The sequence below is a fragment of the Cupressus sempervirens genome, chromosome 11, assembly GCF_028749045.1.
Source record: "Cupressus sempervirens isolate cs-2001-9-10 chromosome 11, ASM2874904v1, whole genome shotgun sequence".
In the NCBI taxonomy this organism is placed as follows: Eukaryota; Viridiplantae; Streptophyta; class Pinopsida; order Cupressales; family Cupressaceae; genus Cupressus; species Cupressus sempervirens.
In genome coordinates this window covers 798,341,739-798,407,476 of record NC_143128.1, presented here as the reverse complement: position 1 = coordinate 798,407,476, position 65,738 = coordinate 798,341,739, and the positions used below count along the sequence as shown (strand labels likewise).

The 65,738-nt window shown below is 34.5% G+C and overlaps 1 protein-coding gene across 1 annotated transcript; it reads right to left on the bottom strand.

The window, feature by feature from the left end:
• Positions 1 to 16,071: 16,071 nt before the first annotated feature.
• LOC149531993 (E3 ubiquitin-protein ligase XBAT33-like) lies at positions 16,072 to 48,906 on the bottom strand. Its single transcript, XM_089811435.1, has 11 exons — positions 48,429 to 48,906; positions 47,796 to 48,152; positions 47,637 to 47,696; positions 45,524 to 45,595; positions 45,219 to 45,403; positions 44,971 to 45,131; positions 44,788 to 44,846; positions 44,610 to 44,656; positions 44,313 to 44,456; positions 32,334 to 32,425; positions 16,072 to 17,170 (listed from the first exon to the last, which is right to left on the bottom strand). The coding sequence occupies exons 2-11, from the start codon at positions 47,970 to 47,972 to the stop codon at positions 16,566 to 16,568; spliced, it is 1,602 nt and encodes a 533-aa protein (XP_089667561.1). The 5' UTR covers positions 47,973 to 48,152; positions 48,429 to 48,906; the 3' UTR covers positions 16,072 to 16,565.
• Between the last annotated feature and the right edge of the window lie 16,832 nt (positions 48,907 to 65,738).

Genomic DNA, 65,738 nt, shown 5'->3' with positions numbered 1-65,738 from the left:
GAAAAACTTATCTAAAAAATAAGTCTACCACCTGCGCAACTTGAAAGTCTGAGGGGATCGTGAGGAAGTGTGCATACTTCGCTAGCCTGTCCACCACCACAAAGATACAATCCTTCCCATTTACTTTAGGAAGTTTAGTAATGAATGCTCAAGCTTGCGCAATTGTAAGCAATTGAAGCGCAAGAGCCCTCGAGGCGGAAATTTGCTTACTTCATGCAAAGCAGCCCTCCTATTCTGCAAAACAACACACAAGAGCCAAAGGCCCACTCACAAGAAACATTGCCAAATCCATCTGAAGAAGAGCCACCCAAATCAAGTTTGCTAGCTTCAGGAGTGAGCCTCCCCAAATTTCCATTTCTTGTTGCAATCATCAAGAGCATGCAGTTCCTCAACTTAATGTTGGGCAGTTAATTATAGAGAGGAAGGAGATAGAAGAGGATGAGGTGGTTCCTGCCCTTGAGGAGCCAAATATAGTTGATAAAGCTATAAATGGGGAAGAAAGATCAGACCTGCTACAAGGAGAAGAGAAAGACCATTTTCTCCAGCAGGAAGACAAGTATTAGCAGGAGGAAGAAAAGATAAATACAAGTTATGATTTGGAGGATGATTTCTTTTAACATCATAACAAATTTTTGCTCAAGGTTTGACACCATACTAGTAGCTCCAAAGGAGGTGGCTCATGAGCATCATGGGAAAGAGGTGGAGATTATTTCTTCACAGGAGGCTGAGTCAAGGCTGATTGCTTGGACCTGAGACCATCAAGAGGGTGCCCCATAAGGCATCTAGCTTTGCAACAAATCAGCAAGTTGTCAACCGGTCATGCTTACACTTGAGCATGAGGGTGAAGATCACAAAGAGGAGCAAGTCTTACTCAACAAGGCATCCCAGTGTTGGAAAGCTTCATTGTTTTCAGCATTAGGAAGGAGGTGTTCCATGGAGCAACGTGTTTGTTGTGCTTGCTGCTATTTTCAGTTGCCCACGTGCATGGAAGAAAAAATCAGCTTGTGAGAAAGGGCAGCAATTTCAACAAGCCAGTCAGTGGCTTTGTTTAATTTTTGTAATTGTAAATTCTTGTACGTAGTAGAGTAGAAGTTTTTTGCTTTCCAAGAAGTGCATGAGCACATTTGCTCCTTTTTTTGGAGTTGTTTTGAGCTTTTTAGAGCTCCTTAGAGTTTTTGTTTTTTGTTGGTTGCAGAATTTTGTGAAGTTGCAAGTGGGATAACATGTCAATTCTTGGTAGTGACTCTATGCCCAATGGATTGCTTAAGGCCACTACTCTATGCTTAGTAGGCAAGCATCCCTTCTGAGTTGCCAAGAATGTTGGCCATTTTTGCTCCCCACCCCCACCCCCACCCCCCCATTCAACCCATCATTGATAATCGATGTGAGAGATCTTCAATGGGTTGGATTCTTTGATGTGGGTAAACATGATTTTTGGTCGGCTTAACATATCATGAGCCGAGTTGGTTTAGTTCCTTCATGTGTCGAGCTAGTTTAGCTTGTTCATGTGTCAAGTTGGCTCATTTTTTCATGTACCGAGTTGTGGATTAACATGCATTTTTTACTAGGGTTAACATTCTGTGTTGACCATTTTTGCCATTTTGGAGAATGACTTTGTTGCTCTTTCTAAAATAGCAAATTTTGCTATTTCAGAAGGCTTACCTTTTTGCTTCCGCAAAACCGTGAAATTGTTGCTGCTCCTTCAACTGAACATTCAAGAAATGTGTCGACCAACAATTCCATGCCACATGGTGGATCCTTCTTGTGCTGGGTTGCTTTCAATGGACGATGGTCATATTTTCGCATCATTGTTGGAGCCCTTTGCGAAGATACGATGGTCGTTGGATCTGGAAGCATCTTTGGTATATTATGAGTGCATCTTAGCCATTCGTGGTTATAAAGGAAGATCTTGGATCTACAGTTGGGTTTTATTCATTTGTTGGGGAGATTTTTTGCAGCATTTGGGCCATCCATATTCACATGAAGATCTACGTTGACGATTCACACCTTTTGGGGGCAAATCAAATTTATTCCACGTGGGTCGACTCTATATTTTCACGGCAGGTTAACTTGCATGTTATCCCATCCCGTGTTTTGTTGACAACGGTGCAGATTTATTTGTTACGACCATGACACGTTACAAGGATTGTGAAAATTGACATTTTGGGCCTTGTTCCTTGGTGTCAATGCATCTCCATGCCTCTTTATTACATGTAATGATCAAATCTCATGGGATTTGATCTCTTACGGTTGGATGTGTTGATTTTAGTTTCTTCCTGTCACTGTTACATCTGGAATTGTTCATGATCATATTTCTTCCGGATTTGCAGTAGGTGTAGTGGTTGAGTTTGGTTTAGGGCAGAAAATATCTCAGTTATGCTTGAGCTATAAAGGCAGATTTTGTAAACTTTGTAAGGGTCGAACTCTCTTTGTTTCTTTGGCATTGCTTTGGCTTGCTACTATAGACCCTCTTTGCCTCTGAACTATATGACATTCTGCCTTATCTCCTTCAGCCATTGATGTATTGAGCAAGACTTATTTGCCTCTCATTAGTGTATTGTGAATATCTGCAATTTTGCATAACTATATCTTTCTGACCTATGAATGATATATAAATGAATCTCATTTTCCTTGTGTCATTTACTTTGGTTTTTTGATCTACATGTGATTCTTGGATTAAAACAAGCTTGGATGTGTATATCTTTTGGTGTCATGATGGTTCAAAAGTGCGTATATGGGCAGAGATTGGTTTGAACATTCTATTTTGGTGCATCACCTTCTTAGAATAGATTAGGTAGATTTTGTTTCTTGCATCTCTTTCTCCCTTTTCTTCTCAAGAGTAGTTAGGTGCATCCTAATAGCAAAGAAAATCGGCCTTCTTTGGAGACTCAACCTCACAGTTCAAGTCCCACAGCTTGGAGGTTGTTTCCATGTTTCACAAGGTTGTCCTTAAGTAAAAACTTTGGACAAGGGTGCAAACTTATGTGACAACAAGACTCTAGTGGAAACTTGTAGGAATCAAATTGACTTTAAATTAGAAGAAGATCAAGGGCAAGGTGATTTTTGGGATTGGGTGCTAGTATGGGTGTCACGAAGAAGAGGTCCTTAGAAAAATCTTCAACTGAAAATATTTTAGTGAAGACTGGGGAGAAAAACAAGAGGCATCACAACACCAATCGGATAAAATTGGCTATGATCGGAAAGGCATCGGGTCAAAGAAAATTTATCATTTGGAAAAAGCTATGTCATTTCCCAACAACCATGAAACTCCTATCACGAAATGTCATGGGCTATAATGCCCTTGAAAAAACTCATTTTTATCAAAAGTTTCTTTGATCAAATGAGACCCTATTTCAATTTTCTTCAAGCAACAAAGATAAAGAAGTGGGATTTTGATTCATTTATAAGTATTTTAGTAGGTGGAAATTCATTTTGGTTGGAGCCCAAGGGGCCTTAAGTGGGCTTGGAGTGTTTTGGAATAAATATGCTACTGGTATTCAATTAATTAGGCAAGAAATATTATGGAAATGATTGCAGTGGGATCCAAATAGCTATGTATTAGTTTTTCAATTATAAACATTTATGGGTCAAGCAACTCTACTCAGAAACAAGTTTTATGGGATGAGTTGTCAGGTTTTTAGGGGTGGTTGTTGGAGAGATGTTTATTTTAGGGGGGATTACAATGTTATTTTTAATTTGTCTGATAAATTGGAAGGAGCGGGATAAATGGGTCATAGTCAACAAGATTTTACTAAGTTTGTTACAAATAGTAGTCTTATTGAATTACCATCCAAAAAAGGAGAATTTACTTGGATAAATAAGAGTGAAGGCTTTTTAAATTAGCTGAGAAAATGGGTCGTTTTCTACTAGTTGCTAATTGGGATAATGTGCATTAGACTTGTGAAGTTGAGATTCTTATGGTCTGATCATTTGTCATGAGCCTTAATAATGATAGCTAATAGATAATAATTGTGATATATAAATTAATATGATCTATCCTTGGTCTAATGATATAATACATTACTATTATAATAATAATATATTATTAACATTAGACATAGTACTAATTGAAGAAACCAAACTAAATAAAGAAGGGGTTAAATTGGAAAAGAAACTAAGAAAATGGAAAATAGATCTCATTGAGTCAAACGAGGCTTTAGGAGGAATCGGGAATATCTAGAATCCAAGAAAAAATGAATTCAGTAAATCAATCACAAGTAAACATTGGATGAGAGGTACAATAAAAAACTCTAGACACAATTATCCAGTTATATTTGGAGATTATATGTTAAAAGGTTTCAATAACAAAAAATATCCTTCTCTGCAAGTTAAATTCAAGTAGTTTTCACCTTGACTTAATACTAGTAGTTTCCATGATTTTGAAGAAGATTTTATCATAACTTAAAAATTAGACATTAACCCTAACAAGCATAATCACATTTTAGCATTAAATGATCAATTGATGCTTTACTCATAACTCGACAATGTATGTTGGTATTATCATTCATCATAATCTAGAATTTGTTTCCCTTTGTATAATTGTCGCTTTAAGCCTCTATTATTGTCATCCATTCATTTATAAAATTGAATATCATTCTCGGGATTACAGTCTGGGTACAAACTTTATTGATCTTCTCTTTTGTCATGCACTAGTGGCTCCCTCAGCCCTTCTTGCAATTTTACATTTTTTCAACTTCATCTAGCATTAGGAAAGGGGATTGAGAAGCCTCTTTATCTAAAGACTCATCGGGCACCTCTGCGAGAAACTCCAATAAATCAGGTATTATGAGTTGATTAATCACCTAGACATTCAATCGTTCTTCTTTCAAGTATTCCTCCATCTAATTTCCCCTAGGTGTTGGTCGAATATGAAAATAAAGCTGCAAGTAAGCAAAATTTCTCTTCACAACAGGTAACCAATTGACTAAACGATTAATGTCAAATGTTGATATCAGTGGATAGAGGGGAATGAGCTACTGACTATTTTAAGGAAAATCATAGTGGCAAACTCGAAATATAAACATTCCTCTTTGTATATTGGCATAAACTTTATCTGTATTCCTTAGATACGATGCCTTGAAGGGTCTTTTACAGAGAAGATTTATATTTGGTACATTGAACTCAACAAGTTCCCCCATAGCTATAAACATAGTAGGTATATCACTTGGAACATGGTACCAATTTGTATTATTGACAAGCTCCTCCAAGATTTGATATACTGCCCTTGGATTAGAAAATGAGTATTTAAAAGAATGATGGTAAGGTGGGTACTCGAAATCGGCTCATCAAAGGCCACTTGAGGAACCAAGCCTTTAAGCTTTATTACAGTGTTCATAACTCTTAGTCGCTCGGTGGTTAGTTGGTTGCCCTCATAAATTATGTTCATGATTCATTTTTATAATCAATCTTAGGAAAGCTAATAGTCAATTCTTCTCAATTCCCCAAATATTGAGTCTCTTCGTTAGCCTACCTCCCTTAACGAATCCATATAATTTCTCTTCCACTTACCCAAGATTAATCAGAAAAGTAGATTAACAATCTTTCTTAAACTATTAAGCTAAAAGAAATAGAAGATTGTGGTAACAATTCCATTAGAAGGGTGCAATAATATTTTTTTAAAGTTTATTATTTTATGCTCTTCTAGATCAAGTTATATGTATACTTATCTTTATTCATATTGCAAGTTTTGACAACGATCTTGGTCAAGGCAAATCTATTTTGCAGATTTAGTTAACACTCAAAGATAGCAACACGAAGGACCTACAAGGGAACAAGAATATATTAACTCCTCAAACTCCAAAAGATCAAGAGTTCTTCTAAAAACAATCTAGTAGAGTTGTAAATATTAAAATAATGTAAATGTTCATTAGCAGTGCATAGAAGGATCTACCCTTCATAATAGTTTTTGGTAATAGGGGAATGCCCCTTTAAATTATGTAATGTATAGGACCTTGGCCTTGGACTAGTCTGGGGGTTTTCTTTCTCTGTTCTTTCCTATGCCCATTTGAACGAAGACAATGTAATTCCTTTATTTTGTTTAATAAATTTTTATAAGGCTACACCTTTTACCGATCCAAAAAAACATTATTAACACATAATTGATGTATATAGAAAGTATTACATATAATTAATATACTATTATACTATTATAATAAATCGATCAAAATAATTCATTTACAAAAGTAAATTAGTAATATATAAGACATAATCAATTAGCTAAATGAACTATGAATATAAGAAACAACAATTAATTGATAATACATATGAAATTTAATTTTATAACTAATTAATAATAATAGTCATAATCAATTACATAATTATAAACAAGAAATAAGAAATAAGAAATAATAATAATTACTATCAATAATAAATTACTAACAAGCTAAGCAATATCTAAATTAACCCATATATTATTGATCAGTAAAATGAAACTAACAAAATATTAATTTAAACTAAACCCCCCTAAAGAGTCAATATTAAAATGGAAAGACACACATCACTCATCTAAAAGATTAAAAAATAAAAGATTGGAGAACGAGAAATAAACATCTTCTAGAGGTGAGCAAATTAAACAGTGCCACATAGTGGCATGTACTTGCAGTAAAATAATTAATCATAGATTTTAAAAAATAGAGGAATAATAATATTTTTTTCATTATATAATATATAATTTTAATATTATAAAATGGATTATAAAACAACATATTTTAAAATAATATTTTATTTTAAATTTAATTTGAATTGAGTTGTGATGTTTTTTGTAAAATAAGAAAATATTTATAAATGAATTTAAGAAATATATTATATTCATTAAATGGCAAAGTTGAAATAGAGAAATGAAATTCCAAAATATAATATAATCTGTGTCATTGAGAAGAATTAAATATCTTAATTAAAATAAAGCAGATAGATAGTTTGTAAAATATTTAAATTTGATCTTAAGATTATAATCCTAAAATCTTGCCGGAAAAAATGAATATGGGGTATGGCTCCGAAAAAAGGGGTCTTATAAGACCAAATTGATTGAGCCAATCATAATTCAAATAAGTCATTTATATAATGTTTCTAATTAATATTTATGGAAACTTTAGAAATACGTAATTAAGAAACACATGTTTATCTATGATTGATCGATGAGTGCAAAACTATTGATTAATTGAGTTGAATTGAATGCAATATACATTGCCTACAACAAGTACAATAGAAAGAAATACCAACATAAAAGGAGGAACCCATATCCATCAAGCCATGCTTTTAGGAAGGACTATGCTATAAACAAGGCTAATAAAAGGAAAGTCAAAATTATAAAGAGGGTAACTTTATGAAAGTTAAGTAACTTTATTTTTTGATTTAATATCTTTTTCTCAATTTTATGAATAAGATAAAAATAACAAGAGCACTATTGTGTAAAGCTCAAATAAGTTATGAATCATTTTAATATTACTAATATTAGTAGGTAATAAAAATTATTATATAAAGAATATGAAATATTCTATTATTAGAAAAAAAAAGTCTATATAGTGGAATATGATATGGAATTATATACATGGTATTGGTATTATATATATACACTTATATAAATTTATGTATGTTCTAAGTTTATTTTAATATAATGTATTAAATATAATAAATTAAAATAAAATGTTGTATACATGATGAGTTTTTTTAAGTATGACATGTTAAATAGATAAACATGCATTATAAATTATGTGAAATTCATGTAAAATAAGAATATTAAATAATGAGGAAAGAATAATATAAGTGATTTTAATTTGGTAATTACAAAATAATTGTAGTAAAGACTAAATGGTAAATTCAACCTTATACCATATTACTAGGAGCAAATTTTATTACAAGTGGTATTAGAGCATGGAGTGTGAAAGGGGGAGTAATCTAGTCACAGCAAGGAGAAGATTCCCAAAGTGGGCTTTGTTCATGAGCGAGCCTCTTGGAGACTATTTCTACCTGAGCACACTAATTCTACCACTCATTATAGAACATGACAATGTAGGTGAATAGTAAGTACATTATTGTCTCCAACTCCTAGTAACATTTAAGTATATACCTGACTTGAAGTGTTATAGTGAATAAGGATCTTGTGAAGGGGGAGGGGAGTAATTCGGTCACATTGAGGTAGAAATTCCTAAAATGAGCCTTGTTCATGAGGGAGCCTCAAGTAGAATGTTTCCATGCCCAACACAATAATCCAACCACTCACTATAGCAACATGACCATATAACATATCAAAGAGATAAATAGTAAATATTTAAGTATGTTATTTTTGTTTCTCTACATTCAAGTGTATAGTTTCAAGTCTATAAATCATGTTTTATGTCTTTATGTGTATGCATTGTATTTGCTTCGTGTCTTCATGCATCAACATGTCTACATTGTGTCTTTACATATATTAATAAATTGTTCAAGATTCAAGCCAAGTTTTCTAATGAAGAGGGAGTTTGTGAAAGGTAGAGTAATTCGAGCGCAGTGAGGAGAAGATTCCCAAACAGGCTTTGTTCATGAAGGACCCTCTTGAAGCCTGTTTCTACCTAAGCATATTAATTCTACCATTCATTATATTAAAAAATGAGCAAGAAAGATCCATCTGGTATTTGAGATCATCGCTGGTAATATTAACTAATAAATGGTTGTCATTTTCTTAATTCATGTTTTCTTATTGCATCGTGAAACATGTATTTTTGGTAGGGATTAACACAATTAGTGTGCTTTGTGTCTTTGCATATTTATGTATCAATATCTTATGGAGTTCCCTATATGATGTTGATATAGATGCATAATAAATGTTGCATATCTAGTCTAATAAAATGATTTATGTTTATGAAGTTTATGTGAATATGACTATTATTTTTAAATGGATTAGAATGTTTAAGACAATTCTCTTATTCACCCACTATACTCTAGGGAGTTGATAGATGGTGTTATGTAGGGAGAGGCAGAGTAAAACTAGAAGATATATTGTTGTCAAGCACCCTACAATAAGTAAATCCACATTCTCCTTAGGACGAGTATAGGAGGGAAGTAAGGAATAAAGGTCTCAACGCATGCTAATCACTAGAGGAATTATTTATATTGTTCGCATTGCAATGGAGGAACATTTTGACAATATCTGAGTTGGGATCATGATCTTCATCATTATGTCAAGTATGATCAATGTTTCAATAATCTAGACTAGAATGATCTAGGCATAGGAATCACTTTAAAAATAATCAAATCTATTAGATTTAAATTTAAGATAGGATAATGTCTTTCAAGCATTGTTTGAAGGAGAACACCTTGTTTACTTGATTTCTTGTAGATGTCTTGAGAATGTGGGATATGAAAATGAAGTCCTCAAGCCTCCTTTTATACTAGTTTTTGGTCTAGAAAATAACTCAGGTTGATGGGGGAGTTAATTAAACTAATTAGCAAACTAAAGAACTTTTGGGCCCCAAACCCTGCAATCACTAGGGACTTGGTCAACTTGGGTCAACCTAGTCCTTGACTAGGTTGACATGGGTTGACCTCATCTAGACCTTGTCAACCTGGGTTGACCTGGTCCCAAATGGCAATATGGGAAGACCACAAAAAGTGTTCAGAGGTGATGCAAGTGAAATTGAAAGGTAGTGAGATGAACATGAGATATGGTCAAAAGGGTATCAAAATAACACCACAAAGACCATGTTGGAAAGCAAGAGATGACAAAGAAGAGTGAAATGGAAGAGGAGAGGAGAAAAAGAGACTGAAACCACACAAAGAAGGAATAAAATGTCTCAAAAGAAAGTGCATCCATTTTGAGATGGTACATTTATCCCCCAATTTAGTGGGAGTATGAGGCAATTCATACTCTTGGTAAAGGAAGAAAAGAAGAAAGATAATGTCACAGCAAGGTAGAACATCACTAAGCTTAAGGACATAAGCTCCCTACACCTAGGATCCTAACTCCATTCCCATGCAAAAGAGCACAAAAACAAAGAAAAAATAAATCCAAAGAAAATAAAAGAAAAACAAAGGCAAAAAGACACAAAAAGGGTTAGTAATAAATCCCAAATCAACTAGTGAAAGATACAAGTTATATTAGACGATGACGTGTGAAAAATAGAAATTGCTTGAGGGCAAGCAAACTGAGGAAGGGCAAACTTGTCCTGAGCCCTAATAATGATAGATAATAACTATGGGATACAAATTGATATGATCTATCCTTAGTATAATGATATAATATATTACTATTATAATAATATATTATTATTATTAACACATAACTAATGTATATAGAAAGTGTTACATATAATTAATATACATTAATACTATTATAATAAATTGATCAAAAGAATTCATTTACAAACATGTAAATCAATAATATATAAGACACTTAATTAGCTAAATGAACTATCAATATAAGAAATAACAATTAATTGATAATACATATGAAGCTTAATTTTATAACTAATTAATAATAATAGTCATAATCAATTATATAATTGGAAACAAAACATATCTAAATTAATCCATTACTATTGATTTGTAAAATGAAACTAACAAAATATTAATTTAAACTCAACCCCCTAAAGAGTCACAAGCGGTTTCCAAAGAGCACATACAAAAAGAACGGAGAATGAGAAATAAACATCCACTAGAAGTGAACAAATTAAATAATAGAACAAGAAAGAAAGAAATACCAACATAAAATGAGGAACCAATATCCATCAAGCCATATTTTTAGGAAGGACTATGCTATAAACAAGGCTAAATAAAAAGAAAACTAAAATGATAAAGAGAGTAACTTTATGAAATGTATGTAACTTTATTTTTTTGGTTTAATATATTTTTCTCAATTTTATGAATAAGATAAAAATATCAAGATCACTATTTGTGTAAACGTTGGAATCATTTTAATTTTAGTAGGTAATAAAATTTATTACATAAAGAATATGAAATATTTTATTATTAGAAAATAAATATATATAGAGTATAATATGATGTGGAACTATATACATGGTATTGGTGTGTGTGTGTGTGTATGTTCTAAGTTTATTTTAATATAACATCTTAAATATAATAAATTAAAATAATATGTTGTATTCATATGAGTTATTTTAAGTATGACATGTTAAATAGATAAACATGCATTACAAATTATGTGGAAATTCATGTAAAATAAGAATATTAAATAATGAGGAAAGAATAATATATGTGATTTTAATTTGGTAATTACAAAATATTTGCATTAAAGACTAAATGGTAAATTCAACCCTGTTCCATATTACTAAGAGCAATGTTGTCCAATTTGATTGAGACTATAAGAGGATGCTACACTTGATCAATGTACTTTTAAGTTTGAGGTTGTGGTTATGGGATGAAGGATTTAATGATCATGTTGTTGATTGGAGGAACCAAGTTTGAAGGAGTTCAAGGTAACAAAGATATTTTATTCTTTAAGAATCTACAATATTTAAAGGACCAACTAAAAAAGTGGAATAGGGAGAAATACAAGAATATGTATGTTGATTGAGAAAGGGATGAGTGAGGATGACTTCAATCTAGAAAAATAGTTACACAAAGAGTATGTTGATAGTTGCACGAAGGAGGTGTTTTGCACACGAAAATCATGTGAAACTTGGTTTAAAAAGGGTGATAAGATAAGAGCAAATTATAGATTTTTTTATAAGGATGCCAATGGGGAAGTAGTATATGAGGCAGAATTGTCAATCAGGAGGTTGTTAGGTTCTTTTCATGAATTCAGGTAGAGGGATATGATTTAGAATAGGTTGATACATAAGTGCTAGAAATCAGTCCCCCTTGCGTCATGGATGCTCATCATCCAATGATAACAAAGGAAGTCACTATTGAGGAAGTGAAGAGTGCACTTCTTGGTTTGGGTGGGGTAGGCGAGGGGACAAGACCAAATGGTTTTCTTGTTATAATTTTTTTGGAAGTTTTTTTTAACATTACTTATGGGAGGTAGTAGAAGAGTCAAGAAGGGATGAACCCATTCTTTGTGAATTTAACAACACTTTTATTGCTTTAGTCTCTAAGGGCCTATTTGGTTGTTGGAATACAACTAGAATAGTCATTGAAAATTAAAATATGAATTTTTTTCTTCGTTTGGTGGGCATAATTGGATTGAGGAATAGAATTATGTATTCCCATTTTAGCCCCAAAATAAGCTTTTATCTATTCCCAAAAATACCTGTTATTGGAATGGGTCATTCCTATTCTCAATCTAACTTTTCCAAAATTAATATTTTTTCAAATCTATGGTGGACTGATCGAAGGTGATGGGAAGGTCGTATATGTTGAAACCAATTCTGTGTGCATTGAAACCCATGGCAATCTGCTAATTTAGCTGGCATATGCATGAATAGCGAATCCAAATCGGGTGTTATTTCTGGACTCCCATGAACCAATGTCTCATTCACCATGAATTCGTAAAACGAACAGTAAAACAATCAAGTGGGAAGGGCTTATAGCAATTTATTTGTGCAAGGATATGAAGCCAAACATGGTTTACACAATGGTGACAATGTTCCTCAACAGTTGGTGGTTGAGTTCCAAGTTATGGGAATTAACATGCAAGGAAATCCAATAATCAAAATACCAGATGAAATGGCCAAATTTGATGATGTGGCACAATTTAGTTTTAAATTATGAGCAATTGATCAATAACAACAGACATTAGAGGGAAAAAATATCATACTTAAGTCAAGCCTTAACAAGAAAATTGCAAAGAAGATTAAATTATTTTAGACGACAAAATCTGACAATAATCATAATGTTCTCCTTGGACTTATGAAAGTCTGCTATTGGCATAAGCATATGGCTAAAGGGACTTGTTCTGAATGGAAAATGATGACAAGTTTTGTGCACTATGTGTGTGAGCGACATGGGAATTGAGAGCAATATTTCATGTACAGAACATACTAAACCCAGATTGGAAAGGCATTTGGTTGCTTAGCTTAGAAGATGGGCACCGAGTCGCTCATATGCTTCTTCTTTCTCCATCTATTTTTCAATTCTAGTCTTGTAGAACCAAATATGAGATTAACATACATAATAGCAATTTCTAATTCTCATTCATAATCCCCATTCCCATTCCAATTTTCAATTTCTAATTCTCTATTCCTATACCAACAACCAAAAGGGCTCTAAAAGATTTAAGATTTAACACTTTTGAATATTTCAAACTGATTTTGTTATGTACCATTGTTTACAAAGTCATCTCTAAGATTATTGCCAATAGATTTTAAAAGGTTTTAGATACATTTATATGAGTAGAGCAGGAGGTGGTCAATCTTTGAAGGTATCATTATAGCACATGAAACTGTGCATTTATTAGGCTAGCTAAAGCATAAAAAATGATGGTTAAAAATATATATTAGGTTTATAAGGGCTTCTTGCTTAAAGTATTGGAGAGATTTAGTTTTTGGAAAGAATAGGTATCCTGGATACATGGTTGTATTGGAACCCCTAGTTCTCAATGCTGGTGAATGTTAATCAACGGAGATATTTTGAGGTAAAATTGGGAACAGGCAATGTGATCCTATTTCACCATTTTCGCAGGGGTGTTGGGTAGATTGATTTCTAGGAAAAGAGAACCCAGAAAATGGAAAGGCGTCAAGGTGGCAGATGGTATTGATCCCATATCACACTTGCAATTTGCAAATGACAGTTTTTTTTATCAGGTGAAGTGTCTTCGAGAGAGGCTCGGTTATGAAGGAAACTTCACACTCGTTGATTATCACTCAAGCCATTCCAAAAATGATGACTAATGCATACATGGCACTTGCAAAATTATATTTTGGCTATTAATGAAGGATAAGAATACTTCGGCTATTAATGAAGGATAAGAATACTTCGAAAATTACAGGGTAAGTCACATACGCAGGGAGCACAATAAGGAAGCCGATGTGCTTTCAAAATGGGCAGGAATATAGATTTGACAATGGGGAAGGTAGCACAGTGAATTGATCATCATTATAATGACTAAGAAAATATATGCAAATTTTAGCAAGGCAGATGAGAGCTGAGATCTCAAGGTAGGGTGAAAGATGGAGGCGATATTGCAGCATTAACTCTGACATTGGTGTTTAACTCTTTATTTGAGGCGGCTCTGCCAGATGGGCTTGAATCCTTTTTAGAATTGGTTTTGATTACAGCGAATGTTTTGAAGATTCAAACGGAGCTGGGATTTGTTCCTTTTGTACGATGGCCCAAACGAGGGGAGAGAGTTGAATACAGAATCGAGATTTTAATCGAATGGCAAAAGCTGAAAATAGTGACAAGAGATCATGAGTTTACAGTCGAACTGGCGAGTGTTTTTTTTTGACGGAGATCAAACAGAGGACTGTGTGTTCATGGTGCAACGCCGGATGAGTAAGAGATAATTGTTGCATAATGGAACAATACGGAAAACGAATGGAATGGTGAAGCCTCGAGAAACTGTGTTGGGAAACATAGATTTGGCTTGAAATACCTTAAAATAGTAGAAAGGGGTCGGATCATGTAGTTTGAACTGGATTGCATGGAAATTGGGCTATGGAGTGAGCAGAAGCTTTTGGATATTGTAAATGTTTTTTAATAACTTTTATAATCAATTAAGCCCAGAGGTTTTTTTTTTTTTTTTTTTTTTTTTTTTTTTTACAGTGGTAGCAATCTTCAATGTAAACAATAAGCTTTCAATAAAAAAATTCAAAATTTCGATTAAATTTGATAGGCATATGACAGTTCTAATTTAAATAACAATATTTAATAAAAATGATAATAATAGACTCTCAAATTGACTGTTGTTGTGGTAGCAGTTTATTATCCTGTCATAATAACCACAATAGTCTTGTATTGAGTTCGCTGTATAATGATTAAAAATATTTAATATAAAATAAATAGAAAGTGGCAGTTACAAATTAAAATCTTAAAGAAACTAGATAATTAAAAACACTTTAGGTGTTTTAGTTGATTTTAAAAAAATTATAATAGAAATATATCTTAACAATTTAGTAAAGATTTTTTAAGAAAGAAAATCTAAGATTTTTTAAATTAAAATTTTTATTTTTAAAAAAATTAGAAAGTACGTGAAGAACTAAATAAAAAAATAAATTCTAACAATTTTAAAAGTCGATTTTAAAAAAAAGTTGAAAAACACAGCATATCTTGATGGATTGTAAATAGGATAAATGTATACACAATTTATTTTGGATTTGATTGATTGACTTAAAAAATACTTGTAATTTAATTTCAGCTTATGTTTTTATTATAATATTATTTATATTATAATTTTATTTTTAGAATCCTAATACTAATTTAAGTATAATAAAAAAATTAATTAGATATCATTTTTACTTGAAATTGGATATCTCCCAGCTTATTTTAAACAAAATTTTAGGCATGCTAGTAAAATATATCAATTGCCGAGCTATAAAAACATATATTGGATAAATTATTTTACAATACTAACCAAAAAAAAAATTACAAATATAAAACATAATATTATAGTTGTTAAAATACAAGTACTCGGGTGATACCCTGGAAAAAAGAGATCTTGGATTTATAAGGAGCGTCGTTTTTAATGCAAACCAAGGAGAAGACGTTACAGTTGTAGTAGTAAAGTCAAATAAGGATAATAACAATGATCTTGATAAGTACAATGAAAATATTTGAATTCAAAAAATACTCAATTCTGATTTTTCTGCATTTATGTAGTAACTGTTTATGGGGTGCGACTGATAAACACGTTTTAATTTAATATTATTCTATGTATGCCGTGCATAGCCAGTCATATTAGGTAAATATATGTATTTAATTGAAATAAAACGTCATTAGTGACCCTTTCATGTCCTATACTCTGGCATGATAAACTATTAAACCTGCTTTTTGCCTATTGGTAAGCTATTATTAATATAAATTTATAGAAGTTCCCTAAATGTAATCGCATCTGAAATAAAAAATGTTCTCCCTCAGGCCTGCAAGTTTTGTGCAGCCCACCTTTTGGCTATCCTGATTTCTAGGGTTTACTGACATTTGCCAAATCACAACTCTTGGGTTTTAAGAGTGCAGCCAGTTAATTTTGAGAGTGTCTGGGAATTGAAAAAAGTCAAAAACTGACTCAAAGATCAAGCTTTCTTTTATATGTGATCAATCCTATGATTTCCCACTTGACATTATGATACAACTAGTAACATCTCTTGTGAATCAAGAACAACGCAGAATCATATACAGCAGCTTTGTAAACATCTTCGTGGAAGCCAAATCAAGGGTGGATTCATATCTGACTGTGAAGGATCATGCCAATGCCTGTTCCAAAATGCAACTTTCAAGTAGATGTGTCCAAAAATGTAATCTCGGGTGTATCCCAAATTGTAATATTTCTTCTCTTTCACCACAACTAGGAAACATGTATGTGTGCTGTAGTGCCAGTTTTGCATCATCAATATTAAAGGATGCAAATAGCTGGTTACCGTCATATTTGGAAATTTTTGGACGAATAAAAAATGAATGTAAATTATACAGAATTAAATAGAATACAATCATGGATCACTACTCGCCCCTAGAAGACAACTATAACAGGAAAAAACAAGTCAAACACTTATTTCAGAGTTGCAAGGTTGTTCTCCAGGCTTCTCTCTTTGACTATTCTTCCTGCTCCAAAACAACATTTTTGAGCAGCTTGCTTTCTGTACCCTTGGGCTAACTGCTTCCTTATGTTCAAGAGAGGAATCAGAACCATTTTCAGGGGAAATTGAATTTGTGGCGGAAGCATCCTGCACAGGTGGTTGTGCTTGCTGAGAACTTCCAGTGTCCTGTCTAGCTTCAAGTGAAGTGCCAGGTTCATTGTTGCATGCGCACAACGGTAGGCTAACAGATGGAAAGGGAGTACAAGACACACTACAAAATGAATCTGAAGATACAGACGAATCCCTATTTTTATGACACTCGGATTGACCTACTGGGCTTGATGGAGAATCTGAGTCACAGACATCTGCTGCACACGGAGTGCACAATCCAAGAGTAATGTTCAACTTGAGCTCTTTTGAGGGTGAACCAGGCAACTTCACAAAGGATACAATGCCTTGACGGCAGAAGGGGCATGATATGGACCCAGGAGGGTCTGAATTAGTGGAGCTAGCAGTGTTTGTCGAGCATAGATACAAAGCACATTTCGTGCAAAGTTCATGGCCACAACCTGTACAATACACATGGAATAAGTCATTAGCAACAATTTCCCACTTTGCATTAGACAATTTCAACAATAACACTGATAAACATGAAGGTGCATCAGACAGTAAAACTATAAAAAGTTAAAAAATAGAGTCTAGTGGTACTAATATAAAATTATAAACCACTGGCATCAAAACAGAAAATTGTCACAAGTGTCTATATTCAATCTAAAAATTTGTTAGGTATAAACATGGTAAGGAAGGGCCTACTTATTTCTCGGAAAGAGAGAAGATTCACCATGTTTTTAAAAATGATAGTACCATTACAAATCAGAGAGAATCCAAAATATTTTATACTGTACAAGGATTTAAAAGTGCCAGGGTTCTCATTGTAGAGATTTGGGTCTGAAGCCCCAAAATGATACCTAAGGTGGAATTTGTCTTCCACTGTTTCCTGTTTGGCTTTTCTAGTAGTAATTTCTAAGTTGTTACTCTAAGGAACTCCGTACTGTAATGTCCCGCAAAGAATTAGCTAATGCAAATGCTGAGCGATCAGTGTCTTATCAGAAGAATATTTTTAGAAAGGTCATTTTTATATCAATTACGTCAGTATCTTGACCAATTAACTTTTGGTATTATTTCTCCATCTTGAGGAATCTCTCTTATTAAAAATTGACTTTGTTGTATAAGATACAAACTATTTTGAATATGTTCTCAGTGATATACTTTGGGATACACGTGCACCCTCAACATAACAAATTGACTACCATTATAGGTATTCCACCAATATCTGTTCTAGTCCATTTTTGTATGCTTTACCTTTTTCACAGGATCATTTTGTACAAAAGCTGGTGAATGTTTTTTATCCAAGAAACTTTTGGTCTTATTTCCAATATTGTGGAGACTCTCTCTCATTGGAACACAACTATCTTCCATAGATGCAAACTATTTTGAATATGTTCCTACAAACTATTTTGAATATGTACAGATCAATTACTATCAACGGTATCTAGCCAATATCTATTTGCAAATAAGATGACCTAATTGAAGGGCAAATAAAACACCTAAACTTTTGCCTTGTGTCCATGATAAGTTGTTTGTCATTTTTCCATTTTCTCTCTCTTTATTTTCAATCCAATACTTCCATCTAAAATGTTTTCCAGAATCAAACAATTCAAAATTCAAACTTGTCAGAGTGTCTTAAAAAATGAAAGAACTCAAAATCTTTTAATTCACATCCTCAATAGTATTTATTTTTCTGGTCTTTCAGATCTATCAGAAGAGTTCATAAATGTTCTTCCTCTAGTGAGACTATCAGAAAAGATATGAAGTTTCTTACAAGTCAAAGCGTCTTAAAAAATGAAAGAACTCAAAATCTTTCAATTCACATCCTCAATAGTATTTATTTTTCTGGTCTTTCAGATCTATCAGAAGAGTTCATAAATGTTCTTCCTCTAGTGAGACAATCACTAAAGAAATTTGGAAAGAAAGTTATCCATATGAAGTTTCTTACAAGTGATGGTAGGCAATGTCCTGCAGGGTGGGGGGACTCGATAGGGCCTCTATGGTTAATGGCATCAGCCTGCCACCACTTCTATATCCACATGAACACCCCTGCAGTGGGGGACCCTACTATCTATAGGCTAGTTCCCCGCAGCAGGATGCCATTTCCAATTAATGGACGGTTTTATTTTCTAGTTCTCACCCCTAGAATTAATTCTATGGCCCCAACGGAGCAGCATGGACAGGTCCCTTGTGGAGGTGGAAATTGCATTGCTAGATTTTGAGAAAGCATTGCCTAACAGAATGGAGGTACAATAATTAGTTAGGGTTATTAGGCTTAGGTAATAAGATCTTGGAATTACAGTGAATATCTTAAAGGATGCTTTGGCTATGTTAGCAGTTAAAAGATGCTTTCATGTTAAAAATGTAAGCTCACCAAGGATCTTCATTAGCCTCATATCCCTTAATATTATATTTGATCAGAAAGCCATCATATTATTTTCTTTTGAATTGCTTCCAAAATAACAGCCACATAAATATCTCTTAAGTTCTTAACTATGAAATTATGTTGAACTTTCATGGCCGTGAGAGCTCAAACATAAAATGAAGTATGCATAATGCCACTTGGATGACCACCTTCAACTTGCTTTAAAAATATGATGTTGATGTTTGAGTCGCCTACTTTGAATAAAATATCAATTCCAAATAATGAAGCTAAAAGTGCCCAAAGGTAAGGTAAAATGTCATCATTGTACATTGGGGTGATGTATCTGTAATACCATTGAGATAACAATTGATAACCCTTAAGCTTGCTTTAGAGATATAAAGTTGGTTTTGGCATCACCTGCTTTGAATGGAATCTCAATATCAAAACTTGAAGCTGAAGTGCCAAATAGGTTAGATAAATTAAAAATTGACGTCATTAGGCAGTGGAATCTAGGAGCATCCACAAGTTTTATCTTCCTAACATTCATACTTGTCCTATGCTGCTCTTCTATTAAGAAACATCTTCAACAATTAGAGAAAAATCTTTAAAGCTTTCTTCAGTTAGATAGCCATGGTAACAAAAGAAAGCCTTTGGGAGTTGGAAGCTTTTATTCTCCTGTCAGAAGCAAGGTAGACTGGGCCTTACAATGTTAAAACATAAAGCAATTTTCCACCAAGTACCTTTTGGAGGGAGTTAAGGAAATGTGGGGATGAATTAAAGAGCCCAGGGCGCCCAGAAGTAACTGTAATGTCCTACAAACAATAGCCATGTTACCATGCAGATGATGTATCTTATTGTTGCTTGACTTCTAAATGAACCAAGGCTGTGAAAGCATCATAACAACAATGAAGAAATATTATCAGAAATAAATCTGCAGGGACATTTCACAGAATTTAAAACACTGGAGACTTCTTCATCTGATCTATGGTTGTCTAATAGTCAAAGAAAAAAGCTAAGGCTAAGTTTCTGTAATATGGAGGCCATTAGAACTGATGGAAGTTCTGGACAGGGGACCAACGGTTGAGGGTGAAGATGCACCCTTACAGGACTTAAACTTCTGAATGAATACTCAAAAGGCATTAAGGGGTCACAACTATGATAGAAAACTGTTCAGCTGTAAAATTTGTAAGAAAAATCCAACGAATGAGAAACAATGGACAAATCTTTAGTTGGTTTACAGCCATCTTCAAGTTTAAGTTCAAGGCTAAGGCTAAGTAATTTTTAAATTCATGTGAAGGCCATTGGAACTGACAGAAAATATGTAACATCTAAGTCTGTAATACATAGCTTTCAAGATATAAAGCAGGATATAAATACTCGCATTCAAAAAAAAAAATGTGGAGACAACTCGAGTCCTCACCAAACTTTTTAATAATCCTAAACGGTTCAGAAGGTAAGGAACTTCTTGCATTCCAGACCCTTTGTCCACAGAACATGAACATGAAACATATGTTATTTTCAATTGAGTTGTTGACTCTCGCTATGCTAATCATATTAATGGCAACATCAAAACCATGTGTTTTCCATGAGTTTTTGGTCAGATATACAACAATGGGCCATTGCAAAGCTCTAGTCAGAGGTTGATGGAGAAAAATCCCTGATGAACTATTTTTGTGAGGCTATGCATAGGGCTAAGACAGCAGAAGGTCTAGGATGCACTATGACACGAACAAGTACAAACCAATGGCAAACATGGCTACCTTTATGTTGTTGGACACTGTATCAGTCCGATATCATTCTATACTGAGTCCTCTAGAGACAATGTGAACGTGCCAAAGGGCTACTATTATCATTTCAAGATACTCTTCCCTTATTCAAAGGACTGACTGACAGCACACAGGAACCCTTGCACTGGTACAGATTTTTTTCTCCAATTATGTGCTGTTCAAAGCCAGAACCCTGAACTAGGAATTCACAGTTATTTTTGCATTTTTCTCTTTCATAAGTATGATGTATTTCAGAGTTTTAAATACATAATAGACATTAAATAGATCTTAGATGATGGAAACAAATTTGAAAGTGTAATGATGGAATTTTTATGAGCAAGGAAACAAAAAAATGTATCATGGATGGCAAAACATATATTAAGCCAGCCACGTAGCTTATCCACTCAAGAGCATTGTTGATGTATGTTTACTTTGAACACATACACTTCTAAAACTTTCAACATGGGAGGTGTCCAAGACACAATAAATTGATGTTGACTAGATTGATAAAAATCCAAAAATGCAATATATGATGATGAGACACTATTTCATGACAACAATCTAGCTATTTTGAATAGCATATATAATGAGTCTGAGATTAATCAATTGAAAGCCAGCCTGGATTCTAGAAATTCAACATCATGGACCTGCAGCCCACACAAGATTGAGCCTCATAGGGTTCTTCACTATTTTCCTGCTTTGTAGTCTGATTTTATATTTTGTAATTGATTTCTAGGTGTTAGTGTTTCAACTTTCAGTTGCCCATATAGTGTTCTCACAGTGATGGCAAAACTATAGAAACAATAAATCTAGACCTGTGTGCAATAGTGTGATTATCATGCAGAGAGGCCCAACTACGTAAGCAGTTTTCTTTGACATTGACACCCAATTAACTATTTGGGGCTAAATGCAATTCATGGATGTTACTTGGCCTCCACTACTTTGATTAGGAATTGTTAGACTAAGTTGATTGATTAGTCAAACTAGCTGATTGCTCAATCAAATTGAGCATCACTCTAATGAGTTGTAAGCTTAGTTACTGATTTGTGAAACGAATCCAATTTGGGCACATGAATCGAATCCGTGGAGGATTCATGTGTGTATATATATATATATATATACTAAAAAATGAGAGAAATATACATAAATCTAAAACTAAATCATTTCATAGTATGAATTTGTGATTCTGGTATGAATCTATGGATCAAAGCCGTTATAATTATAAGAAAATAATCGGAAAAATAAAATAATTTTTTTTCAAAAAAGCAAGAAATTTTTTTTAAAAATATGGACGAATCCAAGCACAAATCCAAATCTGGATCCAGCCTCTAGGGCACGAATCCGGTAACTAAGGTTGTAAGCTTTGAAGATTTAGTTAACACCTTCTTTAGCTTCTTAGTCAGGTACAAGTTTAAACCATACATAGAATGCCAAAGTTTCATTTGCAACTGTTAAAATTATTCCTTACATATATTTTTATAACTAAATTTCAAGTACTATATGTATTTGCACTATCCCCATGCCACTCTTGTTTTGCACCCCCTGCCATCCCTAAACTTAGGCCCTTGTCCTCTTGTTCCCAAAACCTGTACCCTGCAACATAGTGTTGAAAATATGAACAATGAATCTGCCTGCTTAGAACTTGTTAAAGTGATGTTCAATTTGATTTTTGGTGTGGCTGGGTTTTCCCTCAAGTTGGAGGGTTTTCCCGAGGTATCTCTGGCGTTCTTGTGTTTTTTTGAGATAGTTGCTAGTGTTTATGTTATTCTGGTTCGTGAATTTAACAGGGTTATTTCCCCAACGATAATTATATCAAAGATGTTGCTAACACAATGTGTTTGCTAACCCCTATCAATTTTGGAGTCTTTGGATTGTGAAAAGCTCATGATTATGGCATTGCATTAAGATTGTTTATTTTCCTAGTTGCCTTGAATCATTGTATGTTAATGATGTATAACACATTTTCAGAATTGAGAGTGTTAGTGTAAATAATTAATTATAATTACACTTTACTTAAGTTTACTTAGGATACTGCATTTTTATATTAGTTGTCATGTAGACACTTAGGAATATGCATAGTCATATGAGTTGTCTTGTTGACAACACAGGAGTTAGCAACTTATCAGAGCACATGGTGCCTACAACATCTCTTTATGAGATACACCTATGTAAACTTATCCTTTCATCATCACACAAACTCCTATGCTCAATGGAGGATAATCCACCTTTGGTGGACATGTGCTAAGTTGTAATCCTTATCTCTTGTGTGACTCCTAGTCCTTCTAGTTGCTTTTATATACAGGCACTTCTAGTGTGTATTCATCTAATCATCTCATATACAATCATCTAATATCCATTCTCATTTGATCATATCTTGTCTCTCTTGTGCTGTCTCTTGAGCTTCTAGATCTTGGCATTTCATTCTTGCCTTAGGCAAATTCTTACATGGTATCAGAGCCATAGGAGTTTCATTGCATAGCCATTGGAGAGATTTTTTTTTGCAGGTTGAGATTGGAGCTTGTTGATGCAAATCAAATATTGGTATCACATTCAGAAGGTCAAAAAACCCCCAAATTGACTTTTGTTTCATCAAAATTGAACATCTAAGGTGAAATCTAGAGTTTGATTCACTTTCTTTTCAAAAATAATCAAGCATTCAACAACAATGAATTTGGCAATTTTCTAGTCTTTTCATTGGAAAAACAAGATCATTTTTTATTTAGATCACTTTTGAATGAGTTGTAATAGGAGAAAATAAATGTCATTGTTTTTTGTTAGGAATCTTTTGGGACCATGTTCAATTGTTATCCCATTTTCTTCACAATAGTTTGTGTGTCATACACAAATAGTAATTGGGAGTAAGGAGCTTAGGATTTGTAGTATAGAGGGTTGTGAAGCAGTGGCTCTCAATGTTGTTATCTCCAACATGCAAGAGTTCTTAATTCAAGTGATAATCAAAATAACATGGGGCAGTAACAACAAACCCAGATGCAAGTTTGGTAACATAAGAGTGTAAGCGAAGGCACAATATGAAAATTATAATGTTGATTTTGTGACATACCCTAAGTGCCAAGGACATGCCACACTCCAAGACTGTTGTATACCAAGGGACACCCTCACTCCACGATAAGGATGCTTGAGCCATTGAGATACTGTCATTGCAATCTTGCCTTCCTTTGGGATCCACATCCTTATTGTCATTCGATTTTATATCCAATGAAAGAAATGGCTCTAGCCATGTGTGTGTTGTTCGATTGAGAACTTGATCGCATATGTGTTCATACTTAAATTGTATCCTTAATGGTTGGCAAGTGGTTTCTATGTGATGTGGTTCATCTCTTATAAGCTATGTTTGAATGTCGGGGAAGTCAACCTTATTGTAGTTGGATTTTATATCCAAGTACAATAAGGTTAAAGCCAAGAGTCTGATTGAAACCTTGATTCTATATGTGCTCGTACTTGTATACATAATGGTTGGTATGTGCTTAATATGTGATATGGTTCATCTCTCATGCTTGTATGTTAATGATGTTCCCCCCCTTGGGCATTATGATAATATATGCTTTGGTTAATCATGATAATTGGTATGTTATAATGGTTATTAATATTTATTGGCGTGTTGTGTTTTGTGTTATAATTTTGCTGTCCCATATGATTATCTCCTTAACACTATGGAGTGGACCTATAAATATTACATGGTTGGGTAGCACTCAACAATCATTGAGGACTCGTGACTCTATTGGATTCACTCAAGATCTCATGCAAGTTGAAAAATTTTCATTTTTGCATTGTTGTTTCATTTGTGTAATAATGTTGTAAATCTATGATTCAAGATGTTTTAAGTCAAGCAGAGTAAATTATGTTGAGAGCTAAAATGGATGTATAGTAAACCACCAACATATGTGATGATTTATTTACCATGTATCAATGGAGTTGAAGAGACATGGTATATGATGCTTTTCATCATTATAGATTTTGTTGATAGATTAAAATTGAGCACATTTAGCATTGGGTTTAAAATTAACATAATGTGATAGAGAACACTTAATAATGATATAATTGGAATAGGTGAAGTTGTGTGTAAGTGCTTGGATATACCACTCTTAAAACTCATTTGAGATGCCATTCTTACAACAATACCCAACATTCCTACATGCACATCTTCTATCATGACTACTGCTGCACAAAATGTTAATGTCATTCATGTCAATAATGGGACTAATACTATCAATCAATAAACTTATGATCCATCTTCATCAATCTTCCTTATGTTTCTTTAAACCTGCACCAACCATCTCTTCCACCTACCGACCAAATTATTCCACATACCAACCATAATATCCCTACAAACCCTACATCACAATCCAACTTTTCACAAGACAATTCACCTACAGTTGCTTCCATAAATCATTTTTTGCAAAATGTTTCATCTTTAACACAACAATTGACTAACATGACCCAATCCCAATCCACTCTTCCATCACCTTTTTTCAAACTAAGATCCCACAAAACACTAAGATACCTCATTTCAAGAAATACAATGGAAAAGATGACCCCATTACTCATGTTTAAAATTAACAAAATATCCTTATAGTATAAGGTGCCCAAAACAATATTATACCTTCCCTCAAGATCAGATATAATAACATCCCTCTTCGCCTCATGTGGCCTTCCACCATTCAGGTACCTAGTAAGGAGGCCTATAGTGGTTCTCTATCGTTGTATTTCCTTCCTCACCTTTCCATGATTGATTGTTTTTTATTTTAAAATCGACATTATCACTTATAAGGATTTGTACATTAAATAGCTGCTTATACCTGGCATACAAATATTCCAGCATACCAGAATAAACAAGAATTTTACTGCTTGCAAGTAAATATAAATTCTCATCTGACCGTGATTGCTAATACGAGATTACTGATGCTTTTTTATGTCTTGTCCTGGTTGATAATTCAATTATTGTTGAATAATTGATATTTGTATGATTGACTGAATGAATGCTTTTGATTATATGATTTGGGGTATTGGTGAGTGATGATAAAGAGATTGTTCATTAGAAGATTGATGAGTGATATGTAACCAGTGCCGGTTTGATCAATTGATGAAATGAATGAATGCTGATCTGATAGTGTGGTTTGCTGATTGATTGTTTGCTTGATTTGATAATTGATGATTGCTTTTGTGGATTCATGAGTGACGACTGATAAGTGATCCTTGAATGATTGGAGTGGTCTCTTTTATACTTCATTTGTAAAAGGTCCCCACCTTTCATAAAACTTCAGTCATCAACCTCCATTTCTGCCCTTTGAGAATAAAAAATTTAGTTCTCAATTGATCTCTCTTGCTGCTACTCAAATTAAACCTTCTTCCCTTTGTATCTCCAAATGTAAGGAAGAGGTTGCATATCTTCCCCACGTCTGCCCTTTTGCAATGGACACAACCTCTCACAATTACCAGCCTCTAAAAGCATCATAACACTTGGTCATTTCTGCCCTTCGAAAAGATTATCACATTTCATAATTACCACTCTAGAGACAATGTCAAACATTCATCATTCCTGTCCCTTGAAAGAGTCACAACCTTCCATAACTACCACCCTTTGGAAAAGTTGCAACCTTTCATCACTTTTACCTTTTGAAAGAAGTCACTTCCCTAATTTCTTCTACATTAATTCTTTCTCAAATCACACCTTCCTTTTTTTCCTTCCTCCTCAATATCCTCTTTCAAATGAACTCTTCTCCCTTTTATATATTATATGTTGAATGATCAATTCTTCATTGTATACCTCTTGACCTTTCATTAAATTTAAACTAACTTGTAATTATATTTTTACTATTTTTTATTAAACCTTTCATTAAATAACTTGTAATTATATTATATTATTTTTACTATTTTGTTATATTGTAATTGTCTCATTACCTTATTACTAAATCCTATTTCAAAGAGGGGACACTGCAATGGTATGCAGACAATAAAGCATCAAGACATGTGATCAACAAAAGAAGATTTCAACATGACTTGGTGATAATGATACACATCAAATTACAAGGATAGATTTGTTTACTTCTACATGGCTTTAGTTAATTCTCTTGAGCTTCATGACATCTTTTTATATTTTGCTAGTTTAACTAAGCATATTTTCATTGCAACCATAACAAAACTTGGGTGTGAGGCTGAGTTTGATGATCAACAGTTCATGTGGATGGAGGTTTAATGGGTTGTTTTCTAATTCAATCAAACATGGAGCCCCATTGTATGATAATAACCAACTAGTAAAACAAGAGACTTGGTCACCTACACTATACAGCATTACACCTCTCCTTAAAGGACATCCTCAAAGAATTGTCAATAATCAATATAGAGAAGGCAAAAATGTGTAAGGGTTTTGCACACTTTGTCAAAAATGTCAAGATTGTTTTCCCGGTAGTGAGCACATATCAAGAGCGATTCTTGATTTGATTCGTTTTTAAATAAGCAGGACCTTTCTCAATAGACTTGGTCACCTACACTATACAGCATTACACCTCTCCTTAAAGGACATCCTCAAAGAATTGTCAATAATCAATATAGAGAAGGCAAAAATGTGTAAGGGTTTTGCACACTTTGTCAAAAATGTCAAGATTGTTTTCCCAGTAGTGAGCACATATCAAGAGCGATTCTTGATTTGATTCGTTTTTAAATAAGCAGGACCTTTCTCAATAGCTCCATTGGCTAGTAAGATTTAATATATTTTATTTACGCCATAAAAACCAAAGATGGGGTCTCTAAAAGTTCAACTAAAGGAGCAGATAGGTGCACAGATTAAGGTTTTGAGGTGTGACAATGGAGCTGAATTTTGAATTTTTGGGTAGCTGCCATATAGATCTTTTGCCTCTGAGGTCTGATATTTTGTCATTCTCATACCTGAGTCAAATTCTATTCATCTTCAGCTATTTATTATGTCTTATTCTCGTTGCCGACTATGTCTCTCCTGTCACAAACCACTACAGAAGTTTATCATCATTATGATTCGATATTATGCACCGTGCCTTCTTTTCTTCACCTGCCTATTTTGTCTGTGCTCTTCTTTGCTTTGGGTCCTTCCTGATGCCATGGGGATGCTGGCATGGCACCATTCATTTTCTTCAGTTCTACCAGCAGTTTATTATTCTCTCACTATATGTGAAGTTTGTGGTCTCTTTATGGCGAGCTGTTATCGTTGATAATGGACAACAGTTCTCATTGTTCCTGCTGCATGTCTGTATCGGCTGACTGACAGCATTCTATTGTCACTGTTTCTCTATGTTTTAGTGTCGGATACTGCTGGAGTAATTGTGGTTATTATTTCTTTAACAAGCAAAAAGGACATATCATGACTACTGTAGCATCACATTTTTTAAGTTGTCATGACATGTCTCTGCAAATTCTCAAAAGTATGTGTTATAATTCTGAGTCATTTAAGTTCAGAAAAAGGATACACTGTTCAATTTTCTCTGACATTGACATTATGCTCGTTGTATGATCAGTATTCTTTATGAGTTGTCAGTTTAAGTTTTTCCAAGTATCGTGACTTCTGAAGTTGATACTATAATGTTTTTGTTTGGGTCTGATCATTGAGTGATCATTTTATGTTAAAGACTTCAATAAAGGCAAAGCTTCTCTTTGTAAATGATTTGATAAATTGAATAAAGAATCTATCTTTCTTTGGGTTGGATTGTTCCCTAGGTGAAAACCCAGGATAAGTTCTTGTGTTTATCAGTTGTTCAAAATTTTGCAATTTATTTGTGGCATTATCATAATTCTGGTTCTTTAATTTAACATTGAATATACCTCCAACGAAATTGATGCCTTTGACAAGGATGCAAGGATCAGGAGGGAGCTTTAACAGAATGAGCTATACTTACGAGTGCTGTCCTTCAACACTCTATGAGTACATCTGCTCAGAATTTAATCAACACAATTACATATGCTTTTTGCCTAAAGAAACGTGAGTGCATCTAGGTGTTGCATCTAATACAAGTCCAATTACCTCATCACCTTTTAGTATAGCTCAAATGGCTTACTTGAGCATTACCGGATGCACAGAAATAAGAAGCACTAAAAACTTCTTTCTAGGTGATACATTCCTCTAAGAATTTTTTAAGTTATGGTGTATCAATATCTTCAATCATTGACAGAGGCATTCTAGATGCTGAAGACTTATTTCTAGGTGACACATTCCTTCTAAGAAATTTTTAAGTTACAGTCTATCAATATCTTCAACCCTTGATGGAGGCCTTCTAGATGTTGAGGAAGGTGAACAGACTTTTGTCGTGTGTTGATTCACAAAGTGCAGCACAATTAAACCAGATTCTAATGCAAGTCTAAATACCTCATTGCCTTCTAGTAAAACCAAAAGCCTAAATGGATTATGTAGACATTACAAGATGCATAGAAACAAGAAGCACTAAAGGCTTCTTTCTAGGCAAGACATCCCCTTAGGAAATTATTAGTTTGTTGTATTGATGTCTTCCATCATTGATGAAGTCCTTCAAATTAGAGGAAAGTTCAAAGCATGGCAAGACGCCATGGAAAAGGAGTCCTCTTCCTTTATGCTAGACTGTTTGGGAGATTCTGCTGAGCCTAGAAGGGAAGCCATTGATTGATTGCATCTTGTTATACAAGTTAAGAATGTAGCAATCAAAAGCAATGCAAAGTACAAAGCCATGCTTGTTGAAAAGGCATTGATTGATTCCATCTTGTTGTACAAGTTGAGAATGTAGCATTCAAAAGCATTGCAAAGTACAAATCCATAATTGCTGAATATTACCCTAGAGAGACCCTAGAGAGAATGAGCCGCATCTTATTTTGATTGGTCTTGATATTGATGGGTGTAAGGGTAAAACTTTCTTAATGGCAAAATAAACAAAAAAGTGCATGTCAGTCAACTTAAAAGGTTTGAGACACATGAGTAGGAAACCCACATAGGTTGAAAAAGTCTCTATGTCAGCTCAAACAAGCACCACGTGCTTGTTACTCACACAATGCTAAATTATTTGATAAATATGATCAATTAGTTTTGATACTCTATGTAGATGACCTGGTCCTTGTCATTAGCAATGAGATGCTCATCACAAGGTGCAGCGGGAAGTTGGCTTTTAAGTTTGACATGAAGGACAACAGCTTTATGCACTATTTTCTAGTCTTAGAAGCTTGGCATGAAATAGGTAATGCATGCAAGGTATAGATTTTAGAGAGTTTCAGATGACAGATTGTGATTCTCTATCTGCTTGCATGTTTCTGAATCTGTAATTCACAATGGAATTTAGATTCAAATTTGATGGATCCTTCTACAGTCATGCGGTTGATAAGTCCCCTATGTAATTGATGAGTACCCAACATACCATTTGCTTTGATGTGAATACTCAACCTAATATTTGTTCTGCAAAGTACAAGACAGCCTTGTTTACTAGTTGTAAGGTTATTGCACTTTGCAGGTTGATAGCAAAACCTTACCGATCAGATATTGCAGTTAACAAATTATGAACTATGACTATCACAGTTGCATTGGGCTATCTAAGAATCCAGTGTTTCACAATTGCTCTTAGCACTTAGACATTCAATACCATTTTCTCAAAGAAGTTCAAAAGGAAAGCATTTGTACATGAATATATTCACTCTGATTCACAGGTTGCAGGTATTTAGACAAAATCCTTGACTAAGGGGAAGTTTGAGATGTTGAAAGAAAGACTGGGATTGGTGGGCAACACTTTTCTCACAAAGAAGAAGCATGAAGAGTATTTAACTTGAGTTGCCCGGCTAGTGTTCTCACAATGACACCACAACAATGAGAGCAGAGCAATACCTATGCACAGCAAAGAAATCAGCATAGAGAGGACATAGACATGTATGAGAATAAGGTCTGGCAATGTAGGGAGTCTTCTTTGAGATTAGCAGCCAGTTAACCATTTGAGATGTAGTGATTAATGTGTTTTCAGCTTAGTCTCAACCATAGATTGCAAACTCTGAGTACTCTTCTTTGAGTTGCCAAGTACTCTGTATTTTTTGTGCTGTGCAAATTTTCACAAGTTTAACTCTCGCATTTTTACAGACACAAATAAATGGGGGTAAAAATGTCAACACAGGAAAAGCACTAGTTAAAATGCATGTTTCACATGTCACTTTTGCCATAAAACCATGTGTTTTCTCTTTTAAGATGTAAATCTTCAATTTATTACATTTTGTAATTGAAGTTTACACAACAAATATGTATTTTTATGAGATTTTAATTTTTGGTGCTTACTAAGTTACCGAGTTTTTGTCAAGATTTTGCTCAGTTGAAAATTTTAGGCTTGCTGAGTACTCTCCAAGTCAGAGAAATATGGTCTCAACTAGTCTGATTAGAGATAAATGGTTCATCAGACTAAATAATTGTTTTCTCAAACTAAGTGTCACTCCAGCAAATCGTATACTTAACATGGAGCTTTACTTGCAACTCGTCTATAATCTCTCTTAGATTCATACTGCAATCAGTCTGCTTAAAGGGCACATATTCTGATTTTGATTGTTATTAATATTGTCTGTTTTTCCCTTAAAATTCCATTCCAAGGAGTGTATTTCTTTATAGTTATAATAAAAGATGTGTAATGTTGAGAGTTCAGACCTGTGAGTATTTGCAGTTCATATTTTCCACAGTATGTGTTTATAGATTAGTGTAATCCTATTTGATGCTTTTATTAGAGTTCATTTTATGCTCTTTAAGGTTAGGACTAAATTTTCCTATGCATGTTTCATCTTTTCTACTAATTAGTTGTTTCACTTGATGTCCTATGCAATATAACTGGTGTGTGTTTTCTACTAATTAGTTGTTTCACTTGATGTCCTATGCAATATAATTGGTGTGTCTCTACACCCACACACACACACATATATATTGATTTTTCCAGCATATTTTTATTGAAGATAGATTATGCATAAAATTAGGTAGTTTCGCATTCTATTTTTTAATAGTTTGCATCATTCATTCAAATGTGCAACTATAGGAAAACACTGCTTGTCTTGGAGTACCCCAAAATCCATTATTGAGCACTAACAGTTCCATCAATGCCCTCCATTTTGTCAAAGCTGTTTTAACATAACTTTCCACAATAATAATGAAATTTAAGGATTTTTAATTTGTATAAGAATTCAAGATTAACACCAGCTGGCTTCTTCCTACTGCAGAATCAACTCCATTCTCAAGCAGCTTCACGCACACAACAAAATTATCTTGTTCCATTAAACTCAGGTAATCCAAGGTAATTTTATCAAAGCAGAAAAGCAGTGATCCTCTCTCAGGTTCTTAAAAAAAAATAATCAATAAAATTCAAAATAAAATCAAAAAAAATATTACGACATTTTATTTGTAATTATATATTCATATTGGTGTGTAACACTGAATTGGGCCACAATTTGCAATATATATAACCAGATATGATAATACAATAACAGAGAAACAAGATAGCATCATGAATAGGAATTAGGTAACAATAATACCTTCAGCAGCTACAGTACAATTGCGCTCCAAACAAACTGCGCAAGGCTCACTATCTTCACTGGCAGTATTCATTGCTTCCAATCCATATTCCCTATATATAAACATATAAAAAGCAATTAATTTTTGACAGGTCTGTTGTAGTGGAATTATAATCTCCATGACTTTAATACAAAGATCCCCATAATTTCAGTTAAAAACTCAAAAGCAAACCTACAATGTAGGAGAGAACAATATTTAGAAGATTGTCATCTACATTCTTCAATAATAACTTTGAGAATAAGGATGTCATCTATAAATTAGTCAAACATCTTTTCACCCATTAATCTATACTTGCTATTTGAGAACTCAAACCCAATTTGTTTTTGCATCCCCACCAACATGAACTCGTAACCATACTCCAAGCAAGACATAAGTAAGATTGCATTAAACAAAAAGAAGTCATACTCTATGATTCTCAATCAATTTTTTTGTCAAACATAACCCATCCTAAAGCAATAACCAGACAACCAAGCCTCTGACATCATAAATAAACCATTAGCCACTGATCCTAACTAATATTTAAAAACCCAGTAAGTCCTATTTAGACTTCCGAATCACCAAGGAAATATGAATGTGACAACTAAGATCATTTATAGTAGGTTTTTGTCTTGGAGCACCTTTTCTGTAGATGGTCTGGAGTACGCCTCTCCAAAAATAGTAAAGAATATCATCTAACTAGGAATCCCCTCTCATCTACATTATCAACAGGCCATAGGACAAATACTAAATCGAACAATTTGATAAGATTTTACTCTCAAGCCAATTCCAAGCTCCAATGGGAAGCAAAACCGTTGAAGCTATTGTCATGTTTGCATCAGGATATCTGGCAGCATGCACTCTCCTCGAGTTTTCAAAAAGTTTGTTTCAAGATATCCTACAATATTTGCTCTCCTTATAATTCCAATGGGATGGTAGCAATCTATACAAAAGAGCATATGCTCATATCATTACTTATTAGTTCAAATTAAAGCTTTAGCATAATCGAATCTTGGAGATTATAATTCAACATCCATATTGTAAATAGTTGATCTCACTCTAGAGTAGACAGGCCTTTACCATCCGGGGAACACATGCTAACATGCACTCTCCTCGAGTTTTCAACAGGTTTGTTTCAAGATATCCTGCAATATTTGCTCTCCTTATAATTCCAATGGGATGGTATCAATCTATACAAAGAGCATATGCTCATATCACTACTTATTAGTTCAAAATAAAGCTTTAGCATTATCGAATCTTTGAGATTATAATTCAACATCCATATTCTAAACTGTTTACCTTCACTATAGAGTACACAGGCCTTTACCATCAGGGGAACACAAGCTCTATGAAGTATTTTCAAATAGCTAGAAAAAGCTATCCAAGACCATCTTATTACAAGGTAATTGGTAAATACTTGCTTATTAATAACAGAGACCGAAAGGTCAATTTATACAAAAGGAAGAGACGATGTTTCCTTAGGAAACGATCGTAAAGAATAGAAACATTCTATTCCAGAGAAAGCAAAAAACGAAAACAAACTAAAGCTAAAGATATTTACAAGATAACCATTAACTAATAATAGACGTCTTATCTATTATTGTAATACATCTTCTCTGTCCACATTCAACTATTCAGAAGCCATAAATTCCCTGGTTGTTAAATTCCCTGGTTCTTAGCCGTCTCAGTCTGTAATCGTGTTCTGGGAAGCAGATTCAACCATTTTCCATCAAGAAATCTGAAGTTTTTTCAAGCTTTTTTCAGCTAGGGCTGTTTTTTTCGAAACCCTAATTTTTGGGGTCGAAAAAAAATTTTGTTTGCAGATTCTTGGTGGGTTTTTCGAGAGCTCAACTGGGTTGTCGTCCGTTTTTTCTGGGTGCCTCGATTTTTGTGCCTCAATTTTCGAGCCAGCGGATTCAAAAAATGACAGCAGATTCCTTCTGGGTTTTTCGAGCTCTCTTTTGGGTCATTCTCTGATTCTTCTAGGTCTTCCGTATTTTTGCCTCGAAGAACGTGTCTTCACAGATTTTCACAGTTTTTCATTGAAAAACGTGCCATGGCATCTCTGACAAATATTCTGCTCGAGCATAATTCCAAATTCAATGGTCGCAATTATGGAACCTGGAAGCAGCGCATCATCGCAATCTTCGAATATCGAAACACCGATCAACTTGTTCTGGGTGTTAAGCAGCGTCCGACTTCTCCGGGTCTTGATCAAGATACATGGGATCTGAACAATCGAGAGGCAGTAATGCTTCTCAAACTCTCTGTAGCTGATGACCAGCTTTCTCAGATTCCATCCGGCAAGACAGCGGCCGAAATCTGGACACATCTAAAAGGTCTTCATGAGACTTCCGACAAGAGCAGAGCCTTCTTTCTGAAAAACACTCTGTTTTCTATTGTCATGGATGAGCGCACCTCACTCTAGGCACACCTGAATCGGATTCAGGAAATCCGTGATCAGTTACTTGCCATCGGTCGCAAGATGGAGGAAGAGGATATTGTGGTAATCACTCTTCGGAGTTTACCAAATTCCTATGAGCATTTTATCGAGACTCTCAACATCACATCCACTGGTGTTGATCTAAAGTTCACTGATCTCTGCACCCTGCTACTTCAGCAAAATCGGTGGAAACAACAGTTCGGTAGCAGCTCCAGTTCCACCTCCATTGAGCAAGCCTTTGCTGCGAAATCCTTTCAGAAGGATAAGGGCAAGTTTCAGCAACCATCTCAGCATAAGTCTTCTGCTCCAACATCCGATGGTACCAAAAAGAAGAACATTCAATGCAACTATTGCCACAAGTATGGTCACATGAAGGTTGCATGTCGGAAATGCTTAGCTGCCCAGTCTAAGCAATCAGGTTTGCAACCCAAAGCGAACAGTGCAGAGCACATTGAGCAGGTGGAATCTGCCTTTTATGCCTTCATGGCTAAAAGACCCGCAGATCATGCACAGTCATCTGCCTGGTACATTGATTGAGGTGCCTCTCGACATTTCACTCACCGCAGAGACTGGTTTACTGACTACCAGCCTTATTCAAATTCTGTTATCTTTGGTGGTGGAGAAGAGTACACGGTTGTTGGTAAAGGCAACATTCAAATTCAGTCTGTTGGGAGGAAGCTCATATTCCTTGATGTGTACTACGTTCCAGGGATGGAACTAAATCTACTCTCGGTCAGTCAGTTGCTGCGACATTCTCCACACTTGGCAGTCACCTTCAGTTCACATCAGTGCACCATCACTAATCGGGCGACTAAGTCTACTATTGCAGTTGGTCTTGAGGATCATGGTCTTTTCAGACTTACTGATTCTGGTGATTCTCAGGACTTAGCTATGGCTGCTCGGCAATCTTCCATCAGCTCACTTTGGCATCAGCGATATGGGCACTTAAATGTGCATTATCTCTCACAACTTGCTCGGGATGAGCTTGTTCTTGGTTTGCCAGAGATTCAAACCCAACACCTTGGAGTTTGTGACGCATGTCAGGCTGGGAAGCAACATCGCACACCTTTCCCCAATGGCGATTCTTGGCGAGCTTCTCAAGTACTTCAGCTTGTTCATGCTGATATCTGCGGCCCTATGGCCACTCCTTCTGTTCTTGGGTACAAGTATTTTCTGTTGTTTGTAGATGATTTCAGTAGAAAAATGTGGGTGTATTTCCTTAAAAAGAAATCCGATGCATTTATTGTATTTCAGAAGTTTAAACCCTTAGTTGAAAAAGAGTCTGGGAAATCTATTATTACTCTTAGATCAGACAATGGGGGGGAATTTTGTTCTAATGTTTTCTCCAGCTTCTTGGATACACATGGCATCCAACGCCAGTTCACCACACCCACACGCCACAACAGAACAATGTAGTTGAACGTCGGAACAGGACAATCACCGAGATGGTTCGTTCCATGCTCGAACACAGACATGTTCCGAAGCGTTTTTGGGCAGAAGCAGTTAACACTGCAATTTATCTGTTGAACCGGTCACCCACAGTGGCGGTCAAAGGTAAAACTCCGGAAGAGGCCTGGTCAGGTCGCAAGCCCAGAATCAGTCACCTGAAGGTTTTTGGCTCTCTTGCTTTTGTTTGGATCCCTGATGCTTCACGCACCAAGTTGGATGCCAAGAGTCAAAAACTGATGCTTGCTGGATATAGCAGTCTTCACAAAGCCTAACGCCTTATTGATGTTGAGACATCTCGTCTCATATACAGCCGCGATGTAGTCTTTGATGAGCAGCGAGGACCATTCATGCCTGTTTCTCCTGTTCCTGATCCAGCAGACCAGCCTATGCAGGTTCATGATTTGGGAATTCGGCTTCCATTAGGTCCACCTGATGGGAGGGCTCCAGTAGCTCCTACAGCTCCAGTCCTGCCAGTGATACCTGTACAGCCACCTCCGGCTTCTCCTGCAAGATCACCTCGTTTTGAAGATGCTTCACCTGAGTTTGATCCAGATTCTTCTGATCAGGATCCTGCTGATCAAGCATCTTCTAGTACTACTGTTGGTCATTCTCCTCTCCGGCCTAAGTGGTGGGCTAAGACACTTGCTGATCTTCATGATGATGAGCTCATTGATGGGAGAACTACTCAAAAAAAGAGCAAAACTATACATTCTGTTAACTTTGCTCTTATGGCCAACATTCACAGTGTGTTTGAACCTCAAACATATTCCGAGGCTAAAGGAATTCCAGAGTGGGAACAGGCCATGCAATCTGAACACCAGAGCCTGCTGAAGAACAACACTTGGGTCCTTTCTAATCTTCCCCCAGGGAAGAAACCCATTAGCTGCAAATGGGTCTACAAAATCAAATACAAATCAGATGGTACTTTGGATAAGTACAAAGCTCGTTTAGTGGCAAAGGGCTTTTCTCAGCGTCAGAGCATTGATTCTGAGGAGACCTTTGCTCCTACTGCAAAGATGAGCACCATCAGATTAGTCTTAGCCATGGCAACACAGTTTGGCTGGAAGGTCCATCAGATGGACGTAAAGAGTGCTTTCCTGAATGGTGATCTCCATGAAGAGGTCTACATGGCGCAGCCTCCTGGTTTCAAGGTTGCTGGTAAAGACCATCAGGTTCTCAGATTGGTAAAAGCTCTCTATGGTTTGAAGCAAGCCCCTCGAGCATGGTACATCAAGATTGATACGTACCTCAGTGATCAAGGCTTCAAGAGGAGTTCTTCAGACTCAAATCTGTACATCAAGACTACTGACAGTGACATCATCCTTCTGGTTATCTATGTGGATGATCTGATCATCACTGGCAGTTCGGCATCTTTGATTTAGGGAATCAAACAACACTTATGCCAGTCTTTTGATATGACTGACCTTGGGCCCATGCATTATTGCTTAGGTGTTGAAGTTTGGCAACAGTCTTCTGGTATATTCATCTCTCAGTCCAAATATGCCAGAGCCTTGTTAGACAAATTCCGAATGCAGGATTGCAAACCTGCATCTACACCTATGGAGAAAGGTCTCAAGTTATCAGCCAAGTCTGATTCTCTTTCCGTTGATGATACTACGTATAGGCAACTAGTAGGCAGCCTCATCTACCTATCTGCTACTAGGCCTGATATCAGCTTTGCAGTCAGCTATATTTCACGCTTTATGACAGCTCCTAAGGCTGATCATTGGATGGCAGCAAAGCGTGTGCTTCGTTATGTGAAGGGCACTTCTGATTATGGACTTCTGTATTCTCGGAGTTCTAATCCTAAACTCAGTGGGTTCACAGATTTAGATTGGGCAGGCTCTGTTGATGATAAAAAGTCAACATCTGGATATGTGTTCAGTTTGGGATCTGGTGCAGTCACATGGACCAGCAAGAAGCAGCAGGCAGTTTCTCTCTCTTCTACAGAGGCTGAATATAGAGGGACTGTTAAGGCAAGATGTGAAGCTGTTTGGCTTCGTCGGATGCTTGGGGATATGCAGATGTCACCAGCAGGACCGACTACTCTGTTTGTTGATAACGAAGGCGTTATCAAGTTAGCACGGAATCCAGTCTTCCATGAACGAACCAAGCATGTGGATGTTCATTGTCATTACATACGACAGCTGGTTGAAGACGGGACTATAGATCTGCAGTATGTTCCTACCTCAGATCAGACTGCAGACATTTTCACCAAGCCTCTTGGTCCTGATAAGTTTGTCAAATTCAGAGGACAGCTTGGTGTGTTAGATAGATTAACCATTAAGGGAGGGTATTACAATAATAGATAAGACGTCTATTATTGTAATACATCTTCTCTGTCCACGTTCAACTATTCAGAAGCCATAAATTCCCTGGTTGTTAAAAACTGTTACTGGGAATTGGATGCAAAAGAATATATGCAGTCAGTTACCTATAAAGTGCAGCACATTCATACGACCCTCTGTTATAAGACTCTCTGCCTACAAAAAGATCACCAATCCTTTTTGCCTTTTCTGTTTACATTAAATGTCCGACCATCACCAAAACAAAAAAGTACACAAGGATTTCTTTTAAAACTTCCATAGTTTTGTAAATAAACCATGATTCTATCCCCAGCATATAAAAACAGGGAATATGTTCCTTTAAGACTTCAACAATTTTGAAATAATCCATGATTCTAGAAAGTTGTTGATGTTTCAGATTGGACTAGCCAGATTTGTCCAATTCTCTCTAAACTTTTCAGTTGCTACATAGAGATTTTACCACTTTGCTTTGAACATTCCAGATTTTGGAACTTCTTCTACCTATTCCATGTTAATTAGAAGTTTTGAAACTGGTAACTACAAATAAAATCAACAATCCTTTTTGCCTTCTCTGTTTACAGTAACTGTCCAACCATCACCAAGACACAAAATACGGTAAAGAGTCTACTTAAAACTTCCACATTAACCCATGACTCTAGAGTTTTGTTGACATTTCTAACTAGACTGGCCAGATCTGTGCAATTTCGTTTGGACTTTTTAATTGCAACAGACATTTTTACAGTTCATTTTGAAAATTCCAGATTACTGAATTGCCTTTAAGTTTAAAATCCTTCAACTTAATCAAAATTGAGCCTGATAACTACGAAAAAATGACAAGTCTAAATAAGCTTGTAACAACAAAACTTATCACAACACAATTGCCTTATTTTCTAAACTTAGGGCTGGCAAAACCGTGAAAACTTGAACAAATTGAAAGACATCACAAGTAGCAAAAAGTTGTAAAATATAATGCAGATATTCCCATTGGAGATTTCAGCACAAGCATTTAAAATAAAGTGTTTACACAAGTCTAAGCATATAACAATGATAAAAAACAAGTATATATCCATGTCTAAATATATATCAGCAATTAATACGGTATCCCTTTAACCATATTTTCCACATGTTGGTAGTTATTAACCTATTACAGATACCCCAAGGACAAAATGCAAAGCAATTGCATAAGAGAAGTAACAAACAGAGTATAGCAAAGATGAAATTAGAAGAAGAAAGGCTTCCATTTCTAGCAGTCTTCAGAATACCCACCCTTGAATGGGTTTGTTTGTGTTAAAAATACTCTCATTTGAATATTCAATACTAAAAACAATAAGCTGATTAGTATGTTGTGTTCCAGTTATAGATTGAACTAGTGTTATTTATTTCCTGATTCATCTGAGCAAGAATTTTGTTTTGCTGAAAGCTTGAATGCAGCTCAAGTAAAACATAAGTAAATAAGAGGAGGATTTATTCCACAAGTAATGGCAATAAAAAACAGGAGGAACAAAAACGGAAAAACTCATTTCAGGCAGGAGACCATTACCCTGAATGAAAAGAACACCATCCCCGTTATTGACCTCAAGATGAATCTCGACATGGTAACTCGTTCTATAATTTTCTTGCTGTTGAAGATTGTAGCTGCGACAGAGATCTTTATCTCTGGAAATATGGACGTTATTACCGTTATAAGCACAAGAATATGAAGAGTTGTAATTGTAATCAAGTGTCACATTTTGGGAAATTGGTGAGACATTCAGTTGGAAGGTGAAGAGTCTCTCCTTTAGTAATATATATTGCATCTAACGATGAGCATTGTAGGTGAAGAGTCTCTCCTTTAGTAATATATATCGCATATAATGATGAGCATTGTACACTTGAATTCATATTATCAATAAAATGATCTTTTGTTGTGTGGCCGGGTTTTTCTCTTTTCATTCTCGAGGGGTTTTCCCAGGATATATTCTGATGTTGATTATCTCTCTTTTATGATCTCTTTATTGCTGTTTATCATCTTTAGTTTCTGGGCTCAAGATTTAACATGGTATCAGAGCCAGATTGGTAGCAGCATGATTGATGTGTTCACTTCCAATTTTGGTTCTCTTTTGATTCCGCACATTTTTTCTAACATTTGTGCATACAGTTCATTGGAGCATAATGGATGATAAATCATTCTTTAGATGCCTTGTAAAAACGTTTCCTTTCTCAAGCTATTTTATAAGTCCTAGTTTGAGCACAATGATATAAGTTTTATTGGTTTATTATTTTTTTTAGGATTTTGTCTCCTGCTCGTATGCTCTCCTGCTGGAATTTCCTTTCATCTAGTTTAGCGTGACTGTTGGCTTTTCACTTTGTCATTTAATATTTCCATCGATAGTTCTCCGTTTGACGTCAAGTTGTTTCATTTCAGTATGATTGTATGTTTCTCCATGGCTCTTCTTTATTCCAGGATGGATATGTGCTTCCAACGTGGCCTTATTATCTATTGACTTCCATTCCTTTTATAATGGCAGTTCAAATCTCAAGTCTTTTCTTTTATGAGTTGGCGGCTATAATGATTATGGTTTTGTATGGTTATAGGTTTCTGACCTTGCTGGCAGTAATGTCCAGATTCATGCTTCGTCCACTATTTTTTGACATTCCGTCTGTTATATCTCTTCGTGCCACTTAATTTTGTTCCTCACTTCCGTTCCTTTTATAACGGCAGTTCAAATCTCAAGTCTTTTCTTTTATGAGTTGGCGGCTATAATGATTATGGTTTTGTATGGTTATCAGTTTCTAACCTTGCTGGCAGTAATGTCCAGATTCTTGCTTCGTCCACTATTTTTTGTCATTCCATCTGTTATATCTCTTCATGCCACTTAATTTTGTTCGTCACAGTGATTTCCTGATACCGTTTTTAAATATATCTATCTGGTCTTTGGTCGTAGTGGAGGAGGTCATTTGCAATATTGTATTAGTCTTTTAACTGCAGTCTAATAGTTTTCAAGCCCTTCATCTTTTGTGCAATTTCATAAAAACTTATGTCAGGTGACTATCAAAAGAGGGTTTTCTATTACTTCTGGCGACTGATATTATATGTCTCTACCATGTTTTGCAGACAGTTTAAGTTTATCTTCTCTGATTATGTGGTCTATGCATTCTTTCAAGGGATTTGGTGTGATATCATTCATTCTTGTATCTGAGAACATTGGGTTTCCATGAGCAGCTCAGGTAGTAGAAGTATTTCCTTCTGACCAATTCGAGATTCTCATATTTCGCTCATGGAAATTTGTGCTTACTATCGTTTGCTTCAGTTGGAAACTGTGAGTGAAAAATGTATTCATTGTTATTTCCTTTGATTTCAGATCATTCTAAGTTTGATTTTTATGTGTAACGCATTTTAGTCTATGATAATTTTTTACTCTTTTATTTGATCATATTCGATCTTTTAGCACTCCCTCATCATAGTTTATATAGATTTACTTGTATAAGCCTTTTCATATTGTCATAAGTCTCCCATAAAATGCAGGATGATAAGAGTTTGGCAATATTTTGGATGATAAGAGTTTGAAAATATATATATTTGTGTTATCCTCCGGTCTGTGTAAGCTCGGGATAGATTTCTAGATTTCTAGGTTCGCGCGTAATCCTTGAGTGACCAGGATGGCCTAGTCTTTCTGTTGGATCATATTTCTAAATCTTTTTGCAATAAAATCTTAAACTCTGTATCTAGCTTGGAAGGCAGATGCAACTTTAATGGTCTTGCACTGTAGTGGATATGATATCTATGATTCTCAATAGCGAAGCATAGTGACTCTTTATGAGGCATTGGTTTGCAACAGTTGGACATTGGTTTAGAGATAAGCATTCTATTTTGTTTAGTTCATGAATTTATCCAACTCGAATTACTATTCTTTTTGATAAGTTGATCTTATCTCTCTTGGTTGCAGGATGCAATAAGAAGCAATGATTAAAAGGGAGAAGTTTTGGCTTCAGAGGGAGGCTTCATATAATTAAGAGGGGGTGTTTGTGGAACCCCAATTATTCTCATATATGCTTGTGATGCTTGTGGCATTTGAGACTTAAATGGAACTAAGTCTTGCTTTTTGTTATGCCTATTTCTATTCTTGTGCGAATAAATAAGATTGTAAGAATCAGCTATGATAACTCTTTCCCTCTGGGAGTGATCATCATGTGGAGAGAATCCGTGATGACATCATGTGGAGAGAATCCGTGATGGGAGTTGGATGTTATGTTGAGCAATTCCATGATTGTTCATGTGTGGAGAATCTGTGATTAAAGGCTTAGCTGGGATTCTTACATATCTGTCATGTTGAGAGATTTCATGAGAAAATTGTTCTCAGTGTCATGTTGAGAGATTCCATGAAAACATCATAAAAACTGTTTGTGTTTTCTGCAAGATTTTATGTTGACTGATTCCATGAAATTTTATAGGATCCATGTGATTAGATTTTATCATTCACGATTTGGTTGCAGCCTTGTGTGATTGATTAAGTTAAAGATCTCTCTCTGGCTAAGAGAGAGTGTTGAAGATTGTTGCTGCAATAGAGATCTTTATCTCTGAAAATATGGATGTTATTACCATTATAGTCACCTTCAGCTGAAAAGGACACTTATGTTTAAATTGTAATATTAAGCATAATGACATGTGTCATACAACATGAGTTAAGGATGGAAATACGAAGAATTGTAATTGTAATCAAAAGTCACATTTTGGGAAATTGATTGTAATATTAAGCATAATGGCATGTGTCATACAACATGAGTTAAGGCATGGAAATGCGAAGAGTTGTAATCATAATCAAAAGTCACATTTTGGGAAATTGGTGAGACCTTCGATTGGAATGTGAAGAGTCTCTCCTTAAGTTATAAATATCACATCTAGCGATAGGCAATGTACACCTGAATTGATATTTTAATAAAATGATCTTTTGTTGTATGGCTGGGTTTTCCACATCATTCTTGAAGGGTTTTCCTAGGATATCTTCTGGTGTTGATTATATCTCTTTTATGATTTCTTTATTGTTATTTATCATCTTTAGTTTCTGGGCTCCAGATTTAACACTTGCTACTGAAAATATCTTGTTATTTATGTGTACATTTCAAATTTGGTCATGTACACACAGAATGTAGATGGGGCTGTAATGTGCAACAATTGTGCAGCACCCAAGCAGGCCATTTTATTTCAATAATCCTATTTTTCATCATTTATTGGAAGTTGACCTTAAGACAAGTGGAAAATGAAGATCTCTTGTTTTCAATGGTAAAACAATATTCAAGTTTGGATATATTCTCTCTGGTAGACTTAAAATTCAGTTCAAGATGCTGACAAAATGGGGCTGTAATGTGCAACAATTGTGCAGCACCCAAGTAGGCCATTTTATTTCAATAATCCTATTTTTCATCATTTATTGGAAGTTGGCCTTAAGACAAGTGGAAAATGAAGATCTCTTGTTTTCAATGGTAAAACAAAATTCAAGTTTGGAAATATTCTATCTGGTAGACTTAAAATTCAGTTCAAGATGCTGACAAGATGATTCTAGTTCACAATGGTGACAAAAATATACTTTCATCTTTTGAACACTACTTTTCAGCAACTCTAATTCTAAACTGTTGTCTAATTCACACAACTCTGTTTGGCTCTAATGGTAGATTTTGTCATGTCAAAATTGTACAATATTCCAGATTGAGAATGAAAAGAAAGAGTCATTATGATCAAAATAATTTTAAGCTAAATTCATTATAAGCTTAAATGTAGTGAAGAATACCTGGCAATATTTAGTATACTCATAAGAGGGAGTGAAAGAAAGCTTGATGGAGCATAAGGTGGTAGACTTAATTCTGAGTTAGGTAACAACAGTGGCTCAAGCCAATGGCGACCCCATATTCTAGCCACTTCAAGTGGTATCCATCTACAAGATAAAATATAAATATAGAGGTTAAGCTTGTAGTTACCAAATAAGCACTCGATCTCCCACATGATCATACTCCACATCTTCAATTAATAGAAATAGATATACATCGATAATCATAAATTTAAAGTTTGGGTTCCAAATTCAAAATACCCATTGCAATTCAAAGTTGTTCGACTAGCGCCCCGTGCTAGTAGAATCTGAAAGAGTAAAAATATGTTGAAGTTGCATGAGTCCAAAGGAACCATTCACCATAATCAGTCCTTTTAAACACAAAGAAATAAATGTGTCAAACAGTTCTAAGATACAAAAGATTAAAATTCAAAAATACCTGACAACACTGTATATTGCCTCCACAGGCTGCATAATGTAAAGGAGTGCTTCCAGCTCCTGAAGAAAAGGTAATCCGTTAATATGACATAAAACATAAGATTTAATAGCTCATCATCAATTTGAAAGGAACAATGTAACATGAGTGGCCACTCTAAATTTGAAAATTTCATAAAAATCAAACCTATTAGATCCATTGAAGTGCCATAATGAAATGTAGCAGCTGACACATCTGCATTCAGATCAAGAAGCAATTGCACACAATCAAAGTGTCCATTAAGCACAGCCATGTGAAGAGCTGTAATCCCAACATCTGCTGCCCTATTCACAAATTTGGAAAGTGCACTGCACCAAGTATATACAGCAAAAGTAAATCCACAATATCAATTTTCAACACTCAAATACGATAAAGTTTACATTAAGATAACTTACTTCAAATCAAACAAGCGTCCCATAGGTGGAGCATCATCCTTTTTACCAGAAGAGGAAGATACACTCAAATTGTAAGGAGCACTGGGTACAAAGTCTGCAACGACAAGCCTGATGCATCTTGTGTGACCATTTACTGCTGCAAAGTGCAAGGCAGTCCTACCACTGAGGTAATCTGCTTTTGTAACCTAATACCCAAAGGGCTATTAGCAGTGTATTTTGAATATCGCTAAAAATTCTTAATGGGTTAGCTGTTAAACTTTTTTAGGCAGAAACAAGTCTAGTCATATCAAGTAAAATGTACATACATTTGCTTTGTACAGAAGAAGAGTTTGCGCAACTTCCCAATGCCCATATCTACAAGCTTGCATCAAAGCTGTCTGCATTCATAAGCAGACAGATAGAATCTTACATTGAGCATATCATGCAATTCACTAAAACCTACAGTGTAATACTTGTATGTAAGCCAAAGAAGAGCAGCCAATTCATTTGCCAATATCAAGCTCGTCATATTTAAACAACAAAGGAGTTTTGCCTAATGATCACTCGATATCTAAATTAAATAAATTAGATTGGTAAAGAAAAGGTCCTTCCCTAATCACCAACAGGTCACTTTGCACTACTATTTGTTTGCTTCATTAAAGAAATTAATATGGCAGAAGAGTTCATTCCTAATTATTCAGAGATCACTTCTAATTAATCATGTGGTCGATGTTACAAAGTAGCAAAATCACTTTCTCAACACAATCAAGTCAAGTGTTGACTATTGCTGGTAATTTTTGTTAACCATATAAGGTTTGATTTTTACGGGTTTCATGTTTCTTAAGCTTATAAGGTTCCATCTTCTATACAGAACATGTCCCTAAAACAGTTTTACAGGGAAGATACCACAAGCAGGGAGCTACTTAAGAATCTGAATTACAGAAGTGACACTTAGCTTGCAATTTAAATAAATTAAAATAAACTATTATTCATTTTCCTGACATCAAGAAGAATCTGTTATTAATTAAGGATTTACTATTGCTTGTAGGTTATTGACATTGTGTAGAAGAATAAATAATGTATATTATTCTAAAACTCCCCTTAACTATAGCAGTTTATGACGGCCTCCGAATACATGAAAGCTAAACATCATACATATTTAGTTATGCATCACACTTTTACATCTCAGCCGAGGTTCTGGTGTCCTAGGCATCATCTGCACTTGGTAATTTTCTTTGTTTTTCCGTGGTTCTTGTCATGAGTAAGGATTGCATAGATTTCATAATGTATAGAAGGTTACATCTCTTGGTTACTAATCTGATTATCACATCATGTGTGCTTTGAAGCTCCCCTTACCTTCTATAACCTCCTTTCTCCTACAACATAATTGTAATTGTGCATTATAACCCATAAGACTCTTCTGTGCACTTTGAACATTCACAAGGATGGGATGGTTCCTTCTTCACTGAGGTTTAATGCACCAGGTGACAGTGATCAATGAATATCCCCTAGATAATTTTTCCACAAAAATAATTGATCTCAGACATCCCAAAAAGAATTGCATAATTTTCATAAGCATAAGAGATTAACATCTCGCACAGCAATATGGTAATCACATCAATTGTGCCATGGTGAGATTTCAGCCCACATTATTACCTCCTGTCACTGGGGTTTAACGCCAAGTAATGGGTATCATGATGCATATCCCTAGACAAATTTTCTACAAAAAACTTTGATCTCAGACATTCAAAAAAGGATTACATACATTTCTTCGTGCATAAGAGGTTTACATCTCACACAAAATTGGTATGTCACTCGTGAACAATTTGGAAGTCACATAAATTGTGTATTGAAGTTACCATTATCATGTGTTTATTATCATTTTAATGTTTTCCAATTACTCGCCATTGTGACAATTAAGCCCACTTTACTTTGCCCTGCCCATTACATGTAATGGATTATGCCCAATAAAGGATGAGGTTTTTGGGTGTGCTTTGACCGTTTGCAGAGTTGGGATGATTACTCCTTCAGCGGGGTCTAATAACCAACCAGGTTACAGGGATCAAGATGCATATCCCCAAGAAAATTTCTCCTCAAGAGATTTTGATCTCTGACAATTCCAATAAGTATGAGTTAAAACTTGAACTCTGGGGCTCAACAACTCAAAAGTATAAATTTTGTGTCTTCTTTTCACGAAGAGCATTGGGAGTATAAGTATTTTCTGTCTATTTCTTTTCCAAGAAAACTGTCATGTGCCAAATATGTAAGAACGCAGCCAATGCCAAGGGAAGAACGAACAATGTTCCTGGTAACGTTTTAGGTCAAAAAATGGGTTAATGTATCTCCCTCTTATTTCCTAAGTTGTCATGTTGCTGCAGCCAGACAAAACATGCTTGGAAAACGACGGCAGCTTGTAATATGCAGACTTAAAGAACATACCTGGCCACAGTAATTCCTAGAATTCACATCAGCTCCGTGCTCGAGCAGCAAATTTACGATCTGTTCACATTCAAAAATTCTGAATAGGACTATAAGAAGTGTAACCATTATAAAAGTCATATAGCATAATGAACCGAGCCACCTAAAACGGCTACCTACCTCGCTGTGGCCTTTAGCAGCTGCAAAATGAAGAGGCGAATTCAACCCGCCAAAGGTAGAATATCTGGCTAGACAGGGATTGAAATCCAAGAGCATGCGAGCCTCCACCAAATCCCCATCTCTTGCAGCAGATACCAAGCGTTCCCCTGATGCAGAGCATCCAAGGGAATTACCCATTGAAATAATATGAATTTAATTGGGTCTTTATAAGACTACAAATATCACAGCTATCTCAACCAACAAAGGTTTGAAGCTTAAGATTATACTGCTCTCCTTGCAAGATAGGATCTCCTTCTATCGGCTTCGATCGGCAGGATCTTTCATCAATCTTTATTCTCGTCTCTTCAAAGAGAGAAACTGAACAAAAGTAAACATCAGACCAACAAAAATTCTGGTTTTGATTTCAATCAGGACTTTTAGTCCTTACATTCACATTTTCAAAGACCTGACATGCGGACATCCAAACCACTAAATTCAAAATATCCCAATCTAATATTTATCCAAATCAATCAATACATTGTCAAGCCAGGACTACAGTGTAACCCCTACCACTCTCTCTGTGACATTACAATGTCTTCAAAAGATGCCTTCATTCAAAGTGCAAAGCAAAATTCTGATTAGTTAATCAATTACCAATGCGGAAGGCTCAATGGGTTACGCCGCCTAAACTTCGTAAGAGTAAGACCTAAATCGAAATCTTCTTCACCACACTAAACCTACCAATGAAGTTCGGCAGACCTCGGTAAAAATCAGTGACTGTTTTACAGAGGATACAATAAAGCAGCTAATGCTCACCGTTTCGAAAATACACTGCCATATAACCAATTGGGCAACATTAATTATACGGTCACAATAGAGAAGGACTCCTTACACAATTGCAGAGCAACGTGTTATCGTGCTGCAACATAAAATCTAAAAAAGGAAAATTCTCTGTGCCCAAATCCCTCTGGATCAAACTTGCCTTATTGAAGGACCTTTGTTTCTCCAAAAAATACTAGATTTTTAAGGGCAATCTTATTTGGGTGTAGATATTTACAGAGCCATCCGAAAATAACACACCAACCACCCCCCTGGATATGTGGGCTTCAAAATGCTAACTTTACCAAGCTGTAAGGCTACAAAAGTTCAAAAGACCCCAGATTTATAAGCCCACATCGTGTCAGAAACCAAACAAAAAATGAGTCCAATGTTTTGTAAACCCGATTTTATCGCAGTAAATGTTGGAAACTTATCCGTTTTCTACTGAATTTCAGGGTTATGGACGTTATGTTTAGGTTAAAGTGATCAACCGTCCGATGTATCAGTATCTTGCACGTAATCGTCACCGTACGCGTGTCGCATTAGCCATAAGGTCCACTTCATATGGCCTTCAAATTATAACGTTTTAAATGTTGACCAGAGAAACAGAGAAACATAAGACTAGTTTTGTGATGTGTAAAAGAGACGATGATTTCAAAGATAATTAGAGCTTGGAATGTAATGTAGATGCTTCTAGGCGATCTACACCCCATCCAAAGATCATAGCAAAGATTTGGAATCAAGGTAGGAGGGATTAAGTCCTAGTCTTCTTTTTTTTTTTTGGTTTATTGAATATTTTTTTATACAAATATCACTAATGATTAATTTAAATGGACAAATATTATAACTTAATATTTTATTATTATAATATTTTAAATTATTTAATTATAATTAGAGTAAATTCTTATGAATTACAAGAGTACTTAGTTTAATCTTTGATGAATATGAAAAAATGTTTTTTTATTTTTTTATTTAAATTTATTTTCTAACACAGTCATTTGAAAGACATTTTGAATACAATTCAATTTTAGCAACACAATAAATCAATTAATAAATAAACTAACACTTGCACCAATAAGGTGCAATGTATTAGTCCATATCAACATATGTTGTGTGGTATTTAAGAGATATATTTGTATACAATCAATATATTAAATAACATTAATAAAATTAAAAACTGGCATTAGACTAATAAATTTAAGGAAATAATTTTATTTTATTTTTGGTTTTGAAAAATAGTATATAATTTCAATTTCAATCATCTTGTCATTTATTACCAACTAATAATGAGCTAATGTATACATTACATTATTACATATAAACATTATGCACAAGAATTTCAAATGCTCATACTTATTCTAAAATTGGGGGAAGATGATATAAATGTTTGACTAAATCATATAAGTTTCAAAATCCTTGGAATCTTCAAAGAGTATTGGTATAATTCTATCTTATAATGGAAGATTAAATGCTTCACAACGTAAAAAAAATTAGAAGTAGATGAATAGTTGCAACCCCATGCCCTGATGTTTGCAACAAATCATTTCCTCTCATCCTCTACATCATATGCTTAGATATCAAAGCGTTAACACTTGATAACACAAGTACTTCGCACTATGTTTGGTATGCATAAAATAAGGGAAACAAACACATTAAACCCTGTCATAAAACACATTACTAAATCCTAATTGTTGTGGGAAGTGAGCATTAAAGGTATTTGTCCAACAAAATGTTAAAAAGGCTCATGTACCATGGATACTATCTGTAATTGAGATGTGGAAGAATGTGAAGGGAGTAGTTGTTGCTTCTTGCATGAAAGTCAGTTTTCTTTCTTCATCCAATTTGTTAATCAACCAAATAACTAGATATACACGGGTATTGCTTCTTGTAACCTTACACAGTTCAAATTGTTTCTTCCTATGCAAAGAAGTCAATACAGTCGATCTATATTTAAAGAACTTTGGAAAAAGGGTCAGAGATATTAGAAGAACTTGGAAACAACATAAAATGCATGCATCAATGTAGAGCTTTGAAGTCCATGTTACAAGAGGTTAATGCTTTAGTACAAGAATTAAACATGGCCTTCCATCTTTCAGTCACATTTCTTATTCCACATAATCACAAAAAATACAAAAGAGCAGTGGATTCTATCGCTTGATTCTCTAAATAATTTATCACAGGCAATACAACATGATTCAATTCAATCCAATGAATCTTAGATCTTAAAAGAAAATCATAAAGAAACATCAGAATTATCCCCACTGCAAGACCACAACCTTACAAGAAAAGTAGAAAGTAGTTATTTGTTAGTAGTTATTGGTCAACGATCTTGGAAGAACAATACTTATAGTAAATAACTTGCAGAGATCTTTCTTGTTGCTACCTCACATCCCTTCTAAAACTCACCTTTTGGAAAATAAGGATGAATAAAATGTTAGAGTAATAAGATATTGTCTTATTAATTAAATTATTTTGATTTAATTATTAAGTCACTTATTATCTCTAGTTTACTTAAGCTAAACTTTAGACGTATAATAATTAATTCTTTTATTAATTATTATTATGCAACCTAGGATATTTACATGTTAGGATTTTGATCTCCTTTATAAATGATCTCTCTTTGTAATTTATTCATTCACTTTTGATTATAGTAATCTCCCTTTTTGCTCATCAAGAATGTCTCATCTATGGAAATGAGAATTCCAGCCTCCATAGCTTTTGCTTCTCTATTTCTATGACAGGTGTTTGCATGTAGGTGATTCTCAGGAGCTGTGGGGTTTATCTTTCATCAACTTCAACATCATATTAGAGTTCCAAATCTTCATGCCCCTATTTTGTTTATGAGAAGCTTGGCTTGGCTTTCAGATATATGTCTTTTTTTCAAAGGGTTTCATTTTTCGAAGTTTTTTTTGTATTGAATTTGGGAAGGCCATTTTTTAGTGCACTTTAAGCCCAAACAGACATCACCATTGAGCTCAGAGCACCAAAAAACCCCTATTTCCATATGACATTTGTCCAATTTGGACACAATTGGAATTTGAGGCAAAAATATTGCTCCAAGGTTGTGCACATTTCCTGAAGCAATGATTTTATGTTTTTTGGCACAAAAATCAAGATTTTTTGACACAAATTGAGATTTTTTGTACGTAAATCAAGGCGCATGCTTCTTGAGGTAATTCCTGTTACTAGTGGGTACATTTCCTGATGCATTTGGCACAAATCCAGAGGCAGTAATTATTTTTGGGCCCTTCCAGCTCTGTTTTGACCTACGTGTGGTTTTTTGGTCATAACTTGCTCATCCGGACTCTGTTTTTTGCAAATGAGATATTGTCAAAAAGCTAGTTTTGAGCCCGTCATGATGATGTAGTTTATTTGGACTTTTGATGTTGTTTGGTTGCCAGTTTATGTAGTCAAATTCAGAAGTTCTATTATGCACTCTGGGGGACATATCTTGAGACATTCTATTTTCCAACTTTCGCTCTAAGCACATCCCATCTAATTTTCTATTTTTTTTGCATTTTGATGGATATCTTGGTTATTTCATACTTGGAGATCAATTTTGTTGTTTTAGATGATTTTTCATGGGTTCTACTATCTCTTGTATCAGCCTTATGTCTCTTTTGATCTTTTTTTACATTCTTTTCTAGTATTTTTGCACACATTGAGATAAACTGTCACTCTATTACATTTTGGGATCTTGCATATCTTTGTGTTTTGTTGTCCTTGCACTACACTATAAAGTGTCTTAGGGGGTTTCATGTTGGCCATATTCGTCATCTTCCTTTGTTAAGTGAGTATTCCTTTCATGACATTAGCCTTATGATGTGTCGATGACACGTGCCATTATAGGTGTTTGTACTTCTTTTGCACTCTCGATGTTCCTAGTTCTTTTTTCTACAAGAGATATTGCATTCAGTTTTAGTGTTCATGTCTTACCTCTCAGCATTATAGGGGGGTTATGTTGGTTCTTTTGTTTTCTTGGTTTGATGGAGTGAGCTATGTATTTAGTATTTGATCTGATGTATTAGGCGATTACAATGGTTAGATACCTATGCATTTTAGTGAGATCAATCATTTACCATATAAATATTCTTTCATTCCTATTTTTGAAGGCCATGAAGATATCTTCTTGTTGGAACAATTGATTAATTGTGTATTGTCTTTGATGTTACACAAAATGTCATGTTATTACCAATCAGTGCATGCCAAGCTCACTCGAGCATTGAAGATAATTTTCTGTGTCTACTGAGCGATCCAGAGTTTGCCTAGTTCATAAGGTAGTGTCCACTGAGTTCACTTGGGCACCAAAGGAAAGTCTATGGAAGATGAGTGTTAATCGAGCTCACTTGGTTAATGAAGGAAATGTTGGATGGAACCAGTGCTAATCGAGCTCACTCAGTTACTAAAGGAACTTTGCAAGTATGCAATGTTGACCGAGTTTACTTAGTTAACATAGGAAAATCATTTTCTAAGTTAGTGTCTACCGAGCAGGGTCGGCTAACAAAGGATTTTCTTTTTTTGGCATATTGAGTTCAATTGATTTATTTGTTGGTTCTAGCCGACTGAGAAGATGATTATTAATTATTTTAAGTTGTATTTGAGCCGACTTGACAATATGAAAGATATAAATAAAAGGTCAAGTTGAGAGTTAGAAAGTGTGAAGTTTCTAAGTGCATGGAAGACATTTGAAGATCTAATGATGCTAAGAGGAAGCGAATTAGAAGGATAAGAAAAAATATCATTGAGAAGTTGAAAATTTATATTCGATCAAGAAGAATCAAGCATACAAGCCAAAACTAAGATCTGCAATCATCAATTCAGTTGCATCCAAATCAGGTAATGTCATTGTTATTCTCTAACCATTGTAGCAGTGATCTAAATCTCTTAACAGAGTTGGTTTAACAACTATTTGTAAATCCTCTAACAAGGTGGCAGTTCTATTGAATTATTTAAAGACCTCTAACAAGGCCACTCCTAACAGGGTGATTAAATCCTCTAATAGGGTCACACCTAATAGTGTATTTTGTAACCATTAATAGGGTTGGATCCTAATAGGGCTCACTTCAGAAGAGTGAAAGATAGTAACTAATTACAATTGATGGTTTTTCCCAAATTAGGTTTCCACATTAAATCTTGTTGTCATATGTGTTCATCCTATTTCTTTTAAGTGCTTGCAACTAAGTTAAAATAATAAGTAATCATAGTTAACATCCTAAGATTTACATGTTAAGTGTGTGCCGAGCATTCTCAGTATTTACCGAGTTACAATATTTTCTGTGTGTTTGCCAAGCATCAACAGAATTTAGTTTTCAGAGTTTATTTTGTAGTGACATCTAAGGGATTTGAGATTTTTTTTGTAGTAACTAATTCACCCCTCCCCTCTCAGTTACTCCTCTTATATTTCCAACAATTGGTATTAGAGCTTTTGGTGCTTGCAGAGAAGGTTTCAAGGACTTAAGCTAAAGATCGGGATGTCTTACAGAAGACAGATTCCTAAGTTAAACCGAGACGACTTTGTAGCATGGCAAGGACTTATGAGATTACATCTGGCAACTATCAGTGATTCAGGTTGTAAGTATCTTGATACCGAATACAAGACTCCTCCTAGAACATTATTAGTTGAAGACATTACTGAAAAGAAGAATCATAACATCATGATGATTGATATTGCTTCTGCTCTTAGTTATGTTGAATTTGATGAAGTAAAAGACTACAAAAAAACTCATGCAATATGGACCAAACTGAAATACATCTATGGAGGAGATGACAATATAAGAAGAGCCAAAGCAAAAAGTCTTAGAGGACAATTTGATCAAATAAAAATGAGAGAAGATGAAAACATTACAAAATATGTGAAAAGAATCAAAGCAAGTGTGAGTGCAATCAAAGCATCTTTAGGAGACATTGATGACAAAATAGTTGTAAGCAAGGTATTTAGAACCCTTCTTCCTATTTATGCAATTAGAGTGTCAACTATTCAAGAGATGAGATGTGATCCAAATAGCAAAATAATTTTGGATGCTCTAGTTGGAAGATTGATAGCTTTTGAATTGGACAACTATGATAACTATGTTCCTAGCTCCAAAGGTATTGAGTCTACTTTTGAAGCCAAACTCTCACTCAATAAAAAGAGTAAGAAATCAAAGGCCAATCAATCAAAAAATGTAGAAGAAATAGAAGAAAGTTCTGACAGTGATCTTGAAGTTGTTGAAGCCCTACTTGCAAAGAAATATTTCAAAAGTAGAGGAAAGTACAAAGGCAAGATTCCTTGAATTTGTTTTTCTTGTGAAGAAATTGGTCACATTGTTGCTAGGTGCCCAAGCAAAGAAAACAAGGATGAAAACAAAAACAACAAGTACAAAGGCAAGAAGGAATTCAAGAACTATAAGGACAAAGGTAAGAAATCTTATTTTATAGCTAAAGATTCTAATAACAGTGAAGATGAAATGGTATATATTATTGTAAAAGATGAATCTGATGATGAAGGAGATAAGATGACACTTATCTCTCATGTTAGCAAAAATGATACAAGGATTATTGACAATGACTGCTCACATCATATGATTGGAGATAAAACAAAGTTTGAACACATGGAATATTATGATGGTTGTAGTGTAAGATTTAGAAATAATGAACCTTGTTGCATAAAAGGAAGAGGGTGTATCTCTTTGACTAAAGAACTTATATGTGATAATACTTATTGGGTTGAAGGACTAAAGCATAATCTACTGAGTGTGGCACAATTGAATAAAATTGGATTCAAGGTAGAATTTATGAATGGGAAGGCCAAACTGCTAGATGGAAAAGGAAATCTGGTTGGATCTGGCAAACAAACAAAAGGTAATCTATTTTATGTTGATCTCAGTGAAAGTTCATGTTTTATTGCTCAAGTAGAAGAAAGTTGGTTATGGCACAAAAGATTATGTCATGTAAACTTTGATAATCTGGTTAAGATAAGCAAACATAAAAGAGTAAGAGGTATTCCTAGCTTGAAGAAACTTGATATGGGTCTATCCAAAAATTGTCAAAAAAATTGTCAAATTGGTAAGATGGGAAAGAATAGTTTCAAAAGCAAGAACTATCATTCTGAAGAAGTCTTAGAGCTTGTGCATACAGACTTATGTGGACCTATTGGAATAGAGAGTTATAGTGGAAAAGTGTTTTTCATTTTTTTTCTTGATGATTATTCTAGAATGATGACTATAATGTATCTAAAAGAAAAATTAGAAGCTTTTCAAAAATTCAAATGGTATCTGGCAAGAGTAGAAAAAGAAACTAGAAAGAAATTAAAATATTTGAGATCGGACAGAGGTGGTGAATTCATCTCCAATGAATTCTACATTGAAAAAGGAATTAAAAGACAAGTATCAACCTCTGGTACACCAGAGTAGAGTGGTATAGTTGAAAGAAGGAACAGATCCATCATGGATTGTGCAAGAACATTGATGATAGAAAAGAATGTTGCAATCAAATACTGGAAGGAAGCTATCAACACTACAATTCATACCTTGAATAGAGTACAACTGAAGAAAGACTCAAATCAAATTCCTTATGAACTCTGGTATGGCTACAAACCTAATATAAGTTACTTGAAAGTATTTGGTAGCAAATGTTATATTTTGAAAGAATCTAGAAAAGGAAAATTTGATGTCAAAGGTGATGAAGGCATATTCCTTGGATACTCCTACAGAAGTAAAGCATACAAATTTTTGAATTTTTCTACTCATAAAATCATAGAAAGTGCACAAGTGAGAATTGATGAGTTTGCATAAAAGAGTGAAGAAGAAAGCAACAAAGAGCGTGAGGATTACAAAATATTTGTCTACTATGAACCTGATACCCTGTCAAATCTATCTAAAAGAAAGGAGGTTTCACCTCCTGAGTCCCCAAAATCTCCAACAGCTACCAAGTTGTAGACAGTGCAACCCGAGTTGTAGTCAGAGGCTACTGAGCTAGAGTAAACAGAGTCTAATGGACCGAGTCACAAACAATGGGACCTGAGCTTGATACTAAAGTTCACAATGAAATCAATAAATCCAAAGAACCTGTATTAGCAAGATATGTCAGAAGGCATCATGCACCTGATCAAATCATTGGAGATAAATAAGATGGAACAATGACAAGAAGCAAATTAAAAAGTACATGTTTACTTGCTAAATTTGAACCTAGAAACGTTAAAGATGTTTTGGAAAATGAAAGTTGGATTGAAGCAATGAATGAAGAAATAGAACATATAGAGAAGAATAAAACTTGGACTCTTGTTCCTAGACCCAAGGATAAAAATGTGATTGGCACAAAGTGGGTATTCAGAAACAAGCTAAATAAAGATGGAAAAGTTTCCAAAAATAAAGCAAGGTTGGTATGTAAAGGCTATTCTCAAGAAGAAGGTATTGATTATGGTGAAACTTTTGCTCCTGTTGCAAGATTAGAAGGTGTTATAACTTTACTAGCATATGCAACTCACAAAGAATTTAAATTTTATCAAATGGATGTAAAATCTACATTCTTGAATGGAATTCTTGATGAGGAAGTCTACATTGAATAGCCTAAAGGTTTTGTAGATCCTAGCAAAAAGGACATGGTCTTCAAATTACATAAGGAATTATATGGTCTCAAGAAAACTCCTAGAGTTTGGTATGAAAGACTTCATAACTACTTGATATAGATTGGTTTTCAAAGAACAAATGATAACGGTGGTCTGTATATCAAAGAAGGACCAAATAAGAAGATTGTGTTGGCAAAAATATTTGTTGATGATTCTTTATTCACAAGAAATGATGACTTGTGCAAGGCATTTTTAGAAGAAACGAGTAAAGAATTTGAGATGTCTATGTTTGGAGAGATAAAATTCTTTGTTGGATTGCAGATTCAATAGAAGAAAGATAGTATCTATATTACTCAATCTAAATATATCAAGGAGATACTACCAAAATTTAGAATGGATGATTCAAGACCAGTTTGAAACCCTATCTCTACTGGACATAAACTTTCCAAAAATGATGATTCCAAAGAGGTAGATCAAACCACATACAGATCAATGATTGGAAAATTGTAGTATTTAGTGCACACAAGGTCTGATATTGCATTAGTAGTCGATATGGTGGCTAGATTCTCAATAAATCTCAAAGAAAATCACATGATGGCAGTCAAAAGAATCATGAGATATCTAAAAGGAACTAAAGAATATGGTTTATGGTACAAAATAGGAGGCAATTTGGACTTAAAAGCATTCACAAATGTTAAATGTGCAGGAAGTATTGATGACATAAAAAGTACTAGTGGTGGAGCATTCTTTCTTGGTAAAAGACTAGTGTCTTGGAAAGTAAGAAATAAAATTATATCTCTCAATTTACAGCAGAGGCAGAATATGTGGCAGCAATAGTCAATTATTCTAGTATTTTTTAGTTCAAACAACTATTGATAGGTATGAAGATAGAAATCAAGGATCCAATAGTCATATACTGTGATAACACCAATGCAATCAATATATCAAAGAATCTAGTGATGCATACCAAAACAAAGCACATTGCCATAAAATATCATTTCTTAAGAGAATTGGTGCAAGATAAAGAAGTCAGATTGGAATATGCAAATACAAAAGAACAAATTGTAGACATATTCACCAAGCCATTACCTAAGGATGCATTTCTATATCTAAAAGGTAAGCTAGGGGTCATTCCCCTATCTGAAGCTCACTAAATAAAGTTTAGTGATGCATCAACCAAAGCATTGTTAAAGATCATTGAGTTGGTGCAATAATGACAAAGGCATATTGCAAATGAATCAGTACTTGAGGTACTTTAATATTCACTAAACACTATCTTTGGCATGAGATGTCAAAGAGGGAGAGATTTTCTATCATGTCTCATAGAAATTTTGTGAAGAAGTTTGTTGTAAGTTTTCTGACAGAGGGAGAAATTGAAGGCATAATGAGTTCACACTGATAAATGGAGTTCTTGTGAATGAGAATCATAATGAAATTAAGGATAATAAAAATTTCATTGTATTATGACATATTGTGTTGCCATCAATGTCAAAGAGGGAGATTGTTGGAACAATTGATTAATTGTGTATTGTCTTTGATGTTACACAAAATGCCATGTTATTACCAGTTAGTGCATGTCAAGCTCTCTCGGACATTGAAGACATTTTTTTTGTGTCTACCGAGTGATCTAGAGTTTGCTTAGTTCAGAAGGCAGTGTCTACTAAGTTCACTCGGGTGCCAAAGGAAAGTCTACGGAAGACGAGTGTTAACCGAGCTCACTCGGTTAATAAAGGAAATTTTGGATGGAACTAGTGCTAACTAAGCTCACTCGGTTACCAAAGGAACTTTGTGAGTATGCAATATTGACCAAGTTCACTTGGTTAACACAGGAAAATCATTTTCTAAGTTAGTGTCTACCGAGCAAGGTCGACTAACAAAGGATTTTCTTGTTTTGGCATATTGAGTTCAATTGATTTATCTATTGGTTCTAACCGACTAAGAAGATGAATATTAATTAAATTCTAAGTTGTATTTGAGCCGACTTGATAATATAAAAGATATAAATAAAAGTTCAAGTTGAGAGTTAGAAAGTGTGAAGTGTGTAAGTGCATGTAAGACATTTGAAGATCTAATAATGCTAAGAGGAAGCGAATTAGAAGGATAAGCATAATATCCTTGAGAAGCTGAAAAAATATATTTAATCAGGAATGATCAAGCATACAAGCCAGAACTGAGATTTGTAATGAGCAATTTAGTTGCATCCAAATCAGGTCATGTCATTATTACTCTCTAACCATTGTAGCAGTGATTTAAATCTCTTAACAAAGTTCGCTTAACAACTATTTGTAAATCCTTTAACAAGGTGGGAATTATATTGAATTGTCTAAAGACCTCTAATAAGGCCATCCTAACAAGGTGATTAAATCCTGTAACCAGGTCACACCTAACAATGTGTTTTGTAACCTTTAACAGGGTTGGCTCCTAACAAGGCTCACTTCAGAAGAGTGAAAAATAGTAACTAGTTACAATTGGTGGTTTTTCCCAAATTGGGCTTCCACATTAAGCCTTGGTGTCATATGTGTTCATGTTATTTCTTTTATGTGTTTGCAACTAAGTTAAAATAATGAGTAATCACAATAAACATCCTAAGATTTACATGTTAAGTGTGTGTCGAGCATTCTCAATATTTACCAAGTTACAACATTTTCTGTGTGTTTGCCAAGCATCAGTAGAATTCAGTTTTCAGAGTTTATTTTGTACTGACATCTAAGGGATCTAGGATATATTTTTGTAGTAACTGATTCACCCCTCCACTCTCAATTACTCCTCTTATATTTCCAACACTTCCATCTTCGATTGATCAGCTCTTGAGACTTAGTCTTCTCTACCTAGTCATGTTCTATACAATGGAGGTCTTTAGACCAACAATTTGGCAGTGTTTGCAGCTTTATGCTTCAGTGGTGTTCTTTATGATCATCCTTTTGTTCCTATCTTGTAGAACATTATTTCCATCTCTTTTTGGAGTAGGATTTTTCCCATGTGGTTTTATCTATTTTTCCTCTTTTTAGAGATTTGGTTGTGCTTGGGTATCTCATCAGGTCTTGTTGTCGGGACCCAAATTTACTTTCAATAGTAGTATCTAGGTTTTTAGCTACTCCCTAAGTTTATCTTAAGGGGAGGTGTTAAAGTAATACTATATTTTCTTAATAATTAAATCATTTTGATCTAATCATTAAGTCACTTATTATCTCTAACTCACTTAAGCTAAATTTTAGGTATATAATAATTAATTCTTTTATTAATTATTATTATGCAACTTAGGATATTTACTTGTTAGGGTTTTGATCTCCTCTATAAGGCCTTTGTGTAATTTATTCATTCAGTTTTGATTATGGCAATCTCTCTTTTTGCTCATCAATGGATTTGGAAATTCCAACCTCCATAGCTTTTGCTTCCCTCTTTTTGTAATAGGTGTTTGCATGCAGGTGACTCTTGGGAGTTGTGGGGTTGATCTTTCATCAACTCCAACATGGTATCAAAGCTCTAGATCTTCATGCCCATGTCTTGTTTATGAGAAGTTTGGCTTGGCTTTCATATCTGTGCTTTGTTTGTAGAGATTTTTTTTTTGTATTGGATCTGGGGGTCACCATTTTTCGGTGCACTTTAAGCCAAAATGGACATCATCATTGAGCTCACAGCACCCAAAAATCCCTATCTTCATATAAAATTTATCCAATTTAGGCACAGTTGGAATTAGAAGCAAAACATATTAGACATGTTTCCCGAAGCAGTGATTTTATGCTTTTTGGCACAAAAATCAAGATTTATTTGTCATGGAAATTAAGATTTTTTGGCCTGCAAGTTGAGATTTTTTTAGTGTGCAAATCGAGATTTTTTGGCACGCGAATCGAGATAGTTTTGATACAAAACTAACACCCTTCTCAAAGTAATTTTGTCATTGTTGGGCATGCTTTTTGATGCATTTTGGCACAAATCCTAAAGCAATAATTTTTTGGGCCCTTCTAGCTTTGTTTTGACCCACATGTAGTTTTTTCGCTGTAACTTACTCATCCAGACTATGTTTTTTGCAAATGAGATATCGTTGGAAAGCTAGTTCTGAACCTATCATGATGATGTAGTTTATTTAGACTTTTGATGTTGTTTGGTTGCTATTTTATGAAGTTAAAGTCATACATTCTATTTTTCACTCTAGGAGACATATCTTGAGACATTCTATTTTCCAAATTCTGCTCCAAGCACATCCGATTCATTTTTTTATTTTTATTTTTGCATTATGATGGATATCTTAGTTATTTCAAGTCAAGAGATTGATTTTGTTGCTTTAGATGATTTTTTATTGGTTTTACTATCTCTTGTATCAGCATTATGTCTCTTTTGATTTTTGTTGACATCCTTTTGTAGTAATTTTGCAAATGCACTAAGATAAAGTGTCACTCTATTGCATTTTGCGATCTTGCATATTTTTGTGTTTTGTTGTACTTGCACTACATTATAAAGTGCCTTGGGGGTTTCATGTTGGCCATATTTGTCATCTCCCTTTTCCAAGTGAGTGTTCCTTCCATGACATTAGCCTCATGATGTGTCATTATAGGTGTTTGTACTTCTTTTGCACTCTCAAAGTTCCTAGTTCTTTTTTTTGTAGGAGATATCGCATTCAGTTTTAGTTTTCATGTCTCACCTCTCAGCATTATAGGGGTTTATGTTGGTTATATTGCTTTCTTAGTTCAATTGGAGTGAGTTATGTATTCTGTATTTTATCTCATGCACTAGGCGATTGTAGTGGTTGGATACCTATGCATTTCAGTGAGATGGATCATTTACTATATAGACATTATTTCATTCCTATTTTTCGAGGCCATGAAAATACCTTTCATCTTCGATTGATCAGCTCTTCAGACTTAGTCTTCTCTAATTGGTCATGTTCTATGTAGTGGAGGATCTTCAGACCAACAATTTGGTAGTGTTTGCAGCTTCATGCTTCAATGGTGTTCGTCATGATCATCCTTTTGTTCCTATCTTTCAGAACATTATTTCCATCTCTTTTTGGAGTAGGGTTTTTCCCATTTGGTTTTCTCTATTTATCCTCTTTTTAGATATTTGGTTGTGCTTGGGTACCTCATCAGGCCTTGTTGTCGAGACCCAAATTTACTTTCAGCAGTAGTTTCTAGGTTTTAAGCTACTTACTAAGTTTATCTTAAGGGGGGTGTTAGAGCAATAAGATATTGCGTTATTAATTAAATCATTTTGATCTAATTATTTAGTCACTTAGTATCTCTAGTTTACTTAAGCTAAATTTTAGGTATATAATAATTAATTCTTTTATTAATTATTATTATGCAACATAAGATATTTACATGTTAGGGTTTTGATCTCCTTTATAAGGACGATCTCTTTTTGTAATATATTCATTCACTTTTGATTATAACAATCTCTCTTTTTGCTCATCAAGAATGTCTCATCTATGGATTTGGGAATTCTAGCCTCCATAGCTTTTGCTTCTCTCTTTCCATGACACGTGTTTACATGCAAGTGATTCTTGGGAGCTTTGAGGTTGATCTTTCATCAACTTGTACATGGTATTAAAGCTCTAGATCTTCATGCCTCTATCTTTTTAATGAGAAATTTGGCTTGGATTTTAGATTTGTGCCTTTTTTTTAGAGTTTTTTTTGTATTGGATCTTGGGGGTCACCATTTTTTGATGCATTTTGAGCCCAAATGGACATAATCATTGAGCTCAAAGCGCCCAAAACCCCATATTTTATATAAAATTTGTCCAATTTGGACACAATTGGAATTTAAGGCAAAAAATATTGCTTCCAAATTGGGCACATTTCCTGAAGCAGTGATTTTTTGCTTTATGGAAAAAACAAAACAAAAAAATTAGCATGGAAATTGAGATTTGTTTACACGTAAATTGAGATTTTTGGTCTACAAATTGATAATTTTGGTACACAAACTGAGATTTTTTTGGCATGTAAATCAGAATAGTTTTGATACAAAAACAAACACGCTTCCCGAGGTCATTTATGTTGTTGATGGGTATGCTCTTTGATGCATTTTGCACAAATCCTGAGGTAGTAATTTTTTTGGGCCCTTCCAGCTCTATTTTGACCTACATGTTATTTTTTTGGTCATAACTTTTTCATCTAGACTCCATTTTTTACAAACGAGATATCACCGAAAAACTAGTTCCAAGCCCGTCATGATGATGTAGTTTATTTGGACTTTTGATGTTGTTTGGTTGTCATTTTATGTAGTCAAAGTTAGAAGTTCTATTTTGCACTCTGGGAGACATATCTTGAGACATTTAATTTTCCAGATTCTGCTCCAGGCACATCTCATTCAATTTTTTTTTAAAATTTTGCATTCTAATGGATGTCTTGGTTATTTTAGGTCCGGAGATCTGTTTCATTTCTTTAGATGATTTTCCATGGGTTGTACTCTCTCTTGTATCAACCTTATGTCTCTTTTGATCTTTGTTGACATCCTTTTGAAGTATTTTTGCAAACACACTGAGATAAAGTGCCACTCTATTGTGTTTTGGGATCTTGCATATCTTTTTGTTTTGTTGTACTCACACTACATTATAAAATGCCTTAGGGGGTTTCATGTTGGCCATATTCGCCATCTTCCTTTGTCAAAAGAGTGTTCCTTTCACGACATTAGCCTCATGATGTGTCGATGACACATGCCATTATAAGTGTTTATACTTATTTTGCACTCTCAATGTTCTTGGTTCTTTTTTTTGTAGGAGATATTGCATTTAGTTTCAGTGTTCATGTCTTACCTCTCAACATTATAGGGGGGTTATGTTGGTTCTATTACTTTCTTGGTTCAATGGAGTGAGCTATGTATTCAAGATTTGATACTATGTACTAGGTGATTATAGTGGTTGGATACCTATGCATTTTGGTAAGATGGATCATTTACCATATAGACATTCTTTCATTCCTATTTTTGGAGGCCATAAAGATACCTTTCATATTTGATTGCTCAGCTTTTGAGACTTAGTCTTCTCTACCTAGTCATGTTCTATACAGTGGAGGATCTTTAAATCAACAATTTGGCTATGTTTGGAGCTTTGTGCTTCAATCGTGTTCTTCATATCATCCTTTTATTCTTATCTTCTGGAACAACATTTCCATCTCTTTTTGGAGTAGGTTTTTCCCCATGTGATTTTCTTTATTTCTCCTTTTTTTAGAGATTTTGTTGTTCTTGGGTACCTCATCAGGCCTTGTTATTGGGACCCAAATTTACTTTCAGCAGTAGTTTCTAGGTTTTTAGCTACCCCCTAAGTTTATCTTAAAGGGGGGTGTTAAAGGAATAAGATATTGCCTTATTAATTAAATCATTTTGATTTAATTATTAAGTCACTTATTATCTCTAGTTTACTTAAGCTAAACTTTAGGCATATAATAATTAATTATTTTATTAATTATTATTATGCAACCTAGGATATTTACCTATTAGGGTTTTGATCTCTATTATAAGGATGGTCTCTCTTTGTAATTTATTCGCTCACTTTTGATTATGGCAATCTCTCTTTTTGCTCATCAAGAATGTCTCATCTATGGATCTGGGAATTCTAGCCTCCATAGCTTTTGCTTCTCTCTTTTTGTGATAGGTGTTTGCATGGAGGTGATTCTTGAGAGCTTTGGGGTTGATTTTTCATCAACTTCAATATAAAAAGATTCATTATAAAATAAGGATGAATAAAAGATTCATCATTTCACTGAGTTTTTTTACCCTTATCTCTCTACAATTTCAAAGATGAGATCTAATATAGGTATGGAGATTATATATACATACATAAAGAGTAAGAGGTGACCAAAGGGAGTGATGCCAATCAACTACTTAAAAATTTACTCTTAGGAGATCAAGTAAATATGTCATCATGGCCACACGGATAGATAGATTAATGCATTGATAAGCATTCAATCGCCCACAATATAGAGCTTACTTCAAAATATATTGACTTTTCTAGGTGCAATTTACTATGATCATAGTATTTATGGTAAACAAATCACAATGATATCTAGTTCTTAGACAACACTAAGATGTCTTATGTGTGTTATGCTATATTAAGTCTATTACTAAATATTACAATGGTGGCATGTTCTTTGGAATCCAATTTTGATATTTTTTCTAGCATCTGGAACTTTATATTATTGTTTCCATATATATTAAAATAATGTGATTATATTCCTAGCTACCATAGTGGTATATATATATATTTGAAATAGGTAAGATAACAAACAACTCATTCTATGTATTTTAATAGAATGCTTGCACCAAAACTAAAAAGTAAAGGCCCCAAGATTCTAAAAGGGTTTTTTAATCAGAAATATTTAGGCATCAATCTCCAAAATCAAGAAACAAGATCAAAACACCAAACCTTCTAAGATGCTTAAAAGTTATATACACTTCCAAGCACACTCTTTATGTAAATACAACTATTCAACATTTAACTCAAGAATGTAAGCAAAAACCTACCATATAGTGTTGTGCAAGAAAAGAGTCCTTTAATAATATTAGCAAAAAAATAAAAAAATAAAAAGATGAAGCCACACCAACGCCCTTAACATAAGAGGGAGACTTGCAAATTTATGAAGATACACCATTACCACCCAATGCATCAA

Excerpts from the sequence above, each read along its gene's own strand:
- LOC149531993 (XM_089811435.1), bottom strand. The coding sequence starts at position 47,972 with ATGGGTAATTCCCTTGGATGCTCTGCATCAGGGGAACGCTTGGTATCT. Across the intron at positions 44,457-44,609 it reads ACAACTTTGAATTGCAATGG|ATGGATACCACTTGAAGTGG; the intron begins GTATTTTGAATT and ends TTTATCTTGTAG. Across the intron at positions 17,171-32,333 it reads TTGTACTGTAGCTGCTGAAG|GTTGTGGCCATGAACTTTGC; the intron begins GTATTATTGTTA and ends TGTATTGTACAG.